Consider the following 71641-nt stretch of genomic DNA (forward strand, 5'->3'; position numbering starts at 1 on the left):
ATTTTGATTTCATTAGGCACCGTTTGGAAAGGAAAAATGATCCTTTACCTCCATCCATGATATGCAGTATGCTGCATATTTTCTCTTGGTTAAAGTCTGTTTTAGAGGCAGGCACGTCTTTTTTTAAATTTTATTTTATTCTTTTTTTTATGTTATGTTAATCATCTTTTTAAAGAGAGAGAAATAGTCTTCTGTGTGTTGTAGGCAAATTTAGATAAAGGCAAAAGTACCTTTTGAAGCAAATAATGTCTGTGTTTTTGCTAACTGATTTTAGGTAACAAAAAGTTTAGCCCCTCTGGTCTAGCTGGGATCTTTCTAACTACAGCTGAGCCTTGACCAAGATGGGTTTGAACTATGCGGGTCCACTTAAGTGAGGATTTTTTTGATAAATACAGTGCGGTACTATAAATGTAGTTTCTCTGCCCTCTCCTTTGCTTACATTTTTTTCTCGAGCTTTCTTTATTGTAGCAATACAGTATATATACTAGATGTAATTTACAGAATATGTTCATCGGCTCTGTTATCAGCAAGGCTTCTAGTCAACAGTAGGTTACTGGTAGTTAAGTTTGGGGAAGTCGTAAGTACGTGGATTTTCAACTGTGCGGGGGTTGGCGCCCCTGACCCCCACGTTGTTCAAGGATCAGCTGTCATCTACGTCACTAAACACCCATAGCCTCGAGAAAGCTGGCAGCACATCTTGGGAACCTTGGTGGCGGCACCTTGCCCTTGGAATGTTCTTGGCAGCAGGAACCCTTCCTATAGGCACAGAAGGCCCAACACAGCCCGGGTGGAGGACTTGAGGCTTCAGCAGCTCCATTTGGCCAGAGGCCCAGGGACACTGGGCCCATCCATGAGCCAGAGAGAACATCCATCGGGCGGGGGGAGTGGGGGGTCGCAGATGGCCGGAGAGAGCTGGGCTCAGAGTCTAAAGACCTGGACTCGAATACTAGTCTGCCGCTTGCCCCCCGCATGGCTTTCGGTAGATCTGCTTCCTCATCCACAAAATGGGGAGAACACCCTTGCCCGGTGTCACAAGGATGGAAGGAGAGACTTCACATGAGCTCCCCCCTCCCAGCCATCAGGGACTGAAGATGCCCGTGTCCAGGCAGCAGTGGCCCGGTGGTGTTTCAGGGGGGTGGGGGGTGGGCGGCTGCCCTGCCCCAGCCCCCCCCCACATCCTGTGATGAGAGGAGCCCACCTAGGGCTCAAGGGCACAGTAAGTTAAAACACGCCAGTCACAACAGCAGTTTAACATTTTACTAAATCAATTCACACAAATTCCAAATTGCAAATATAATTAAGGACAACAGATTCTGTTCTGCCTTTTAAATCTTTCATTTTCAAATCCATCATTAAGACAAAAAGTAAACAAAAATTAAGTCTGCTGCAAATTCATGATTTTTCTTCTTGAGGAAAAAAAAAAACATTATAGTAAAAAGAACGCCACTGGGTGTACAATAAAGCACCACGACACACGGTTACAAAACAGGCTTCCTGGATTCGGCCACACATAGAAGACACTGCTCTCCCCGCTGTTCTGCGTCAAGCAGGATTTCATTAAAATAAAACTATAAAATCTCCTAGGTTACACTAAAGTCAGACACGGTCTGGAACACAGTGCTTAACAACAGTAATGCCAACTATCAGTGCTAACGTAAAAACATTTTAGAAGGTCAAAAACAATTAAACTGGAAACCAAAACCTTATTTTCCCTAGATGAGCAAAATTGGAAATGAAAGGGTCCCGCCTCCCAACAGGAGTGAAGGGGATTTTTCTTTCTTTCTTTCAGATTGGAGGCGGGGGCACGGTGCAGGCTGGCTCTGTAGTTCCTCAGCCTAGTTGGCGTCCAGCTTGGCCATTTCCTGTACGTAGATGCCTATACTCTCGCTGTCAAAAAGCACGAAATACACCGTTTTGATGGAAGAGGACATTGTTGACACGAAGTAACTGGAGATGGCCTTCAGGATCAGCTGAGCTGCCGTCTGTTTTGGAAAACCATTCCTGCAGGAGAGAAAAGTGCTCAGCAACCAGAGAGACCACTGCGGCCACGGCCCTGCCGCCCTCCTTCCCTCCCGGAGGCCCCCAAGGCCGGGTGTTGTGCTTTGCCTCATGTTGCCTCAATGGCCCACCCCGGGGGCTTCCTATGGCTGCTCATACAAAGGCATGAGAAAGGCCAGCGCCTGCCACACCAGGGAACAACAAGTGGGCAGAGAGCTAGGACGTGGAGAATGCTCTAGGTGCCCTCAGAGAAAGGGGACATGCAACCAGCAGACAGGCAGGATCTGCGTTTCAGGCATTAAGTCTCCCAAGGGTGGCTGGAGCTCCTAGGTTTCCCCTCCCAGCATCACTGTGACTGGCACGGGGACGCACAGCTGTGGGTCTCACTCCCCGGGACGGCTGGAGGCAGGGCTTCTCCAGGGGCAGCGGGGGCGGGGGCGGGGCGGTGCTGTTCTTCATGCACACAGGTAGAAAGGTTACACCCCTCACGTGGGCCTGAGACTTCACAGTGCTGGGGCTGCTGGCCTGGCGTGCATCCCAGAACACACCAGCTCGCACCGTCCAAAGGCCAGGGCCCAGGGGAGCTGCGGGTGCAGGGAACAACTCCTGGCCAAGGGGGCTCTGCATCTCGAGGGACAGCATCCGAGTCTCCAGGCCAAATGGCTATGAATTCACACCTATTTCCACTTAAAATGAATGTCAGGTGGTGATGGCAGCAGGGGTAGGTGCGCAGAATTCTCAAGAATCTCAAATGAGGTCAAGAGAGACTGACACCACTTACTCTCAAGTGTGCCTGAGGCTGTTCCTGGTCAACCCTGCAGGTGCAGGACCCAGGTGACCCGGGACAGTGGCAGGAACAGAGCAGCTTGCCTCGTCTGGCAGAAATAATGTGGGCTGTGGAGCCAGTGGCCCTGGATTCAGATCCTTCCCGACCGATACTCGGGTGGGAGTCTGGGGCCCGTTTTCTTGGGGATTTCTTTTTTCACTGGCAGGTCTACAGCCTTCGAACCCCGAGCCTGGGCCCTGTTGGCAGCCCAGGTGCTGGGCCAACCCGCTGGGCCAACCCACTGTTCCCATGACGGGGCAAGGCTGCACCTCTCCTTCAGCTGGGATACCTGCCCCTAGGTGAGAGGTTTTCAAGTGCGTACGGTGCGGGGTCTCCTTTAACCCTCTGAGCCTTCCTCACTCAGTGCCTGGGAGTTTTGAACTACCTTCGCTGGCTCCCCTGGCGAGAGCCACACTTACTCCGCTGTTGTCGGGACCCAGCAGCTCAGAGCCCCAGGTGAAAACCACTCTGGTGACCCACTTTGCATCAAACAGGGCTTCGCCCAGCTGGAACACGGATCCCCAGTAACTTCTGGATGCTTCGCAAGTGAAGCTCGTTCTTAGCAGACAAGGGATGTCACCCAGGGCATGTGCCCGGCTTGTGCAGAGTGGCCTGTGGGCCACAGTGGGGTGTGAAGGATCCGTCACAGAGGCGCCGCTCCCACAGGGCTGCCCGCACACGCAAGCCCGCCCACGCGGAGCCTGACTGAGGCTGAAGGAAGAGCTGGACACGCGTGCCAGCCCGCACGGTGCCGTGAGGCCCAGATTCCTCTGGAGCCCACCCTGGGTGCCGGGTCTACCACCAGAGGAGGGAGAATGACCAGCAGGCGGGAGCGGATGGAGGGTGGTGGAGACCATGAGTGGGGACCAGTGGGACCCACAAGGCAAGGCATTCCCCTCCCCCACCCGTCCCCTCTCAGATCTGCAAGCCCGTTTGGGGAAGCAGCTGTCCTTGCCACACCTGACAGTCTTCGCAGGACAGGCTGTCCGGAACAAGGCACGTGGTGGCGAGTGCTGGAGGACGTAAACTTGATCTTCCATTTTTTTTGTGGGGGGAGGCCTCTGCAGTGAGGATGTTCCTGTGAGTGCTGTGGGGAGTCCAACTCATACCCACTGTGGGCACATAAGGGCGTAGGGGCTGCCCTTCACCCAGTCCCACTCCTGAGAATGGGACCAGGGCCAGATTTTGTGCAGAGACAGGGTCATGGGGTCACTGGAATAAGGGCTCTCACAAAGAGCAAATATTTATTTTCCTGCTGTAAGTTCAGCTGCTGCCCAAAGGGGCTCCACATCACGGCCCCTCGTTTCATCTCTGCTGGGAAAAGCCTGGGGAGGAGGCAGCCGGTGGCCCGGTCTGCAGGACTGCGGAGCTCGTCGAAGCTGCAGCAGGACGGGAAGTAGCCGGGGCTCCAGCCAAGGGCACGCTGGGGGCTTCTGGACCATGCGGAGCTTCGTGTGTGGACGTGGCCTGGCTGGTGCGGGGCTGGGCGGGGCCGCGAGGGGTCGGTCTCAGCCCTGGAAGCCCAGCTCCCCGCAGCGAGGGCGCCCTTCCGTCCGTGTGTGCGTCGCACCCGCAGGGTGAGCTGGCCTCAGGTGAGGACCCGTAGAATTTCCCTGCAGTCTGTCGAGCGGCCGGATGGTCGCGCCCACCTCCTCCTGCACCTGCACTGCGGCTGGCCCCGGGGCCCGGCTCTGTCGGCTGCCCTCACCCGCAGTCCATGCAGACACTCCGGCCCCTCTGCCCTTGCTGACCAAGAGCACGCCTGTCACTGCTGCCAGACTCCAGCACTTTCTGACACAGACCTCCTCCTCTAGCTTTCCATGCCCCTCTGCTTCGCACTCCTGAAAAGGGGTGTGTGATGGCCAGTGAGGGAAGGTTCTTTCCCGTCCCTCTACGTCAACCGTTGTCAGTTTTCTGTCAGGATCACAGAGGGCTTGTCCCCATGCAGGGTGCTGGGCTCCACCTGGCGAGTCCGATTCAGCAGGTCGAGGGAACACCTGAGAATACCACTGTTCCCATGGAGCCGGCATGGGCTTCCTAATCTGAGCTCACAGGGTGGGCCCCACGGTTAAGAACCCGTAAGCGGGGGCACCTGGGTGGCTCAGTCGGTTAAGCGTCTGCCTTCGGCTCAGGTCACGATCCCGGGGTCCTGGGATCGAGCCCCGCATCGGGCTCCCTGCTCATCGGGGAGCTTGCTTCTCCCTCTCCCTCCGCCTGCTGCTCCCCTTGCTTGTGCTCTTTCAAATGAATAAATAAAATCTTAAAAAAAAAAAAAAAAAAAAGAACCTGTAAGCGGGGCAGAGAGGCAGGGGCCCGAGGTGTCAGGCCTGCAGTATCCGAACCTTGCGGGCCCCATGGCTGACGGGGCAAGGGCTGGTGTCCTCTTTGAAGCTCACTGCCGGGCACGAGTGAGTCTCATGTTTCCAGGAACGCCTCCCCTTAACAAGCCCAGCCCTCTGTCCTAGGCAGCCACGGCCTCCAGAACACCAGCCACGGGAGCGCGGCTGCTCCGGACCACACAGGCCGCCGGGAAGGACTGGGGAAGGTACAGCTTTCCTTATGTTGTCAGGGCTGCCAAGTGGATTCGCGGAGCCGCAGTTCCAAGTGTTCGTAGCAAAACGGAGCGGTGTCCTCACGTCAGGGGTGGCTGCGGGGCACGCAGTGGCCTGGGCGGAGCAGCAGGGCCTTTTGGGGCTCGGGCCGTGGAGCCACACAGGGTGTGAGGTCAGGCCCTGCCTCTGCAGCTTGCTGCCCGGCCGGGGAAGTGGGGTGGGGAGCCCACGCACCTACTGTGCCAGGAGGCTGGGAGTGGTGAGCGGGATCCGGCGTCCTCATCGGTCACGGTATCTATCCGGCAGGCAGTCTTGCAGGGTCTTCGAGAAGGCTCACGTGGTGGGAAACCGCCTTCCTCCCAGGCCCCGTGACCGCGCTGGCCTCTGCACCTTCCCTGGGCCGACCGTGCGGGCTCCGGCCCCCGGAAAGCTGCTGGCCGGTGTGCGAGGCCTAGTCGCTCTGGAGGGCTGTCAGCCACTCCTGCCGGCACGCCCAGTGTGGCAGGGAGACGCGGGGGCCCTGGTGCAGCATGGGCCAGCTCCAGGAGCACCAGTGGCCCGTGGGGTCTTGCTCCTCTCCCGGCTTCCTGGCTGCTTGGGTCCCCTGCTGGTTGCTTCGCTGCAGCCGCCCTGAATGGCCCTCCCTGCTTGGCCAGTCTTTGGGCCCTCCTCCCCCAGCTCCGGCCTGTTGCCCCTGTGACCGTCACTTTGTCCATCTTCTGAAGACCAGAGACCCCCCCGCCCCCCAAGACACAGCAGAGCAAGAGGGGGTTGGGGCTTCTGTTCTAGCATCAGGTTGGGGTTTGAATCCCAGCGGCCCTGGGGCAGGGGCGTTAGCCTCTCCATGCATTAGAGGTACTTCAAGGGTACACGGGGCGGTGATGCCAAGGACGCTGCTGCCCCCAACAGGTGGGTGTCCCTCCTATCCCCCCTTGGGCGCTATGGGGCCTGTTAGGGGCTGTGGGTCCAGCCTGTGCCTTAAGTTTCTCTGCAGCCAGTGTCTTCGACTTCGAGCAGACTAAGGAGATGTCGAGCTTCCCCTGAAGTCATTCCAGTTGTCTGGGACAGCCCTTCCCAAGTGCCTTGGGCCTCAGCTCCCTCAGATGGGTGCCAGGGGACCACAGGGGCTTTCTTGATCTGGCGCCCTTTGGGTCAGCCTGGTCAGGATGGTCAGGGGGCTCCATATTGGTTGTCTTTCCATTCCACTGGGATGGCAGGGGTTCTGGGCTCACCAGGGCCACATCAGAGAAGAGGGTTCCTCCAGCACTGCTGAGCCCCCACCTTGGATGGGGCACCACCAAGCACCCCTGTTATTGGGGAGCTCCTGTGTGGGGCTGGCAGGCACACAGGAAGGACTCCAGGCCAGGAGCAGTGTTGAACTGGCTGATGAGGGACCGTGGAGAATCCTGTGGGGAGAGGCTATGTCCTGGGAGATGGAAAAGTGCAGGCAGACTTTCTGGACGAGTCAGTCTGGGAGCTTGCCTTGGAAGGCAGGGTGGGATTAAAGGTGGATTCTAGATGGACTTGGGTTTCCATGCTAGATCGGTCCACCTGTCTGTCTTGGCGGTCTTGGAGAGGGTAGGGCTGGAGGGCATGGAACGTAGGGTGATGCTGGGAACGCGTGCCCCCGGGTGGTCACTTTGCTGCTAGGATTAGGTATCCCTCACACTGTGCTACTGGGCCTTTCCACTTTGCCATGTTCTGTGTGGCTTTGAGTAACTGCCTGTGTCAAGCTGCCCCACCTGAAGGCCACTCTCTCCAGAGGTTAAGAGTGGGCCAGCAGGGGAGAGCAGTGGGCTGTAGTTCTGGACGGCATGCGGACGGGCCAGGGAGCATAACCCACTGTGGCCTGTTACTTCTCTCACTCCAGGGTGGAGGGAGGCTGAGGGCGAGGTCAGGGAATTCCAAGTTGGGGTTTCCAAGGTTCCCTAAAATCCACTCCTACAGAGAGTGCTCAAGCAGTGGGGCGATCATCTGCTGGAGGGCAAAAGGGGTCTGTTGACCAATGGGGACAGAAGGAAGGGGTTCCATGTGCCTCATTTCACCAGCACAGATGCCAAGGACTTCCCCTCAAATTCTGGCTCTACCCAGTCCAAGCTGTGGCACCTCAGGTGAGTGAGTTAACCCTTCTCAGCTTCCATATTTTTTGGTTTGTTTTTGTTTTTTGTTCGTTCGTTTTTACTTTGAGTAGAATTAATGCCAGTGGGCAATAACGCAGACTGGGGGCTTAGCACAGTACCTGGATTCAAGCAATACCCATAAATGGAAGCTTGAAAAAAAAACCTGGCGGTTCTTTTAAGCTCATAAATCTAAGCAGAGTTTAATCAAAGCCCCAAAGTACTTATTCCCTTTATACTACCCCTCCAGAGACGGGTCGCCCCCGAACGTCAAACAGAGCTGACGGAGTGGGGGTATCCATAAATACCGTGACCGCAGTGCCCACAGACAGGAGGTCCAGATGCCAGAGGTGGCTTCCTCGAGGCCGGCCTGGGCAGAGAGAAAGTGTTCCCACTGCTCTTTACCAACATGTTTGCATTTATACTGTTTTAATTCCAATGGGACTTTTATGCCAGAGACACTGGATGCCACAAACAAGCTGTTTTATTTCCCCTCCTAAAACCCACCGTGATTTACGGGCCGGCTCTGGTGTAATCCCAATCTCTGCTCATGAAAGACAGGGCGGCTGTCTACACCGCTCCGTGGGGCCAGGTCTGCCCGACAGATGTGGGGCTGGGGGCTGAGCACGCGTGCTTGCCTTTGGCATTCTGGCCTCTTAAAAGCGTTCAATTGATTGTTTTTAAAAACTTTTTACTCTGTGAAAAATGTAGAGAATTACTTTTATGCTTCAATTAAAAGTTTCCCACTACCCATATGAAAGAATATGAAATTATTGCCTCCAATAAAGGCTCCTGTTGCTTCTTTCTTCAGAAGCACCTTTCATCAGAGGAGATCAAAGTGCATCCGAAGCACTAATTGAGCCTCGGAGCCATCTGTGAGGAAGGGCCGTCCCCAGAGCCTTGCTCCCTGATAAGGCAGGCCAGGGTCAGAGAGGCTAACTCATTTAGCCAAGGTCACACAGCAGGGCGGTGCCGAAGAACAGACCTTTTATGGGAGGTGGGAGAAGCAGGAAGCTGGCTACTTACACTCTGGTTCACAAGCGCTTTGTCAAAAATGGTTTTGAATGGTCTCTGGCACCTATTACTCATCTCCCTGGTTCTGGGGAACGTTCAAGCTGCGGGGTGCTTGTGGACTCCTTAGGACACTCGCTTCTGCCTCTGCCACGTGCTCTGACCGCCCACCGAGGGGCTTCCAATGCTCTATCTCTGTTAGCTTTTAAGAGGCATTTAAAAGTGGTTTACAGTCACGTTCAACATAGGCTTTTGGCAAAAGAAAGCGAAGGAAAAAGCATAGTGGTGCAAGTGTGGGCAACTCTCCGACGAGTGGGGCATCACATAGCTCTGGACGCCCCTGACTTCGGCGGTAGAGTGGCACTCCGCGTCCACAGGGCAGGGGGCTGGCGGGAGCTTGCACTTCTCCCTTGCGGGTTCCTCTGCCCCCACACATACTGTGGGGACACGGCGGCTTGGGTGCTCCGGCTGCGTTTTGCTAGGAAGCCCGAGGACGCAGCGCACTGCACAGAGGACGGAGGGCCCTTCTCTCCAGGGAGGACCTGGTACCGGATGCCAGGGCTGCTCGGAACTACAGGACCAGGGCAGGGGAGGGGAGGCCCGTGCAGCCTGGGAGGGCCTGCGGCTGCTGGAGGTGGGCAGACATGGAGGCTCTAGCCACAGCTCTCCTCCCATATCCGTCCTTGGGGAAGTCCTGCCAGCCCTACGGCAGCTGTGCGCCCCAGGCTGAGGGGACAGGACACCTGCCCAGGGCTAGCGAGGTGTGAAACCTCGGTGATGGCAGCGTGCGGGATGACGGCACCATTACAAAGCTTGCCCGAGATGGAAATAGCAAACTCCACTCTGTCCTCCTCATGGGCGGGAAGAGGAGTGCTTTGAAAGGAGGAGCTTTCTAGAAAGGTGAGGAAGGGGTTTGAGGATCCATACTCAGGCTCCCCGGCACAGCCTGCGGGCCCAGGGAAGTCGGTGTGGTCTCGTCCCACAGCCCTGCCGTTCTGAGGCACTGGGAGGGGCCGATGGCGGAGACCCAGGGAGGCGCACAGTCCGGATGGGATGCCCCAGGTGCAGCCACGGCTAAGACAGAGCCCGGGGTTGTGGCCTCTGTCAGGCCCAAGATGTCCACACAGCAGCCTCTGCAGGCCCGTTTCCCTTGGCTTCGGTGCCCAATCCAGACAGCGAGTCTTCTGGGACGACCCCGTGATGGGATGGGCGGTGGGGCACGGCCTCTTCAGCATGCCATGGAGCTCCCAAAGCCCTCTCCCTTCTCAGAGCTCCTTTAATTTCTCCTAGCGCACACCCAGAGCCTACCGTGGATAGTTCAGGGCTGGGAGGTAGGCTGGGCCCAGCCCTGTTTCACGGTTACTTAAGTGCCCACTCAGGCCCACCCCTCCTGAGCTCGATAGCAGGACAGGGAGACAGAGGTGGAGCACGCACATTTGGGGGAGGGCAAGGACGCTTGGGAGAACAAAGGCGAGAGGCAGAGAATGGTGTGGCTGTGGGAGGGTGCTCTCGTCACGAGCATCCCAGCCTTCACACCTGCCCTGTCCTCCCCACTCACCCCACATCTGAGTCTTAGTGTCCTGCAAGGCTCACTCTCTCAGCCACCATCTCTGATGGTCCCAGCACACCCTGAGGCCCCTTCCCGTGCTGACATTTGCTGTCACGCCAGAAATTTCTATTGGCCTCAGGCTTCCTGTCTCACTGTGTCCCTTCAATTGCTGTTCACCATTGCTTCATGTTTGTATTATTCCCTATCTTCTCGACGCATCAGGTGGCCTGAGGACAGCCTCAGCGGACCTCGTACCAGCCAGAGCTCCACGATTATGGGCCACATATGCAGATCAGTACATCCGGTAATGACATCACAAGCCGTGTGTCCTTACCTGCCACTGCCAATGGATGGGAACGCGATGGACTTGAGCTTCTTATCGTCGGCCAGGGCCAAGCAGTTCTTCACCGTCTTTTCCAGAAGTTCCTCACACTTGTCTGCACCCCAGACCGGACTGTTACAGTGGATCACAAACTTGGCAGGCAGGCCGTGGCCCGCGCTGACAGCAGCTGGAGGGGATGAGACAAACAGTGAGTTCCGTCCCTCTGCAGCGCACACGGCACCAGATGCCCAACACAGACGCCTCCGGGGGACTGCTCCCCAGCTAGTCGTCTTCGGGGAGACACTGGGCCAAGGCCCACCCTTGGGAAGTTGGCATCAGGATGCATCACCACCAGGAATGTTAGCCAAGAGGACAGCGAGCTCTCTCTGTACCCTCCCAGAGGCAGAGCCTGAACCACCTCACTTGACTGAGTATGTCACAACGTTGGCAGCCTCAGGTTTGCCTTTTGGGGCCTCCAAGCCCCATTCCTCCAGTGGACTCAAGTACAGGTAATGAGGACGTATCTATAAATCCCCCCACCCCGGGCACAGTTCAGAATAAACCTATCAGGAAAGCAGCTCCGTTTCCTGAACCACTAAGCAACATGACTGACAGAGTTCCGGTGCCCTTCTCCCCCGATCCCCCTTGGTGTGGACAGAATTAAACTGTTCTTTCACGACACTACTGGTCTCTGGTCCTGGAAGAGCTGCTTTGTCTAACTTTCCATGTCCACCCCACAGCCAGCTTTCGCCCTCAGGCTCTGCCCCTCATTAGCTCCAAAGAGCCTGGCCTCCAATGTGCTGCCCCCGGCAAGGGTGACACGTCAGTGCGGGGTCTCCCAGAGCAGGTTCCGTGACCCCTGTCCCCCAAGATGCACTGCGGAGCGGGTGGTTGTGGGTCCACAGGTGTGGTGAGCGCTGCCTGCTCTGTTTCTGCACAAGAGCCCGAGGTCTCTACACCACCGCTGTTGTTTGTGTGCTGAGCCTGTCTGCTGAGGGACAACCGTCCTCAGGGGTAGGCCTGTCAAGGTTGTGACGCCAGTGGGGATGGGGAGAGCGTGATTCGTGGGCGGTTTCTCACGGGGCGGTAGCAACAGCTCTGAGCCAAGACAAGGGTCTGAGTTGGAGTCCCGGCTCTGCTCCCCGACTGGAGAACTCTGGGATGAAGTGCTGACCTCTGGCAACGGGAGACCGGGGGGTTTGTGCACTGGTCTGTCCGTGGGCAAAGTCACGGCCGAACGACACATGGGAAAAGACTGGAAGGAAACATCCTGACAGGGATCATCTTCGGGACAGTGGAGCAGGGCTGTGTTTTATACAACCTTTCTATGTTTAGAAGTATTTTAAAACATCTTGTAAAACAGATGCTGATATCAAGAACAAAATGAGTTAATAAAACAGGCAAGTGTGTCTTCAGCCATGCTAAATGTGATGGGTTTGCCTCAGCTGAGGCTCAGGTGTCACCAGCTGATTTGGGTGCGTGGCAGCACCAGGACTCTCGTCACAGCTCCATCCGAGGGTCACCGAGGGTCTGGGCTGGCACAGAGAGGGGCCAGGAAGGGGTTGAGAAGAGGCCAGGAGCCCCTGGGTGGTTAATTAATAATGCAGGGTCCTCCCTTGTTCCATATGGGACTTCGGTGGCAATACCCAGAAGGGCTTGGAAACGCCCTCTACCCTGAGACCATACCCCTCTGACCACCTCACATTTCAAAATCCAGGCCAGCAGCGGAAGAAGGACCTGCCTCTAGCTCTTAGCCATCTTTCTCCCTACATCAGATTCCAAGTCATTTTCTTATCCCCTGGTATCAGGAAAGGTGAATGCCTACTTCGATTTTTCCCATTAAAAACACAGATGGCTGAATGAAAAGGATTCATTTGCATGTTTCCCCAGCACTTCCGCAGATGGCTCAGTATCACTATCGACAAGTCTCGACTCTTAGCTTTGCCAAACTCCTGGCTGCTGTAATTCCTTAAAATGAGAGGTCTAGACATCAAACATTCAAGAGCTCTTTTGAGCAATAAAGAAAGTGGAAGGGCAGTTTGCACAACCCTTAAGCTCCCCCTGACAATCTGCATGTGGTAAGTCCACGTCGTAAAGCGGATGGGCTTCCCTGTGGCTCTAGCTCGGACACAGGTGTGCGTGGCCATGCACCTCTCAACTCCCAAGATGCCTCACGACCCGGTTCTCCTGATGCCGCACGAGGCACGCCCTCCCCCAGCTTACCTCCAGCGACTTCCAAGGGCCCGTTCTTTTTTCGGAGCTCCAGAACAGCTTCCACAAACTCCTTGCCACCTTTCTTCTCCAGCGTGTTTCCTAGACAAGGACAGGGTGAGGTCAGACGGCCACTCTTGCGTCTCGGGGCACAGACAGACACTTAGCATGTCAGGTGATTACAGACTTCCAATGATCTGACCAGCTAAATTTCCATACGGCTGCAAAACACGAACTAAGCCTTGGTTAAGTCATCTAAGTGACATTTAGAAAGGATCCAACTGGCCAATTGCCACTGAGCAGTCTTTGCTGTCTCACATTTGGGGGTGACTCGGAGTAACCCGAGATAGGCCAGAGATGTGAGGGACATGGGACACACCTGTTGCTTGCAAGCATGCCTGGCCTGCATGCTTCTCATTGCTGTGAGAAACCAGTGGTGTTGGCTTCAGAGGCTTAGGCCTCCCCTAGACTTCCTTCTCTGTCTCCGGAGAGAACCCCTGAGTACGGAGGCTGTAGGGGAAGCAGAGCGTGCTCCCATTAGGAAGCCAGGTCTGCTCTTGGCAGCAGGCCCAGAAGAAGCATACAAATTTGGCCACCTCTGGACCAGCATTATTACCATGCTTCGTTCCTATTTTGCAGCTTTGGCGTCATATTGAATACAAAAAAAAAAAGGCCTCAGACAGTATTTCCTTCATCACACTAATGACTCAGAATCACTTTAGGTAAAGGAAGGCAACATCAGAAGCAGAGCTTAAAGGCGAGCTTGTACAGCACGAAAGGAAGGTGACCGCCTGTTCGGGGCCCGATTTTCAAGATTAAATCCAGTGGAGGTAGGCAGCCCCTTTTCTCGAGGTAGGGGTCCTGCTGAGTGGTCAGTTCCTGCTGTGAAAGCCGACTGCCCACACGAGATGACCAACCTCCATGTCACGTGCTGCTTACAGGCCCCGCGTGGCGCAGCCAACCGCATTCCAAACCAGTGACGTCCTCACCCTCTCAGGTTTGGCCAAAATGGGGTCTCAGTCTTCCTTAAGCTCTGATTCATCAGTTTTGCACATTTTAAAGTACTTTTCCTCACAAGAGGATAAAATACTCCCCTTAAGATTCACCGTTTATCTTGGAAAATTCTAAGCTGCACTTGGCACATTGCGGTATGTGTCAGGGCGCATCGGAGTGCACCGGCCCAGATTCTCTTTGGGTTATTCACGCTTTCGTGACTAGGTCCATTTATCGTAGAGGAACCTGGCAGACTGGCTCTGGAGGAGCGAACTAACCCCAGGAAGTATCGGGAGGGAAGCACACACGGCCTGGGCACGGTCACCCATCAGCACCAGGGTGAACGGCAGGCACTGACTGGCAGCAAGTCTGGGGTGTGTGAATGCACATGACCAGCAGGCCGTCACCCATGGGGAGCCCTCAGATGTCTGGGAGGAGGCCCAGCTTTTTGGGGAGAGATTCGCGTGGGATGCTTTGGGAGGGAGCCAGCATCCCTCATTAGCCGAGACTCTCTACCCTCACGCCTTCGCCTGTCTTAGAAAGCAGTCACGGACGCTTTAAATGGCACAGGAATCAGGAGGGAAAAATACGTCCACTCCAGAGACTTCTAAGCACTGTGGCATCTGCTGCACATTCCTGACAAAGACCAGCATCACAAAGGGTGGCTGAATGGGCGTGAGGGAGCAGGGTCGGGCCCCATGGCCACCTCCATGCTGCAGGAAGTGCAGACTTGAAGGATACGACCCAGGCGAGTGAGGCCCAATTGCGGGTTCACTCGGAAGATCATGCAACTGAGAAAAATGAACCTTTAAGTCTGAATCTGCTGGGTCCCAAACACTGCTACCCACCACACCTGGCCTTCCCTGCTGACCGGTTCTCAAGCTCAAGGGAGGGAAACAAGTCTGCTCTATGAGGAGCTATGTTAGGTCTGCATTCTCTACCAGACATGCTCTTTGGGGGCAAACTGAGAAATTTGGAAGGCAAAATAAAATCAGTACTGTATTAATACTGCCAACTCCTTTCTAAAGCATACGGTATTAAGAAAATGGGCTGATGTAGCATTAAAGGTGTTTCATCTTAGGAAGAGTGTTTACTTTAAAATTTTTACTTGTAATTAAATCTTGCTTTAATTAGAAGTGAAACTTGCAAGTTAAAATACACTCAATGCATTTCCCAACTTAAAAATTGAACCCTAGGTTGCAGGCAATCACCGCGATCAGGACGGGACCCCTACACACACATATGTATGCACATGTTCATGTAGACACACGTGTACTTTGTAACAAGAAACAGGCCCATTTCAACTGTATTGTCAACACTCATCATGGAAGACTCTTGCTTTTTAGGCTCCACTTCAGGGTTAATCGTAAAGCAATTGGCTTCTTTGCCCCCAAGCATAAACATGTGTTACTCCCATGAGAACAAGAACATTATTTCATGCTTAGAAAGCAGGCATAAGTATCAGTGTTCAAAACAGCCTAAGCGAAAATTTAGGCTTGGACAAATGTCAGGCTAAGCCTGTGGTCTATTTCACTGTTAGAAAGAACTGTGATGGGTAAGAGTTAATCACGGGGCTAAGCATTCCTGCACTGGCATTCCTTCTTCCAGCAGTCTCGGGTCTCAGGAATTTCACACCCAGTGGGAGAAATGTCCTAGCTTCCTCTTTTCCCCTCTCACACATCCAAGTGGGAGCTAGCACCAATTGAGACCACGGAGGAATCTGGTTTGTCATTGTTTTGGAAAATGTAAAAGATAGGTGGGTTCAGTACTAGTCTGGACTGGTTCACTGAGAAAAAGCACTGAGGTGAGCTTTGGAAGACCTGGGTTCCGGCACAGTCATTTGGGGTCCTCCTCGGCCAGTAAAGCTGTCTGGACCGGCTGAGGTTCCTTTCCAGCTGTGACAGCATCCGCGACTGATGTGACACGTGACCTTGGGCAAGCTCTCGGAGCCAGGTGACGGCCAGGTCACCGAGGCTAATCATGCCTCCCCTGTACATCTCAGTGGGGCGGGGGGGGGAGGGGAGGGCAAGCACATCACAGGGCAAAGGATTAGCACTGTCACAATTCCGAGACCAGTTGTGATTGTGGTTCTGGAAGGACTAGGTCGTTACCCCAAAACTGGCTCCTGCCCCCATCTCAAAGCCTCCAGTTCTACCCCCGGGCACCTCGAATCCTGCTGAACACACACCTTCCCCAGTAAAGAAAGTCCCTTTCCCTTCTGCTTGGGCCTAGGGGAGATACTTTTGCCCTGGGAGCTTGCTCATTTCCATTTCATCCCAAGTCCTGGATGGCAGGGTGAACCCAGGCCTTAGTCACTCCTGGCAGAAAGATAAGCCCTTTGCCGTTCTGTTTATTTTCCTCCAAATAAGTACTTCCCTCCCATCGAGTTTTCATTTGGTTAAGAAAGGGAGTATCTTTCTCTTAAGCTGCCTGACTTAGGAGCTCTTAAACTCCTCCAAGATCTTGTGAAAGTGGAGTTTATTTTAATTGCCTACAGCCTGATTTCATTTTGGCCGGGACGCCTTAGCGAGTCCCAACTTCCCGGCCAGTGTGTCTTTTCCATCCACGTCCGAGATCCAAAATGCCCAGGAGAGCAATCAGCCCAAATCGCGGTGGCTAGGGCGGACTGGGAACGGCAGGCTTTGCCAGTGACACTAAACAGAGCCGGACAGATGGCTACACTGTTTGTGCTTCCAGTGTCTGGGACACTCAGGAAAATCCCGGGAGCCTCAGCCTCCAGGCTGACTTCACTTTTGCCCTGTATTAGAAAGGGCACTGCGTTAGGACGTGGTGTTCAAATCTACAGCCAGAGTGCTGCTCTCGGGACAGGCACACCTACTGGTAAAATCCTAGATGCACGTGAGGGTGAGACCAGGCAGGAAGTACCCATCATGGGGCAGGCACAAAACAAGGTGCTTTGCTTATAAGAACGTCATTCTCATCATGATCACTCTTTCATCGATAGGGAAACCGAGGCACTGAGGAGTTAAGTTACTCGTCCAGCCCTCATAACTGGTAAACGGCAAGGCTGGGATTCAAGCCCCTGCCACCTAGCTCTAACCCTGTGCCTTTTTGCCAAAACATCCGGACCGGCCCCCTGGTCACGGAAGCCCGGCAGCGTATTCTTCAAGCAGGGCGCTCCCTGCCATTCATGCAGCAAGTCTGCCCTGTGTCTCCCCCACCCACGCTCCGCTGGTGAGCGCCACAAGCCAAGTGAACAGGAAGGGGCCTTCTGGGTCTAGGATCGTCTAGGGATCCCACACCAGAATGAGATGACTTCTGTGCAGCTAAGGTCTGAGAAGCCCAGTGTGTTCTCAGCGTGCCCCTGAGGCTTTAAGGCCATCTTCAGGGAAGCGTGCTTGTGACACCGAAGTGGGGGCGGGGGCCGGGGGCGGGGGAGCAGAGACCTGTGCCCGGGCATCCCTGTGTGCCTGGTCCACAGACAGCACCGAGGTGGTCTTGGAAGCCACTCGGCCCACCTGGCTGCATCCCCCTCGCAGCTGAAATCGAGGGTGAACCCAGACTCCAACAAAGCCGTGCCTCGTGAAGCAAATGCCGAAATGACGTTGCCGAACCAGTTTCCAAACCAGAAGTGTGCCCCACCTGGGAGCTGCGTGATGCACCCTGGCTGACAGCTAGCTGTGGTTTCTCGTGTTAACAGCCCAGGGACAGGAGGCCTTGGGAAGGTCAGGACAGCTGGAAGTGTGAAATGAATGCAGCCCTGCATAGCTGTCAAAGGATCAAGCTGTCTGCGGCGGCCGACTGACCATGCACACACACACTCGGCAGCACCCGGCTAGGCATTACCTACTTCACCACCGGTGTAGAAGTCAGTGTTTGTCGGGTGAACGACAGCATCACTGTCGATCGAGGCAATGTCAGCCTGTACAACTTGCAACTATAACAGGTAAACAAATGTGTATCAACCGTGTTGGCCCGAGACCCACGCACAGGCACATTTACTAATGCCCAACGGCAGGGCTGGCCTACCTGGTCGATTCCAACACACGAGCCCAAGGGGCAATCAGTCCACGAAGTGTGCGCACATGTGGATGGGGGTGAGGAGGAGGAGGAGGAGGAGGAGGAATATCAAATGTGACATGTTTAAATTAAACATTTGAATGACATGTCCAAAAAAAGAGAAACACACACATGAGATCATTTCCAAAGATTAAAAGAAATAACAAAACAACGAATGCCCCATTTCACTTCGCAAAAGCCTACAAAACTGGTACCCCGCTGAGAAGACTACTAAAAACATGGCATCTGTTTTAAAAAAAATGTGGACTATCAGGCCAACCACAACGACAAGTTTCTCCATTTTGTCGGCCGCAGCTTTCAGAGCTGCAGTTTTAGTCTTGGGACACGCATCGTTTTGTCTGTCTTCGAGGGACATCTCTTGAAAACCAAGAAAACAGTATGTGTGCATAGAGAACTGCCTTTATCGTCCCCTTCAACGTGTAAAAATATTTTTCCAGGTCTGCCATTTATTCGAGTCGATCTTATTTTCATGTATTTTACATATAAAATGTACTTTGGATACGATCCCTGCTTTTTCTAGCTTGTGGCCTTTTTTTTTTTTTTTTAAAGAAAACATCTGTATAAAGAAAGTATATGGGTGGAAAATGAGTTCGGGCAGGGCATTCTTGAGTCCCTGTTCCCTTGTTTCCAGCCCACAATTATACCAAATTTGTGAGGGTTGGGCCCAGGCTCTAGAATGAGCATCTCTGCCAGTAAGAGATGCTGCCACCTGACAAAGGTAGCCAAAGGTGGGAACGAAAGAAAGGCTTTCAAAACATACCTAGGTCAGCATCAGGCAGGAGGCTGCCCCAGTGGGCATCTGCTCATCTGCTGCTCCTGGCAAGGCTCACAGCTAAGAGGACAGGAGCCTTCACTGAGCCCCTGAGCTGACAGTTCCTCTGTGCAAACATCAAGCCACAGACTGGGACACCTGAGGGGTACCTCTTCGCTTGCCCTGAGCCGTGGAGACACCATGGCTCTGGGGCAGAGTTTTCCTCTGTAGGAACTCACTCAGAAAGAGATGTTGCCCTTCTGTTTAGTATCATCCTCTAATAATCAAATAATTCATAAAGTAGGCATACAGTCATATACTGTTTTTGGTCGTAGAAAATACTGAGTAGGTGGTAAATTTGGGGGAAACCAATTTGCTGGTGGATTCAGGACGATATACTGATGCAGTTTAATTGTCTTTTCAAGTGCGTTCAAGCTTTGTCATTTCTAATTAAGGCTTAAATGGAGAAACTATCATTTTGTAGCAACCTGAGATTTTTCAGTTCTAAAAAAAAAAACAAACACATTTTTAAAAAATCCCTCCCAAGTAACCAGCAGTCAGTATGATCACTATGGAAGAGAATTTAGATGGCAATATATTGACAATCAAGGGGAAAGTAGCCAATTGTACTTAATGAAACATCATCAGACATTTCCATTTGAAATAGCTCGGAGTGGGTAAACATTCAGGGTTTACCCTCAAATGTCCATCTCGGATTTGGGAATTTGGCTTGCCCACCTGAAGTTTGAGAAGATGAGGAGCCTAAATTCTGGGTCCCATAACTTATCATCTGACAGCTGGTGGTGCCAAACCCCATCCCCAATTACCTAGGTCATCTTTAAGGTCAATGTCAGCATTGGTAGGATTGATTATGGCCTCCACCTCAAAGCCGGCTAAATTACTGATTTCACTGTGAATAAGGTTCAGCTGAAAAGAAAAGCATGAGGTGGGAAATAACAGGACAGCCGGGAAGTCACAGAGAAGTGTGCCTTGGGATACAGATGAAGGGCAGTGGACACTCCAGGTGCACTGGGCACACAGGGGAATGGGGAGTCGCTGGCTAAACGAATCCGTCTCAGACAAGACTCGAGTGCTGCTCAGGATGCTGGAAGGAAGCAAGCTAGGCTGAGGGTCCAGGACCTGCTGGGTGAGGCTTGGAGCAAAAGGGAGGCGTAAGCCATGTGGACCGGCGGGTCCACTCCCCTTTGAAGAAACGAAGTACAGCTGCTAGCGGGACCCAGAATCAGAGTACTCACTGCTGGGGTGGGGGCGGTATATGTGACCTCCTCTTCGAGCCCCGGGATGGTACACAAGTCCTAGCTCGTCTGGGAAAGCCCTAGCAGCTCTGCTGTTGTCCTCCAAGGGGCCATGGGTCTTTAAGGCTGTTCCCCTCACCCTGACTCCTGGCCGGCTGGCTCCGCTGCCCTGCGCAGAGGGGGCCGAGAGCGAGGTGGTCTGTTGCTTAGGAACATCTAATTTTGCATGCCTATTAGTCATGTGATGCTGAAGTTCTGGTGAGAGCCAGGGAGAGAAAGAGCAGCTCTCGAGTGCGCCGGTGTCTCAAGTGTTACACTTTGTTGGGGGCCCCACTGGGTCGAGGATTTCCCCCAGTTCCATGAGCACGAAACCAACTGGCTCTTTCTGGAGAGCCACCGAATGTGCTCCCTCCTCACAGTTCTCCCATTGCTATGGCAACCCTCTGGCTGAGAGGAGCCCTGAATTCTAGATTCAGCTGTCAGAGGGGTAAGAAGAATTAGCCGGCCCAGGACTACCGTCCCGGGTCCTACCCTTTCCCTTCCTGTTCTTAGGTACAAATGCCTGCAGCAAAGTGCTCGCGCTCTCGCGCTCGTGCGCTCTCAGTGAAGATGCTTATCCTTCAGTGACATGAATTCCTCACAGCTGCAGCGAAGAGCAATGCCCAAGCAGACCCCAGAGGAGCTGGCGCCCGGGACCAACTGCGACGGAGACTGGAAGAGTGGCCCGCAGCCGCAGGGCCCAGCAGGGCAGGAGCCTTTGTCCAGGCGCGCGCTCAGACGAGAGGGCCGGGTGCAGACACTTGGCAGGGAGGCCCTTGGCAACTTGGCTCCAAGGCACTGAATTTCTGGGGCCAAATGTTTTGTTGAAAACAAAACCAAACAGAAAACCTGACACTCTATGAGCACCAGAAATATAAACCCACATTTCTCATTCCCAGAAGCACTCAGGAGATTCTCAAAAAAATGGACCCGCTTAAACCAAAACTCATCCTCTGAGCAAGCACGTGGGGAAATGAATCTGGTCATACGCTGGGCTGGGGAAAGACTCAGCCAGACCCTGCCACAGGGCAGTGGGCTCCATTTCTAGTTAGAGCTGGAAGGTGGGAGAGGAAGAAGTTTTCTCCACGGGGACTTCCTGGGGTCCGGTTCCCAGCACTGCAGGGTGGTTTAGGGGCCACCAACATCCCCGAAGCTGGAGGAAGCCCACTGGGGGGACCCCACACAGTGGGGCTGCTGGCACTACAGACTCTGGGGCTGGGATAGAGGCAGAGAAGAGACCAGCATCAGGGCGAGGGCGCTAAGTGCTGCATTCAGGGAGAAGGGGTGTGGTTGGGCACAGACTGAAGGGGGAGGGGCGCTCCAGGAAGGCAAAGGAACGGTCAGGATTCAGGACAAGGTAAAGGGTTTGACTATGGTATCATGTAAGTATTGCATCTTTGCATCTAACTTTAAGCAAATGCTGTTTATAAAAACTCAAATTAAGCTAATACTCCCTGCCTCCCCCCACAAAAAACCCACCCCAAAACCCTACACTGTGAAGTAGCAGGAGGTTGTTGAGGGAGGAAGGGAAAGGAAAAAAAAAGGGAAAGCAACACTTGACTTGGTGTGGTATGGATTAGTATATTTTTAAGGGATCTACGAGTTTCCTTTCTTGTTTGTTTAAAAATATACATGTTCAAATCCCTAAAATTCACACTATTTTTTCCCCCAACAGTATAGATGCTTCTGAACTTATATTTGCAAGTGCCTCATTGGAAAACCAGCTATTTCCATGGGCTTTGATTCAGCTAGCAGAGAAGACCCCAGAAGACAGTCTCTGACTCTGCCTGGGGAATGGGATCTCTGGAGAAACTGGGGGGGGGTGGGGGGAGCTTCATGGCTTTGCTGAAGTGAGGGAGTGGTTGCAAACAGAACAAGTTCCTTGGAGAATTCCCAGTTCCCTCTGGACTCCTCACCTTCCTGACAAGAGGTGCCCCACTCTTGGAAGCCCAGAACACTGCACCTTGGGGGGCCACTACCACCAGCCAGGAGAACTCCCGGCTAACCAAGTACTGTCTCACTCTCCACCACATCTTACTCTTGCTTTTCCACCTATGTTCGCTGTGCACCAGGCTCAGCACAAGTCCTCAGGCTGAGGGCCTGAGCCGCAGAACAGTTTTGCTGCGGTTAAATACATCGAAATATTTTTTAAAAACCACCTCTGGACTATAAAGCATGTGTTTGGGGTGGGGGGATTATTATGTGTGTATGTCCGGGAGAGGAATGGGTGGGGAGGGCAGAGGACAAACTGCTGCAGGCACTTTGGAGAGACACATGGGTAACCAGCTTGGCTTGGGCAGGCAGGCCAGTGGACAGAAGCCAACAGTGAAATGGTCAAGAACAAAGGCCATAGCTCCCCCTGGATAGGAGAAGAAACCCCGTGAGCATGACATACAAATAGGCCATGTGCGCAGAGGTCTGACAAGGATCCTGCGGTCCCGTGGCTACACACAAACCTGCCTGGTAGGACCAGGAAAGACAGCCAGTCCTAGGAAGTCCCAGCCACTCCACCCCAGGGACCACGTGGCTGTCTGCAGCGAAGGATAGAGCAGGGGGCCCGGGGAGCAAGATTTCCGGGCTCTGTGCATATTCTCATATTGAATCTGATTCTCTGGGAGGCGGGAGGCGGGGGGCGGGGGCGGGCGCGGTGTCACTGATGATTTCAGAATTTGAATAAGGTCACTACTCCTTTGTCTTATCATTGGAAATGACAGAAAACTAAGTTTTAAATCCCAGTATGGGGAATTTAAAATATCTGAAGATTGCTGGCCACTGTTGAGAGTGACCAAGGGGGACTGCCAATTACAGAGCAGAAGGGGGTCCTACATGGCTATGGAACTGGAAGCAGGGGACTTAGCCAAGTGTCCTGCAAGACCCTTCCACTTCTGGGCCCTGATTAATCTCAGCTACAGCCAGTGTCTCCATCTATTATGCCCCACATCTTCCCTCTAGTGGTTACATCCATGTTAGCCCTTGTTCTCTACTCATGAGTGAACTCATTACTAGAAGCTCCTGGAAGGCGGAGCGTGGGCTGTCTCTTAGCCCTGAGCGCCACACGATGCCTGAGGTGGTGCTCAGGTTGCTATAGGCACACAAACAGAGCTGGACTTGAATGTCAAACATCCCAACAACTCTGAGGTGAAATGAACATCTCCCTTCTCTTAAAGTAGGGCTAACGGAAATGCCAGAGCTCAGGACCTGGGCCCTTGGCCTGGCTTAGACCTGAGGTGGCTCAGGGAAAACCCGGCCTCCTGGAAGGCGGGCCCCCACCACTCCCGGCAGGTCGGGAGGCAGCTTGCCAGTGAGAGGGAAGGAGCTGTGGTTTGGAACTACTAGATGGACTGTGTATGGGCTGTGCCTTGACATGACCCACTTGGCTACAGGAATCCTATTTTTTTATATATATTGTTAAAAACTCAATTTTAGGAAATAAAAGTATTTGATAAACAGTAGCTGAGTGACATGTTGGATCTAGCCTGTAATTGTCCAATTTTGGTGTCTCTCATGTCCTCATGATGGACAAGGAAGGGAGAAGACTGACCAGCTGTATTTCCTTGTGCTAGCCCTATAAAATGTCACTCTCTTCCTGTCCCCAAAGTCCACTTCAACCAAGGTAGACAGAAAGGGTGAGATGTTCCATAAAACTGTTTGTAGCCCCTGATGGCGAACCAGGTTTTCTCTGCAGCCCATGCCTGCCCAGCCCCCGGGATGAAGGGGCTCCTTTATCTGTGCCCTGCTGCCCACCCTGCACACATCCCCAGCTTCAATTCTCCCAAAGGCCTCAGGTCTGATGGTGGCATCTGGTGGGAAAGACAAGGACACAGGTGGGCACTGTTGGAGGCCCAGGAGCTGAGCCAGCACTGTTCATGCGTCTCAGACACCAATCGTCAGCCGTAGGGTAGAAAGAGGGCATCGACCCTTCCCTCCTCACTGCTGCTTTAATCGCTCCCTCTCTCCTTACAGTGCTGCAGCCCCTGGGAGTCAGGTGTGTGTGTCTGTGAGGGAGAAAACCCACGGTACCCCACCCCTGCCTTCCGCGGCCTACAAGCTGCAGCTCAGATCCTGACAGTCTGGGGATGTGGGGACTCACTCACAGCCTTCTCATGCTGCCTTCCCTACTCCTTCAAATAATACTGACCCTACCCAGAAAGCCTGAAATCATTTACTGCCACTGACCCAGATTTATAGAAGTACACATTGGAAGAATCAGGTTTTTAAATCTCTGAAAGGAAGCTGTGAATCTCTGTTGAACCACAAAGCAAAAACATTTGGTGGATTCAGATTCACAGCACTGTCTGCTTTTTGAAAACAATTCAACAACAATGTGTGTGAACACTGAGTAAAAGCAGAGTCATGAGGACGATTATTACTCCTGAGACTTGATCATCAACAATAATGAAATCCCAGACTCCTCAGCCCTGGGCCGGCTTCTCCTGCGAGTAGCTTAGCAACCAGGCCTGGCAGGGCCGTGCAAGGCACCGTATCACCTTTCTCCACCGTCGCTTGCTTGCAAGATTCAAGCATCGGTTTCACGGCCACAGATGGGAAAACCAGATTCAGAGAATACCAGGTACTATCCAGTCTTCCTTCTCAGGTACGTTTTTTAGGACATTTCCAAAAATCTAAGTCAAAACTATCGTCTGTAAGAATGACATTTTAAAATGTGCTTTGCGGGAAAAGTCACGTCAGTGTTAGGACTCTTGCCCTTTTTGCATTATATGCCATGACTTTCACCCCACGGTAATAGCCCATCAAGGGCCAGAAAGTACTGCGTGCAAGTAATGCTCCCGAAGAACAACACTTGCTGCATGTCACCCCTCAGGGGCCCAGGGATCCTGGAAGGGCTGCTGACACACTGCTTTCTGACGCTGGGGCCCCGGCTGACCTGAAGGGAGATATGGTTTCCCTTGCTCAAGGGCATGTGCAGTCCCGGATTTGGGGCTACGTCGTCCTGGATGTGCGAACCTCGGGTCATTAATCCGGAAGCACACATAATGCAGAGCGCAACCGCGTGGAAGCTCAGTGCCTGTTCTCCCGGATGACATCTAACTGGGTGACATGGGAAAGCAGGTGGCTGGTCTGGGTCTGCACTCAGCTCCCTGACAGCTGGCCATTTTACCCCGGGTTCAGCTCAACATGTCCTCCCAGAAGCTCCCTTCCAAAGCCAGGACATCGGTAATGGGCACATGAGTTTCTCTGTCAAGTCTACTACTTCCGTGTTCCTGTTTCTTGAAGAATGCTAAATGATGCTCCTGTAGGTTATGATAGATATCAATACTTCTCTAGAGCTTTCTGGTCTCCCCACCCCTGAATGGAGTCCCATCAGAACTGGCTGGTTTGTACTTTCTGGGGCTGTTGTCCCTGTGGCAGCCGGACCTGAGACCAGGTGCACCCCACGTGGCGGGGAAGAGGGTGCTGCTCGGTTGCAGAGGAACTGGCCCGCTATGTGCGGCCTGTGCCACCTCCCCTCCAGGGCTCCCATGCAGCAGAGCCCGGACAAAACCCCAGGCTCAAGATCAACGAGGGCATCCGTCTGCACGTGGACATCGGTGTGGCTGAGTGCGGCTACTCTGAAAATACCTGACTTCGGCCAGTAAGGGGGTGTGAGGCGTTCGGAAAGGAGGCTGGCTTTGGGGTGGTCGGCAGGGGGTAGCAAGAACCACACAGGGAAGGGAGAGGCCAGGGTCAGGGCAGGGAAGTGCTGAGGGACGGTGGGGACAGCGGGAGGGACTGAACTGCTCTACCTGCTCGGCAGGCTTGCGAGCCGGGCGGGTGGTCTGCACCGGGGATCTAAAGCACACCGGAGCCGCTCCTGAGCAGCACGGGGGTTCACACTTGAGTCCACACCACAGCAACTGGGACGACGGTTCACCTTAATGTCCGATATATGACCCAAAGGACATGTTAAAGGGTGTGAAAGTAGACCCAGGTGGTTGCCTTCACTGCTGAGTTGACATCTTTTTAAATAAATCAAAAATACCTTCAACGAAAACTTTCAAAACCCCAGACCTTAAGATGACAAGCGCTGATTTTTTTTTTCCTTTGAAAAATGCATACAAAATACAGATAATGGTTATAAAATGTCAGCTGCGATGGTGATTTGCTGGAACACAGGGTCCACCAGAGGAATTGCATCATGAGAGCCTGAGTGCAATCAGGACAGGAAGGAGGGGGAAGGGGAGAAGGAGCGTTTGCAAGGCAGGAGCAGGAGGGCTGTGTCACTTGAGATGCGAAAGAAAATTGACAGTGAGGTTGTAAAAATGATGCAGCTTCAGAACCAAGTTGTTTAGGAACAAAGCAATTTACACAGAAGGTCAAATTCATGCCTTTCATTTTCTTTCATGGAGGATTAAAAAATTAAGAGAAGTGGAATTCCCTCTCTCTCCAAACCCCCCCCCCCCTTTTTTTGGTGTCAATAGAGAAATATTAATTAACTCTCACTCTCAGGTCTTAAAAGCCTTTGCATCATTTTTATTTTGAACAAAAGTGAATCATCTTTTACAAAACCATGGCGTCCTGGCAAAGCTGCATCACTGGGATGGCTGAAAATACAGTGCCCACGGTTAAAACAAACAAAAGATTGGCTTGAGGAGTCGAGAGGTGGCTCAGTGTACCCATTACCTAAGGACGTCTAGAAACAATCCCGCCCCCGATCAGAGGCTCTGCCTGCAGGGCCCACCGCAGCGAGCGGGCTGCCTGCTAGACCTTTCTTTTTCCGAGACCCAGCTTTGACTTCGGGCTGTTTTTCTGGCTGGGGCTACCTGATGACCCGTTGGTCCCACATTAGCAGCTCCTTCCGCAGACCAACCCCAGGCTGTCCAGGCCCCCCCCCCCCCCCCCCCCCCCCGGTCTAGGAGCGGCCTTCCCTCTGCTTAGCACTATCTCCTCATCCCCCCCGCTGAGACAGCCTCCCCCAGCGCTCCTGCTGCAGCCCTCCCTGAGGCCCTCCCTGAGGCCACCCCGCCAGCCCCAGCTGCCCACTCCTCCACCCGCACCCACCAGGCCAGGAGCGGCCTCCGGGAATCCCGGGGCCTTCCCGCAGCAGAGGTAGCCTCCACCCATCTGTCCCAGGGCCGTGAGCCAACCGAGGCCGCGCGTCTGCCTACCTTCTGGCCGAGGAAGAGGCTCTTGGTGGAGAGGACCGTGAAGCCGTCAGCCGGCGTCCCCTCGGTGGTGCTGTCGGCGCTGGCGGCCTTGCTGACTTCCCCCCTGCTTCTTCTTGCACAAATACAAGAGTCACTAGGAGGCCCGCACAGGCAGACACCCAAGGAATCTGGGCTGTTCTAACAGGGAGGTGGCTCCCGGGCCCTGCCCACCATCCTGCAGAAAACAGGCAACTACAACACCCCTGGTCTTCGGCCGTTCTCAAAGTAGGAGCTGCAGGCTCTGGGAAGTCCCAGAGCTCTACCAAGAGTGTTAGTTGTCATTTCATCACTTTGCAATCTCAAAACAGAGCTACTCAAAGGCAAAACTTCACTGTGGAGTGATCATCTACAACAACTGTTTTCATAAACTTAGACCAATTAAATGTCTCTTAATTAAGGGTCTTTGCTTTCTAGATGTGTGCACATTATTCAAGTTTGAGGGGAAAAAGCAAACTGTTCCTGATCACGAGTTCTCAAAGAGCCAAACATAAGACCAAGGACTGTAACCCTCCAACCTTCCCCAGCCCAGGAGGTAAGACACTTCCCGACTGTCCTTCAAGAAAACCAGCCTGGGAGAAGGATCCCCGCGGTGGCTGTTGGTGAGCCCCAGTGAGTGGGCATGGCTATCAGTGTGCTCCTGGACCTCTTCCTTGTCCCAACCAGACTCAAGTATGTATACCCTGGGGTTCCCAAGAGCCCTGCAAGGCATATTGTCCAGAGAGGTTTCATTCATTTCCAGATCCTCAACTTTCTAACGGATTTTCCTGAAACTGATCTGCCCTGAGTGATGTGCACCTGTGACGGAGGTCTCATGCCCCATCTCCTTGCACCACCATCCTTGTCCCGCTTCCCATTACTGGCCTGGCAGCACCCCCCCGCCACCCCAGGAGTAGGGATACAGGGCTTTACAAGTCTTTCATGCATTTCTGTTAAGTAGGAGGACCATATGAGAAATGGGTATTTTGGCTCATTTGGGGATGTCTACATTCAGATGTCATAGACTGAGGAGAGTGGGAACAATGAATGGTAGTTTGTGTTCAGACACTCTACCTTTCCCTCCCCCCCCATTATTAAAGTACATCATTCTTGCGGGGTTGCTCGAGTGTGAGCAAACCAAGAAAGCAGGGGGTGACAGGTATTCCAAATGGCCATGCCTCCCTAAGGCAGGCTCTGGACCGCAAACTCAGGGCAAGGTCTGTGCCTGTCCACATGCCTGTTGAGGGATTCACATTCATTCACATATTGACATTTTTGCTTACATTGAAAAGATATTCTATTTTTACAGTCTGCTTTAACAAGAAGGGCTGCTTTAGCGTTTAAGTTCTATGGCCAAGCTGGAACATTTTCTGAACATTAAATGAGCTAAATCTGAAGCTCCAAGGTTTGAATATAAATGCTAATACAAAAAGCATTTTATCAAGAGACACAGCATTAGCAAAGATATGCTAAAATGATCACCATTATGGTTTTCCTAATTCTTTCAGTATACCAGATTTGACAAGTGAAAGAGAATCCAACAGTGAAAGGTATAACCTACAGTTACATGGTAAGTCTTAGTAAGCCTTTTTTGATATACTTTCCAGGAAACACGAAAGGGAAAGGCAGGGTGACAAATCCTTTCACTACTCAGATGTTTCTAATTCTTTGCTTTCAATAAAATGGGAGAAGTACCAAATTGACTTAACAGCTGAGAGATCATTGAAGAACAGACTGACGGACTTCATAGTAATGTACCAACGCCAGTTTTTTAGTTGTGACCAATGTACCGGGATGATGGAAGACGTTACAATGGGGAACCTGGTGAGGGGTATTGAGGAACTCTCTGTACTGTCTCTGTAGCTTTTCTGTCAATCTAAAACAACTGTAAAATAAAACATGCATTTAAACGAATTGATGACAAATTACTAGGTGACTGTTGGCACTTAACTCAAGAGTTCAGAGGACTGAGCGATGTTGCTTTAACAAAATCCTTTCCACTCCACTTATTTTTGTGAACAAGACATTCCCAGTACTTGTACCTGTAAATATACAAGTACAGGATGCTGAACCCTGTTTCATTTTAGCAATAAGACACTATCTTATGAACTTGAGTTAATTGTAAAAGCTGTATCTCCATCTATCCCATAAGATACAGTTCCAAGAATATTTTTTTCCTTAATAGTTATTAAATTTATAAAATATTTATTGATCAATTGTGTGTTAATAAGTGTGATAACTATCCAATCCTGTAGAATCCATAACATTTAGTGCCTTTATGATCACAAATTTTTTCCAAGAAAATTTAAATTTATATACATTATTTTTGTTGTGAAGATCAATACAATACTACTACCAACATTAAATGTGTGGCATTAGGATAAAATTTTGTGGGACAAGTGAAAGGGACATATGGGCTCAAGGAGAAAAGTAATGTGAATTTTCCACTTGTTAAAAAAGAGCCTGTCTATATACTTTTAAAATGATGATGGTATAGACCAGAAGGGAACACAGACAATATACAGTAACAGTCCCCTTATAGGCAATACAATGGCGCTAAATTCATATCTTTCAATAGGTACCCTGAATGTAAATGGGCTAAATGCCCCCAATCAAAAGACACAGGCTATAAGATTGGATAAAAAAAACAAGACCCATCGATATGCTGCCTGCAAGAAACTCATTTTTAGACCCAAAGACACCCCCAGATTGAAAGTGAGGGGGTGGAAAACCATTTACCATGCTAATGGACACCAAAAGAAAGCTGGGGTGGCAATCCTTATATCAGGCAAATTAGATTTTAAACCAAAGACTGTAATAAGAGATGAGGAAGGACACTATATCCTACTTAAAGGGTCTATCCAACAAGAAGATCTAACAGTTGTAAATATTTATGCCCCTAACATGGGAGCAGCCAATTATATAAGGCAATTAATAACAAAAGCAAAGAAACACATAGACAACAATACAATAATAGTGGGGGACTTTAACACCCCCCCTCACTGAAATGGACAGATCATCTAAGCAAAAGATCAACAAGGAAATAAAGACTTTAAATGACACACTGGACCAAATGGACTTCAGAGATATATTCAGAACATTCCATCCCAAAGCAACAGAATACACATTCTTCTCTAGTGCCCATGGAACATTCTCCAGAATAGATCACATCCTAGGTCACAAATCAGGTCTCAACTGGTGCCAAAAGAGTGGGATCATTCCCTGCATATTTTCTGACCACAATGCTTTGAAACTAGAACTCAGATACATGGAGGCTAAAGAGCATCCTACTAAAGAATGAATGGGTCAATCAGGAAATTAAAGAAGAATTTTAAAAATTCATGAAAACCAATGAAAATGAAAACACAACTGTTCAAAATCTTTGGGATGCAGCAAAGGCAGTCCTAAGAGGAAAGTATATAGCAATACAAGCCTTTCTCAAGAAACAAGAAAGTTCTCAAATACACAACCTAACCCTACACCTAAAGGAGCTGGAGAAAGAACAGCAAATAAAGCCTAAACCCAGCAGGAGAAGAGAAATAATAAAGATCAGAGCAGAAATCAATGAAATAGAAACCAAAAGAACAGTAGAACATATCAGATCAATGAAACTAGATGGTTCTTTGAAAGAATTAACAAGATTGATAAACCCCTGGCCAGGCTTATCAAAAAGAAAAGAGAAATGACCCAAATAAATAAAATCATGAATGAAAGGGGAGAGATCACAACCAACACCAAAGAAATACAAACAATTATAGAAACATATTATGAGCAACTCTATGCCAGCAAATTAGATAATCTGGAAGAAATGGATGCATTCCTAGAGATGTATCAACTACCAAAACTGAACTAAGAAGAAATAGAAAACCTGAACAGAACTATAACCACTAAGGAAATTGAAGCAGTCATCAAAAATCTCCCAACAAACAAAAGCCCAGGGCCAGATGTCTTCCCAGGGGAATTGTACCAAACATTTAAAGAAGAATTAATACCTATTCTTCTGAAACTCTTCCAAAAAATAGAAATGGAAGGAAAGTTTCCAAACTTGTTTTATGAGGCCACCATTACCTTGATCTCAAAACCAGACAAAGACCCTATCAAAAAGGAGAATTACAGACCAATATCCTTGATGAACATGGATGCAAAAATTCTCACCAAAATACTAGCCAATAGGATCCAACAGTACATTAAAAGGATTCTTCACCACGACCAAGGGGGATTTATCCCTGGGCCGCAAGGTTGGTTCAACATCCGCAAATCAATCAATGTGATACAATACATTAATAAAAGAAAGAACAAGATCCATATGATCCTCTCAATAGATGCAGAAAAAGCATTTGACAAAATACAGCATCCTTTCTTGATCAAAACTCTTCAGAGTATAGAGATAGAGGGTACATACCTCAATATCATAAAAGCCATCTATGAAAAACCCACAGCAAATATCATTCTCAATGGGGAAAAACTGAGAGCTTTCCCCCTAAGGTCAGGAATGCGGCAGGGATGTCCACTATCACCACTGCTATTCAACATAGTACTAGAAGTCCTAGCCACAGCAATCAGACAACAAAAAGAAATAAAAGGCATCCAAATCAGCAAAGAAGAAGTCAAACTCTCACTCTTTGCAGATGATATGATACTTTATGTGGAAAACCCAAAAGACTCCACCCCAAAACTGCTAGAACTCATACAGGAATTCAGTAAAGTGGCAGGATATAAAATCAGTGCACAGAAATCAGTGGCATTCCTATACATCAACAACAAGACAGAAGAAAGAGAAATTAAGGAGTTGGTCCCATTTACAATTGCACCCAAAACCATAAGATACCTAGGAATAAATCTAACCAAAGAGGCAAAGGATCTGTACTCAGAAAACTATAAAATACTCATGAAATAAACTGAGGAAGACACAAAGAAATGGAAAAACGTTCCATGCTCATGGATTGGGAGAACAAATATTGTGAAGATGTCAATGCTACCCAGAGCAATCTACACATTCTATGCAATCCCTATCAAAATACCATCCACTTTTTTCAAAGAAATGGAACAAATAATCCTAAAATTTGTATGGAACCAGCAAAGACCCCGAATAGCCAGAGGAATGTTGAAAAAGAAAAGCAAAGCCAGTGGCATCACAATTCCAGACTTCAAGCTCTATTACAAAGCTGTCATCATCAAGACAGTATGGTACTGGCACAAAAACAGACACATACCTCAATGGAACAGAATAGAGAGCCCAGAAATGGACCCTCCACTATGGTCAACTAATCTTCGACAAAGCAGGAAAGAATGTCCAATGGAAAAAAGACAGTCTCTTCAACAAATGGTGTTGGGAAAATTGGACAGCCACATGCAGAAGAATGAAACTGGACCATTTCCTTACACCACACACAAAAATAGACTCCAAATGGTTGAAAGACCTAAATATGAGACAGGAGTCCATCAAAATCCTAAAGGAGAACACAGGCAGCAACCTCTTCAACCTCAGCCACAGCAACTTCTTCCTAGAAACATTGCCAAAGGCAAGGGAAGCAAGGGCAAAAATGAACTATTGGGACCTCATCAAGATAAAAAGCTTTTGCACAGCAAAAGAAACAGTCAACAAAACCAGAAGACAGAATGGGAAAAGATATTTGCAAATGACATATCAGATAAAGGGCTAGTATCCAAAATCTATAAAGAACTTATCAAACAACACCCAAAGAACAAATGATCCAATTAAGAAACGGGCAGAAGACATGAACAGACACTTCTCCAAAGAAGACATCCAAATGGCCAACAGACACATGAAAAAGTGCTCAACATCGCTCGGCATCAGGGAAATCCAAATCAAAACCTCAATGAGATATCACCTCACACCAGTCGGAATGGCTAAAATTAGTAAGTCAGGAAACGACAGATGTTGGCGGGGATGCGGAGAAAGGGGAACCCTCCTACACTGTTGGTGGGAATGCAAGCTCGTGCAGCCACTCTGGAAAACAGTATGGAGGTTCTTCAAAAAGTTGAAAATAGAGCTACCATACGATTCAGCAATTGCACTACTGGGTATTTACCCCAAAGATACAAATGTAGGGTTCCAAAGGGGTACGTGCACCCCGATGTTTATAGCAACAATGTCCACAATAGCCAAACTGTGGAAAGAGCCAAGATGTCCATCGACAGATGAATGGATAAAGAAGATGTGGTATATATATACAATGGAATATTATGCAGCCATCAAAAGGAACGAGATCTTGCCGTTTGCAACGACGTGGATGGAACTGGAGGGTATTATGCTGAGCGAAATAAGTCAATCAGAGAAAGACATGTATCATATGACCTCACTGATATGAGGAATTCTTAATCTCAGGAAACAAACTGAGGGTTGCTGGAGTGGTGGGGGGTGGGAGGGATGGGGTGGCTGGGTGATAGACATTGGGGAGGGTATGTGCTTTGTGAGCTCTTTGAAGTGTGCAAGACTGTTGAATCACAAATCTGTACCTCTGAAACAAATAATACATTATATGTTAAAAAAAAAAAAAAGAAGATAGCAGGAGGGAAAGAATGAAGGGGGGGAAATCAGAGGGGGAGATGAACCATGAGAGACTATGGACTCTGGGAAACAAACTGAGGGTTCTAGAGGGGAGGTGGGTGGGAGGATGGGTTAGCCTGGTGATGGGTATTAAAGAGGGCACGTTCTGCATGGAGCACTGGGTGTTATATGCAAACAATGAATCATGGAACACTACATCAAAAACTAATGATGTAATGTATGGTGATTAACATAATAATAAAAAAAGGGACCTAAGATATATCAAACAATTGCAATAAATAAATTGAATGTATCCTAAAACAAACAAACAAACAAACAAAACTAATGATGTAATGTATGGTGATTAACATAACATAATAAAAAAAATGATGATGGTATTCCAAATCAACACAGTATTTCGATTTCTTTGGATACACTTAAATGAGTGATGAAATGGTTTTTATATATCAAAAATTATATCCTACACAGATATTTATATTTATTATCAAAAGTTTAGCTGTCAAATTTTTAAATGTGTGAGGTACAAAGGTTTTCAAAATTGTTGTAGAAGGTAGGCAAGCAAAAAAGTTTGAGAATCACTGCTCTACCCAGTGAACACCATGCATATAGGAGGTCCCCAATAAATGCTTGGGAATGGGATGCAGTTGATAAACAGATAAGGATTTAGTGCTTATGCCCAAAAATACTTGGATTTTTTTTTTTTTTTAGAGGTAAGAAAGTCTTAACTGACAGAATTTCAAGCATTCAAGAAACAGAGCTGGTTGTATTGGGAGGAAGGGGCTGTGACAGCTTCCCCGTGTCCCTGGTATGAGTCAGCAGCTGCCTATAAAGCCAAGTTATAAGGCTTAGCCTGTGATGATTAATACTGGTGATTTTCAGCAATGATTCACTTGCTCATGACCTCCTCCATTAAGGCTGTTGCCCACATTGTAAACTGGTAGACCACTATGAAAAACAGCATGAAGCTTCCTCAAACATTTAAAAGTAGAATCCATATGATCCAGCAATTCCATTTCTAGGAATATAACCAAAGGAAACAAAAACACTATGTCAAAGAGGTAACTGCACCTCATGATCATAGCAGCATTATTTATGACAGCCAACACAAAGAAACAATCTAAGTGTCCACAGACGGATGAATGGATAAAGAACTGTGGAAACATTCAGCCATAAAAAATAAGGAAATCCTGACAGGAAACCCAGATGAACCCAAAGAGACCCATAGCAAGACATATTGTAATTAAAATGTCAAAAGTTAAAGACAAGGAGAGAATCTTAAAAGCTGCAAAAGAAAAACAACTTGTTACATACAAGGGAACCTCCGTTAGACTATCAGCAGATTTTTCAGCAGAAATTTGCAGGCCACAAGGGAGTGGCTCAATATATTCAAAGTACTGAAAGTAAAAAACTTCCAACCAAGAATACTCTACCTGGCAAAACCGTCCTTTGAAACTGAGAGAGAAATAATTTTCCAGACACGCAAAACGCCAAAAGAGCTCACCACCGCTAAACTGGCCATACTAGAAATGTTAAAGGGACTTGTTTAAGCTAAAACGAAAGGGTGCTATTCAGTAATAGGAAAACATATGAAAGTATAACTCTCACTAGTAAAGGTAAGTATATACTAAAGGTAGTGACTTAATCTCTTATAAAGCTAATATGAAGGTTAAAAGACAAAGGTGGAATAACAATTAGTACAATAATTAGTTAAGGGACACATGAGATTAAAAGACATAAAATGTGACACCGATAACATGAAGTGTAGGGAGGGTAAAAATGCAGAGCTTTAGAATGTGTTCAAACTTACATTACCAACTTAAAACAGACTGTGAATAGGTTGTTATATATCAGCCTAATGGTAAACACAACGCAAAAGCCTATAGTAGATACACAAAAGATGACACCACTAAAGACAACCATCACATCACAAAGGCAGAGAAAGAGAAGAAGAAAGGAACAGAGGAATTACAAAACAGCCAGAAAACAATGAACAAAATGACAAGTACATATCTGTCAATAATTACTTTAAATGTATATAGACTAAATTCGCCAATCAAAAGACATACAGTGACTGATGGATAAAAACACAAGACTCATCGATATGCTCCCTAGAAGAGACACACTTTATAAGGACAAGACACAATGAAAGTGAAGTGACAGAAAAAGATTTTTCATGCAAATGGAAACCAAGAGAAAGCAGGGGTTGCTATACTTATATCAGACAATATATTCTTTAAAACAAAGACTACAATAACAGATAATGAAGAGTATTACATAATGATAAATGTGTCAGACACTAAGAGAATATCTATATGTATTTTATAAATATTGTAAACATTTATGCACCCAATCTAGGAGCACATGAATATATAAAGCAAACACCAACAGACCTAAAGGGAGAAACAGACAGCAATACAATAATAATAGGGGACATTATACCCCCACTTTCATCAAGAGATAGATCAACCAGACAGAAAATCAATAAACACTGGCCTTAAATGACCTATGAGACCAGGTGGACTTAACAGATATATTCAGAACATTTTCCACCCAAAAGTAGCAGAGTACACATTTCTTTCATAACCACATGGAACACTCTGCAGGACAGGTCATATTTTAGGCCACAAAACAGGTCTTAATAAATTTAAGAAGACTGAAATCATATCAGTCATCTTTTCTGATCACAGTGCCAAGAAACTAGAGAAAAATTATGAGAAAAAAACTGGAAAATTCAAATATGTGGAGATTAAACTACACACTATTCAACAACCAATAGGTCAAAGAAGAAATCAAAAGAGGAATCAAGAAATACCCTGAGACAGATGGAAATACAACATACCAAAACTTATGAGATGCAGCAAAAGCAGTTCTAAGAGGAAAGTTTATAGCAATACAGGCCTATTTCAAAAAACAGGAGAAATCTCACACCAGATGAAACCAGAAAAAAAAAGAAAAAAAAAAAGAACAAATGAAGCCCCAAGTTGGTAGAAACAAGGAAATAACACAGATCAGAGTGGAAACAAACAGACTAAAGACAGAAAAGATCAATAAATGTAAGAGCTAGCCCTTTGAAAAGATAAACAAAATCAACAAACCTCTGGCTAGACTCACCAAGAAAAAAAACAGGATTCAAATAAATAACATCAGAAGTGAAAGAGATGTTACAAATGACACCACAGAAATATAAAGAATCATTAAGAGACTACTATGAAAAATTATATGCCAAAAAAAATGGACAACCTAGAAGAAATGGACCAAAGCCTAGCAACACACAAGACTGAATCATGAAGAAAAATAAAAATCTCAACAGATGGATTACTAGTAAAGGGACAGAATCAGTAATCAAAAACCTCAGAACAAACAAAAGTCCAGGACCAGAAGGTTTCACTGTTCTACCAAACATTTAACAAAGAATTAATACCAATCCTTCTCAAACTCTTCCAAAATATAAAAGAGGAGGACACTTCCAAACTCACTTTACAAAGCCCGCATTACCCTGATACCAAAACCAGACAAGGATGCCATAATAGAAGTAAATTATAGGCCAATATCCCTGATGAACACAGATGCAAGACCCTCAACAAAATACAAACAAACTGAATTCAACAATACATTAAAAGGATCATATACCATGATCAAGTGGGATTTATTCTGGGGATATAAGGGTGGTTTAATATCCATCAGAGTGATACACCATACTAACAAATGAAGGATAAAAAGCATATGATCACCTCAACAAATGCAGAAAAAGCATTTGACAAAATTCAACATCCATTTATGATAAAAAGCTCTCAAAAACTGGGTATAGAAGGAACATACCTAAACATAATAAAGGCCATAAATGCCAAGCCAAAAGCTAACATCATACTCATTAGTGAAAATGAGCACTCAAAGTGTTTCCTCTAAGATTAGGAACAAGACAATACCCATCCTTGCCACTTTTATTCAATATAGTATTAGAAGTCCTAGCCAAAGCAATTAGGCAAGAAAAAGAAATAAAAGGCATCAAAATCAGAAGGGAAGTAAAACTGTCACTATTTGCAAATAGCATGATATTATATATATACAAAACCCTAAAGACTCCACCAAAACCCTGTTAGAATAAATGAATTCAATAAAGTTACAGGATACCAGATTAATATATGGAATTCTGCTGCATTTGCATATGCTAATAACATTATCAGAAAGAGAAATTAAGAAAACAATCCCATTTACAATTGCATCAAAGAAATAAAATGCTTAGGAATTTAAAAAAAGGCAAAAAACTATATATTGAAAACTATATATTGTACACTGAAAACTGTAATACATTAATGAAAGAAATTGAAGAAGACACAAATAAATGGAGAGAGATTCTGTACTCATGGATTGGAAGGATTAAAATTGTTAAAATGTCCATACCAACCAAAGCAATCTATAGATTCAATACAATCTCTATCAAAATTCCAATGCCATTTTTCAAGGAAACAGAACAATTCTTAGATTTATATGAAATCACAAAAGACTCTGAAAGCCAAAGCAATCTTGGCAAAAAATGAAAGAGAAGGCATCATGCTCCCTGGTTTCAAATTATATTACAAAGATATAATAATCAAAACAGTATGGTATCAACATGAAAACAGACACATAGACCAATGGAACAGAATGGAGAGCCCAGAAATAAACCCACATATATATTATCAATTCATGCCAAAGGAGCTGAGGAAAGAACAGTCTCTTCAGTTAAACAGTGTTGGGAAAATGGGACACCACATGCAAAAGAATGAAGCCGTACCAACATTTAACATCATACATAAAAATTAACTCAAAATGGATTAAACATGTGAATGTAAGTCCTGAACCCAGAAATTCCTAGGAAACCGATCGTAAGCTCCTTGTTATTGGTCTTGGTGATGATTTTTTGGATATGGTATCACAAGCAAAGGCAACGAAGGCAAAATAAACAGTGGGACTACAACAAACTGAAAAGATTCTGCAGAGCAAAGGAACCATCAACAAAATGAAAAGTCAACCTTTAGAGAAATTTGCAAATCATATACAGACAGTCCCTGACGTCCCATGGTTTGACTTTGGATTTTTCAGCTTTACAGTGGTGCAAAAGCAATATATATTCAGTAGAAACCATACTTCAAATTTAAATTTGGATTTTTTCCTAGGATTAGCAATGTGCAGCACTATACTCTCTGGTGATGCTAGACAGCAAGAGCTAGCCACAGTGCCCAGTCAGCCACACAATCATGGGGGTAAATGACTAATACACATCATTCTGTGCCCACAGAACCATTCTGTTTTTCACTTTAAGGACAGTATTCAATAAATTACTTGAAATACTCCACACTTTCTTATAAAATAGGCTTTTTGTGAGATGATTTTGTCCAACTGTAAGCAAATTAGTGTTCTGAGCACATTTACAGTAGGCTAGGCTAAGCTATGATGTTTGGTAGGTTAGGTAATATTAAATGCATTTGCAACTTAATGATATACATATATTTTTAAAGATTTTATTTATTTGAGAGAGAGAATGAAATAAAGAGAGAGAGCATGAGATGGGGGAGGGTCAGAGGGAGAAGCAGGCTCCCCGCTGAGCAGGGAGCCCGATGCGGGACTTGATCCAGGGACTCCAGGATCATGACCTGAGCTGAAGGCAGTGGCTTAACCAACTGAGCCACCCAGGCGCCCCAATGATATTTTCAACTTAAAATGGGTTTATCAGGATACAACCCCATAAGTCAAAGAAGATCTGTATCTGATAAGGGGTTAATATCCAGAATATGTAAACAACTCACACAACTCAATAACAAAAGGAAAAAAATTTTTTTATTAAAAAGTGGTTAGAGACCTAAATGTGAGACCTGAAACCATAAAAATCCTAGAAGAGAACACAGACAGTAACTTCTTTGACATCAGCCACAGCAACTTCTTTCTAGATATGTTTCCTGAGGCAAGGGAGACAAAGGCAAAAATAAACTATTGGGACTACATCAAAATAAAAAGCTTCTGCACAGGGAAGGAAACAATCCACAAAACTAAAAGGCAACCTACGGAATGGGAGATGATATTTGCAAATAACATATCTGATAAAGAGTTAGCTTCCAAAATATATAAGAACTTATCAAACTCAACACCCAAAAAAACAAATAATCTAATTAAAAAATGGGCATAAGACATGAATGGACATTTTTCTAAAGAAGACATACAGATGGCCAACAGACACATGAAAAGATGCTCATCATCACTGATCATCAGGGAAATACAAATCAAAACCACCATGAGTTATCACCTCACACCTGTCAGAATGGCTAAAATCAACAACACAAGGAACAAAACGTTCCTCTGAGGATGCAGAGAAAGGGGAACCCTCTTGCACTGTTGGTGGGCATGCAAACTGGTGCAGCCACTCTGGAAAACAGTATGGAGCTTCCTCAAAGAGTTAAAATTGGAGCTACTGTATGATGCAGCAATCACACTGCTAGGTATTTACCCAAAGAACAGAAAATGCTAATTAAAAGAGATACACGTACCCCCATGTTTATAGCAGCATTATCTACAATAGCCAAATTACGGAAACAGCCCAAGTGTCCACTGACTGATGAATTGATAAAGAAGATGTGTTATATATACACAATGGATGATTACTCAACCATAAAAAAAGAATGAAATCTTGCCATTTGCAACAACTTGGATGGAGCTAGGAATATTATGCTTAGTGGAACAGGTCAGAGAAAGACAAATACCGTGTGATTTCATGCATATGTGAAATTTAAGAAACAAAACAAATGAGCAAACGGAAAAAAAGAGAGGGTGGCAAACCAAGCAACAGTCTCTTAACTCTACAGAACAAATTGATGGTTACCAGAGGGGAGACAGGTGAGGGGAAGGGTCAAGAAGGTGATGGGGGATTAAAGAGGGCACTCGTCATGAGCACTGGGTATTGTAAGGAAGTGCTGAATCACTACAGTGGACACCTGAGACTAATACTATGCTGTATGTGAACTAACTAGAATTTAAATAAAAACTAAAAAAAGTGGTCAGATTCTGAGTAGACATTTTTCCAAAGACGACATACAGATGGCAAACAAATACATGAAAAGGTGCTCCACACCACTAATCATCAGATAAATGCAGATCTAGACCACAATGAGCTATCACCGCATACCTATTAGGCTATTATCAAAAAGACAAGAAATAACAGGTGTCGGTAAGGACATGGAGAAAGGGGAACTCCGTGTGCACTGTTGGTGGAAATATACATTGGTGCAGCCACCATGGGAAACAGTATGGAGGTTCCTCAGAAAATTAAAAATAGAACGACCATATGACCCAGCAATTTTTACTTCTGAAGAAAACAAAAACACTAACTCAAAAAGATAATATGCACCCCCATTTTACTACAGCATTATTTATAATAGCCAAGTAATGAAAAGAACCTAAGTATCCATCAATGGAGACATGGACAAAGAAAATGTAAAAATTTGATAAAGATATTTATATATTACATATACTAATATGTTTTATATTCTAATATGTATGTCCTTACGTATATAATATGTCCTATTATTTTTGTTATAGGTCTTATTATACATATCTCCTAAATTATTTTATGTATACATATACACACATTTATATACATTTATATATAATTATATAAAATACAATGTTATTAAACCATAAAAAAGAAGGATGTGACCTTGAGGGCATTATACTAAGTGAAATACATCACAAAGAAAAACAAATAACTGTCTGTTCACACTTATAGATGGAATCATAAAAAAAAAAAAAAGAAAATAGCCCAATTCCTAGATACATAGAACAGACTGATGGTTGACAGAGGCAGGGGGTGGGGGTGGGAGGCAGGTGAAATGGATGAATCAGGTCAAAAGCTACAAACTTTCAGTTATAAAAGAAAGAAGTCATGAGGAGGTAATATAAAGCATGGTGACTATAGTCAGTAATATTGTATTGCCTATTTGAAAGTTGCTAACAAAGTCGACCTTAAAAGTTCTCTTCCTAAGAAAAGTAACTTGGTAATTATGTATGGTGATAGATGTTAATGGGACATACTGTGGTGATCATTGGCAATATATAAATTACCCGAAAGACACAGATGTAGTGAAAAGAAGGGCCATATGCACCCCAACGTTCATAGCAGCAATGCCCGCAATAGCCAAACTGTGGAAAGAGCCGAGATGTCCTTCAACAGATGAGTGGATAAAGAAGATGTGGTCCAGGGCACCTGGGTGGCTCAGTTGCTTAAGCGACTGCCTTCGGCTCAGGTCATGATCCTGGAGTCCCGGGATCAAGTCCCACATCGGGCTCCCTGCTCGGCGGGGGGTCTGCTTCCCCCTCTGCCCTCTTCCCTCTCATGCTCTCTGTCTCTCGTTCTCTCTCTCTCTCAAATAAATAAATAAAATCTTTAAAAAAAAAAAAAAGATGTGGTCCATATATACAATGAAATGAAATATTACTCAGCCATCAGAAAGGACGAATACCCAACTTTTACATCAACATGGACGGGACTGGAGGAGATTATGCTAAGTGAAGTAAGTCAAGCAGAGAAAGTCAATTTGTGGAACATAAGGAATAGCATGAAGGATATTAGGAGAAGGAAGGGAAAAATGAAGGGGGGGAATCGGAGGGAGAGATGAACCATGAGAAACTATGGACTCTGAGAAATAAACTGAGGGTTTTAGAGGGGAGGGGGGTGGGGGGAATGGGTTAGCCCAGTGATGGGTATTAAAGAGGGCATGTACTGCATGGAGCACCGGGTGTTATAGGAAAACAGTGAATTGTGGATCACTACATCAAAAACTAATGATGTATGGTGACTAACATAATAAAATAAAAAACATATCAAATCGTCAGATTGTATACCTAAAATGACTGTAATTTATTTTTAAAGATTTTATTTATTTATTTGACAGAGAAAGACCAGCGAGAGAGGGAACAAAAGCAGGGGGAGTGGGAAAGGGAAAAGCAGGCTTTTCCCTCTGAGCAGGGAGCCCGATGTGGGGCTCGATCCCAGGACCCCGGGATCATGACCTGAGCCGAAGACAGATGCCCAACGACTGAGCCACCCAGGCGCCCCAAATGACTGTAATGTTAAATGCCAACTCTATCTCAATAAAAAAAGAATTCATATCCATAATATAAAAAGTAGTACTGTGTAACTCATTTAAAATAGTTAATCCTATTTTTTGAAAACTGCACAAAAACACTAGCACAAAAGGAATTATCCAAAGGGCCAAAATTTGTTTGAGCAGATGCTAAGGCTAACTGGTCATCAGGACAGTGCACACCCACCAGAATGGTTAAAATTTAATTCTCAAATTAGCCTGCCTTGCTTGGCAAGAATGTAGAACTGGAATTCCCATTTGCTGCATTGGGACCACATACTTTTACCGCCACTTGGGAAAACTATTTGGCACTCTCTACTAAAGCTGAACATATACATACCCTGTGATACCACAATTCCACTTAAAGGTATTCTCCCAGGACAATACAACATGTGTGCACCAAAAAGCATGTACTTTTATAGCAGGAATCTAGCCTCAAATTGGAAACAACTTAAATATCTCCAGAGCAGAATGGATAACCCCATAGTGGCAAATTCCAACCATGAAATGCACTGACTTAGTGCTATCTGCTACATACAATAACCTAAATGAATCAAACACAATGTTAAGACAAAAAGAAAGAAAAATATATGCACCCCAATGAAGTTAAATGTACTATGAAAACAAAAAAAAAGGTTCCTTAACTTGCTCAGATTCCATCTAAGGCCCTATACCTCATTTTTTTTATTTATAGTTGTGTACTTATGGGGGACTTGGAGGTCAGTGGTCCAAAGGTACAAACTTTCACCTAGAGTTCCAGTCCAAGATGGTGATATGGGAAGACCCTGAACTCACCTCCACCACAGACAGCCCACATCTACACCTATTGATATAGCAATTCCTTCTGAAGAACTGAGGGCTGACTGAACAGCTTCTACACAACAAAACATAAAGAGACCACATAGAGAACAAACAGCAAAAGAGAGGGAGACATGATAATGAAGGGAACCCCCATCCTTGCTGCTATGAACTGTGGTAGGAAGGAACTGAGGCACTGAAGAGCAGATTTCTCTGCCCTGGGGCACTGAAAAAAATAGCCTTGGTTTAAGAGAGCAGCTAGAATATAAAAGATCAGCCCTAGAACTCTACCAAATGGCAGGGGAGCTGCTGGAACTCTTTCCAGGTTAGAGGAACTGGTTAGTGCCATGGTTTACATTTCCCCCAAACTTTGGTAGCATAGGTGGATGGGAGCAGGGTCCCGGTGCCCAAAATCCAATATCCTTGATGAACATAGATAAAAAATCCTCAACAAAATATTAGCAAATTGCATTCAAGAATACATTAAAAAGGGCGCCTGGGTGGCTCAGTTGGTTAAGCGACTGCCTTCGGCTCAGGTCATGATCCTGGAGTCCCGGGATCGAGTCCCGCATCGGGCTCCCTGCTCGGCAGGGAGTCTGCTTCTCCCTCTGACCCTCCCCCCTCTCATGTGCTCTCTGTCTCTCTCATTCTCTCTGTCTCAAATAAATAAATAAAATCTTTAAAAAAAAAAAAGAATACATTAAAAAGATCATTTACCATGATCAAGTGGGATTTATTCTGGGGATGCAAGGATGGTTCAATATTTGCAAATCAAACAACAAGATGTACCACATCAACACAATGAAGGATAACTATTATATGATTGAGAGGATCAAAAGATGAAAAAAAAAAAAAAGCATGTGACAAAATTCAACATCCATTCATGATAAAAACTCTCAATAAAGTGGGTTTCATGAATAGCCATTCTTCCAAGGATGACATACAGTTGGCCAACAGACATGAAAAGATGCTAAACATCACTAATCATCAGGGAAATGCAAATCAAAACCACAATGAGTTATCACCTCACACCTACCAAAACGGCTGAAATCAAAAGGACAAGAAATAACAACTGCTGGTGAGGATGTGGAGAAAAATGAACCTTTGTGCACTGTTGGTGGGAATGTAAATTGGTGCAGCCCCTATGCAAAACAATATGGATGCTCCTCAAAAAATTAAAAATACAGTTACCATATGATCCAGTAATTCTACCACTTGTTATATACCCAAAGAAAAGGAAAACACTAATTTGGAAAGATATATGCACCCCTATTGTTTATTGCAGTATTATTTACAATACCCAAGAAAGAGAAGCAACCAGGTGTCCATCAGTCATGAGTGCATAAAGAAGTGGCATATACATGTATTATACACATGCAGAGACAATGGAATATTACTCAGTCGTATAAAAGGATGACATCTTGCCATATGCAACAACACGGATGGGCCTAGAGGATAGTATGCTAAGTGAAATAAGTCAGAGAAGACCAATATCGTATGGTATCACTTGCATGTGCAATCTAAAAATCCAAAGAGATGAATAAAACAAAAAGCAGAAACAGCATCATAAATACAGAGAACATTAGGCTGCCAGAGGAGAGGTGGGTGGCGTGGTGGGCAAAATGGGTGAAGGGGCGTAGGAGGTACAGGCTTCTAGTTACAGACTAAGTCAAAAGGATAAAAGGTACAGCAGAGGGAATAAAATCAATGGTATTATAATAAGGTTGCACAATGCCAGATGGTAGCTACACTTGGGGTGAACACAGTAAACTATACAGAGAAGACAAATCGCTATGCTGTACGCCCTGAAACTAACATTGTAGGTCAACTATACTCTTTTTAAAAAACACTACAGGGCGCCTGGGTGGCTCAGTTGGTTAAGCGACTGCCTTCGGCTCAGGTCATGATCCTGGAGTCCCGGGATCTAGGCCCGCATCAGGCTCCCTGCTCGGCAGGGAGTCTTGCTTCTCCCTCTGACCCTCCTCCCTCTCATGCTCTCTGTATCTCATTCTCTCTGTCTCAAATAAATAAATAAAATCTTTAAAAAAAAAAAAAAAAAAAACCACTACAAAAAAAGATACAAACTTCCAGTTATGAGATAAAGAAGTACAGGGGATGTAATGCACAGCACCCCAACTATAGTTAACAATGCTGCATGGTGTATCTGAAAGTTATGAAGAGAGTAAATCCTAAGCGTTCTCATCACAAAGAAAAACAAACGCTTTTTTTGTATCTACGTGACACAATGAATATCATCTAAACTTACTGTGGTAACCATTTCATAACTGATGTAAGTCAAGTCCTTATGCTGTATACCTTAAATGTATGTAATGCTGTATGTCAAGCCTATCTCGATAAAACTGGAAAACAGTGCTAGAGCGGATAGGAGATGGAAATTTTAAGCAGAGTATGTATCATGAATGCACAAATATATTCAAAGGAAGTCCAGAATGTGTTATTAAAAAAAAAATGTTTTTAAGCTGTTGCCCCACTCGCTCTACAGCAGTCGGCAGTCAGCCCTCCATCTACAGAACAGAGAGAGGGGCCTCTGCCAAGGCAAGTAAGTGGTCCACGGTCACAGGACACACAAGGGACGTGATGTTTGGGCTCTGAAATTCTGCATTTGATTTCTGGTTCTACTAGTGACGTAACCCAGAGCACACTGCTTAACTTCCCTCTGCCTTCGATTCCTTGGGGGGAAAATGAATCTAAGGTGGGAGATCTGCTAAACCAGTGGCCTTGAGAGAAAGCTGCCAAACCCTGTCTGTGTAGGACAAGCCATTCCTCCCGGTTCTCTCCAGTCTGGCCGAGTCTCTTCCGTGCAAGGTTCCCAGCCACGACAGGGTAGTTGAGGTGCGCTCAGATGCCTCGTGAGAGGTCACTACGTTCAAATCATAGTAACCGTTCCCCTAGGTTTTACATCAAGCCTATAGTCAGGGATTACTTCCCTTCCCACTCTTACAGATTCAAATGCCATTTTCTTTTATGAAATGGTGACGGTAGCTGGTAGATTTTTTTCAGATCCTGGCAGGAGGGGAAAAAGCTAGCAAGCAATACTCTTTGTCCATCTCCAAAATGATTGACTTTGGGGAATTAAATATTGTTCTACAAATCCAAAAGCTCCCATGTATCGTACCTGCACCCAGCTTCTATTCAGTCAGAGTCAGAGGGAGACCTAGTTAAGAACAGGCAGGGCTGAGTGTCCAAAAAGCCTTATGTGAAATCATCAACCCACGATGACCTATGTCCAGTCTCTCTCACCCAGATGTCGGACCTGCTAGGAAGCTCAATAAAAGGCCAGCAAGATTTTGCAAGGATGGCAGCTTCTCACAAGAACCAATGTCTTTCTCGGGCATCCCTTACCCAAACATTCATCACTCAATTTTCAGTTTAAATATTTATCTCTCAAAAAAGAAACAGGTACTCTACCAAATTCATCGTGGGCTTCCTGCCAGGCAGTAGGAAGTAAGCATATCTTCATGCTTCAGGGGGTGATTTCCACATGGGGTGGAGTTCAGTTGGAGGGTTATGTGGGTTTATGTTTGAAAAGTCCTGGGTGAGACGGAATCACTATATTGTACACCTAAGACTAACAGAACGCTGTATGTTAACTAACTGGAATTAAAATGAAAAAACAAAGAAATCAGAAAAATCCTAGGTGAGAGAATTTTTTAATCCAGATTTTTGGCAAAAACGGTCTTCTTGGAGATCCCCCTAAAGATTATCCTATGGCTCTCAGTAAATATTCTGACAAGGGGTCTTAATCTGGATGATTTAAGCATAAATGGCTTCCTTCGAATCTTCAGTATTTTATGCATTTGAAAAGCTAATCTTAAGAAGGGTTCCGAGACTTCTCCGACTGCCAGAGGTGTGCGAGTTATAGAAATGTCGGGAACCTCACATCCAAGTCCTGTCGGGTTCTCTCTGGGAGGCGAAAGGCAGGCTGGTTGGTCCTCTGTCACGAGCGCTTTCCCACCAGTCACTTGAATGCCCGACACCTTACTCTCCAAGGCCTCTCCTCCAGTGTCACCTTACCAGAAAAGCCTCACCTGACCGCCTCTGTAAAGTAAGGCTGCCTCCGGCATCCCTGCTGTGTTTTTGTCACGGCACCCGCTTCCCCCACACCCCTTCTGTAATGACTCTGCCCCTCACTAGCCCAAAGCTCAGCGAGCACCCACGGAGGGCAAGGGCCTGCCTTCACTGCCGTACCCTCACTAGCAAGAGGAATGAGGAGCGCATGCAGATGCGATGGCTACTGACTGAATGCAGGCATCTTCTTTCAACAGCTTTGGTGTTAACTGTTAAAAGGAGGCGGCAGTTTGAAATCTCTGAACGGGATAAGATGCTCTGTACGTGAGCAACAGCCCTCAGAAATCTGTCTGCCACAGCAAGCTGCCGTTGGGGACTTTGTCCTACAGATCCATGAGCACGGACACCCACATACAGTTAGGGTTCCTGTGGCACCGCTGGTCGGAATGCTCAGAACAACCGCAAGTTCATTCGCAGAGAACTGGGTAAAACGGTTTTGCATACTCTCTAGGGCACCAGAACCACACCACGGAATTCTCAAGAGCCAGCTCTATGCTGAGAGGGGCAGAACAAGGGAGTCAGAACAGCAGTGAAGGTGTGTGCCAGGCTCTGTCGTCAGGACTCAAGCGCCTTCTCTCCTAAGCCTCCCAAGCACCCTGTGTTCTGTCTCCATTTCACAGATGAGGAGCCTGAGCTACCAGAGAAATGAAATCACTTGCTAAGGTCACGCGGCCAGGAAATGGCAGAATTAGGTCACAAAGCCAAGTGAGCTGGAACCCTTCACCACTGTACCACACTGCCAAAACAGTGGGTAGCATCGTTTATATGTGCTTATATCTAAAGGCAGGGATGACGAGGAGGGCTTTACGGATCTCTCTGCTTTTCCACGCATAGACTTTCTGCAAGGTGCACAGACATTCATCAGAGAGACTGCTCTGGGGAGGCAGGGGGTGCTGTGCCGAGAATTCTCACAGCATCCTCTTTTGTACCATCCCCACTCTTACACACATTACTGAGGCACGAACATGGTGCAAAGATTCAGTCATTGAAATGTGAGCCTGGAATGGACCCCATCATTTTATGGGAGGGGGTAAACTGAGGCACAGACTTGCCTGAGGCCACCCAAGTAGGCAGGAGGAGCCCCAAGGCACCAGCAGGGCCCCGGACTCCCAGCCCCAGTGGGTTCTGCTGCCTCCTCTCTCTGGGTCCACGATAGCTGACTCAGCTGTCACAACTGGAGACTTTCAAAACCTCCCAATTACATCGAATTGGGGGGAAAATTACGATTTGGAATTCAAGTGTTGACACTTGAAAAATACCAACTCCCTTTCACTCTGAGTGCTTTAGCATGTTAGTAAGGCTTTCTCCTCATGTCTCTGGAAAGGTTATTTTCAGAACATTCCACTTAAACCTGGAGATGCAGGTTCTCTGCTGTTTCTGGGAGCTGACACAACAATTTACATTAAACAAATGTTTTGAAAATTAGCTGTTCACGGTTCCAATTTCAGCTTCCCCCAGGGTTTAATGTTAGCCAAATACTGGTACAGTAAGCAGACAATGTGTTTTATTGTGTGGAAGAAAAACAGACCACCATAACAGACTTCCTGCTTTTGTAATCAAGGGGAAAGCTGAGTGTTTGAGTCATTATTGGCATATGGTTATTAGAAACAGTGAGTTCCAAATATAGCTACACACACACACACACACACACACACACACACCCCCTTCATTTCCAGTCCAAAAAGAAAGAAACAGCATTCCTAGTGTTTGGTAAAGTGGGAAGGCCAAAAAGCCGTCAGACAATTACTACTAGGGGAAGATCAGGGGTGACAGGAGCAGGGTTCAGCCCAGGCTTGCCCGAGGCACACAGAGGGGCTGCTCCAATGTCAATAAGCAGCGGGTCTGCATGAACAAGGGCCACGCTCGGGCCACAGCTGGAGGAACACTAAGCCAAGCACCAAGGGCCCTGCTCTGTGGGCAGCCAGCTTCCTGGGGCCCGTGATCCAGAGATGATGGACCTGGCATCTTCATCTTCTCTTTTAACATTCAGAAAGGCCCGCACAGGCACTTTCCCCCTGCTTTCCCTGTTGTCCTGCTCCTCCCCGCAAATGTAAATGTTGAAAGGAGAGAGAGAAACAGTTCAATCTGCTAATTTTATACTTGGCAGGAATGAGTAAGGGAGCATTCCGCGATATCCCCGCCTGGCTGTGAGCCTCCCCCTAGGACTCGTGAGCTAGGTGGGGTGTAAGTAGCTGGAAGGAACTTCCAGGACACTCTTCAGTTACAGGGTTCTCTCTCAGAGAGCTGGGAGTGATTCTCAGCTAGGGGGTTGGGGCAGGGCGGTGGCCTGTGGGCAAGACGATTTCAGATTTTGTTGTATTCAGGGAAGCATTTGTTCACACCCAGCAGTGTGTACAAAAACTACAGCTTCTTCCACCTCAACTACCAAAGGCCGGCCAACAGTGTAGATAGGAAGTTGGGGGGCCGGAGGCCTGCTTGTGGACCGACTCCGGGTGGGGGGACATGCTGGGAGGGTGGACAGGAGTCGGGTGCAAGGGCAGTGCTCCTGCAGCCTGGCCTGGCAAGGTGTCCTCAACTGGGCAAAGGCTTTGGGTTCTGGTGGGAAGAATGTGCTGACACTGCATCTGACCCACAAGGCATCTCTAAGGAGCTACTTCTGAGGGTCTCACAAAATAGGCAGGTCACCTTCTGCCAGAGGTAATTTCCACCTAGTCTGGCTGAAGACCAGAAGGATCACACCTAAGGGGGTGCCCCAGGCCAGGGGGGAGCAGGACAGCTTAAGATTCCATTTTGTTAATGAGGAGCTCTCACTGCCCGGTCCCTGGCTGGTTGGCCCTGGAAGCTGTGACAAGAGCTCAGAGGCTGGGTCCAGTGAGGCAGGAACACATAACACCTGTTCCAGTTGCTCTGGGGCCTCCCACCAATGCTCAGACAAGGGAGCGCGACCACCCGCAGGCCCAGACCTCCTGAGGATCGGGGCTGGGGATTAGCCGGCCTGCCCCACCCACGAAGACATTAGGTCACATTACTAAGAGCGATTCACTTGCCACAAAAAGATCGGCACCTGGGACCTCATCTCAGTCCAACCTGGGTCTGGCAGGAGCATCTGCATAATTCCTCTGTTTTCTTCCTTAACAAGGCAACCATTCTGAAGAGCTAACTGCCTGAACCATCCTTCCTCAAAGATGCTCAGAGAAGGACATGCAGGCATGGCAACATAGTGAGAGTTCTGAGAGTGTCGGGGGCAAGTAGGCAGCCAGCACCCTCAGGTAGGACTCGATGGCAGCCGCCCCAGCACAGGAAAGCTCCTGCACCACCCAGGTCCCTTCCCAGAGGTGTGAGCCTCTGCCTGGCAGGCCAGGAATGGGGTCCTTCCAGCCTGAGGCTATCTGCCCCAGCCTCCTCCCCACATTCCCCTTGCCTGCAGGAATCCAGTTTTTCGCTCAGATTCTGGCCACTGGAGCTGGGCTAGCCTCTCTGCAAGCAGCTCCCACACGTTCCTCCTTAGTCCTTGGATAAGCCCTCAGCAGGAGGGAGCCACTCATGACCTCACCGACCTGCACCTGCCCTGCCCCAACCCACATACCCCTGCCCAATCACGTACCTTGGATTTCCGGGCCCCTTTCTTGCCTCCTGCTTTCTTAGACACGGGCTTCTTCTGGGATGGAGACTTGGCCTTTTTGGCTGGGGGTGGCGTGATGATGGCTTCCAACTTCCCTTTGGATCCTCGTTTCTTTGCTAGCAACTCCGGGTGGATGTTTGGTAACACTCCCCCGCTGGCTATGGTGACTCCTTTTAGCAGCTTGCAGGAAAATCAAGGTAGCAGATGGTTAGCCTATCTACCCTGTCTCTGACCTTCAAGAAGTCTGCCCTGACCATTCACATTCTTGCTTTGCTTGGTCGAGCTCCTTCCTCCACGGCATCTCCAAGGATGCGGACAGGACTCAGGCTCAGTATACAGGGAGCAGGTCCTCAGAGTCCCTCACTCCAGTGAAACTTCACTATCTTTCCTCCAGGGAGGGCCAAATACCTTGTTTCATTCCCTCCTGTCCCCAAATAAAGCCTTGAGGAAAAACTGGCATGGGGGTCAGAGAAGCTGCTAATAATCCAAAACGCAGCGCACACCTCTGACAGACAGCCAAATGCCAACCCCCCTGTGTCTCTTGGGCAGCAGGACTGCCCGCCCAAGCGTCTGGCAGGGGAGGGAGAAGAGTGCCCCATACCTGATTCAGCTCCTCGTCGTTGGCCACAGCCAGCAGGATGTGCCGGGGCGTGACCCGTCCCTTCTTGTTGTCTCTTGCTGCATTGCCCGCCAGTTCCAGAATCTCAGCTGCGGGGAGCAGAGTGGGAGAGCATCTGGTCAGGTGAGAGCGTCAGAGGATCTCAAGAACCCCCCCAGGCCCCACATTCACGGCCCTGGGCACAGGCAGCAGCCTCAGGAAGCAGCTACCCCGAGGCATGAAGCTGCAGATGCTCTGCCCCGCCACACTTTGAGCTGAGTCGCACAGGTGTTGAATGGGACCAGGAGGCCCCTCCGCTCCATCCCCTTTGTTTTGGAGATGAAAACATGGAGGTCCCCCAGTAAGAAGTGGAGCGCACACATGACCCTGTTTCCCACAACGGGCTGCCTGCAGTCAGTCCTCCACATGCCACCAGGACCAACCCTGCGGAGCCAGCAGTGAGCCATGCATCCTGAGCAGCGGGTCATGCCTGCATTTCTGGGACGGCAGGGGCTTGGCCAGTCTCTGTTGACAAAAGCAACAACGGACACCTAGACATTCAGACTCAAAACTAAAAGCCTATGACGGGATTCCACCAAGTCAACATCCTAAATCATAAAGAGAAAGAGGTAGGATGCAGTAGAACAGGCTGAAGAGGCCTAACCACCAAACACAACGTATCAAACCTATCAATGCTTGATGAGATACTGATTACAAAAAAAAAAAAGAAAAGCGAGCTATAAAAGTCATTCTGGACAAAACTGAGATCTGAACATAGACTGGCTATTAGATACTAAAGGATTATTAATTTTCTTGGGTGTGACCATAATGTCACTACTCTGTAGAGAACCCTGTTTACAGGAGATACATGCCTAAATACTAGGTGGTGGAGGATCTTGACATCTGCAGTTTACTCTCAAATAATTGCAACAAACTCCACAGAGTAAAGCCAATGCCGTGATATGTTAAGTGCTATTAAATCTAGGGCTGCGATGTGAGTGTCCCTCATTCAGCATTCTGTATGCTTGACACTGTAGAACTTTCTAAGATTTTATGTGAGAGAAAGAGCACACACAAGCAGGGGAGGGGCAGAGGGAGAAGGAGAAGCAGACTCCCCGCTGAGCAGGGAGCCTGATGCAGGACTCGATCCCAGGACCCTGGGAACATGACCTGAGCCGAAGGCAGACGCTTAACCAACAGAGCCACCCAGGTGCCCCAACATTGTAAAACATTTTAAAAACTAGAACCATGACAGACTATGGACTCTGAGAAACAAACTGAGGGTTTTGGTGGGGGGCTGTTTAGCCCGGTGATGGGTATTAAGGAGGGCACATACTGCATGGAGCACTGGGTGTTATACGCAAACAATGGATCGTGGAACACTACATCAAAAACTAATGATGGGGCGCCTGGGTGGCTCAGTTGGTTAAGCGACTGCCTTCAGCTCAGGTCATGATCCCAGGGTCCTGGGATCGAGTCCCGCATCGGGCTCCCTGCTCTGTGGGGAGCCTGCTTCTCCCTCTCCCACTCCCCCTGCTTGTGTTCCCTCTCTTGCTGTGTCTCTCTCTGTCAAATAAATAAATAAAATCTTTAAAAAAAAAAAAAACTAATGATGTATTGTATGATAACATAACATAATAAAATTAAAAAAAAAAACTAGACAGCTAGGAGCCCAGGCCCTAGTTGGTGCTCGGGTTCATTTGCCCGGCCTTCAGGGCAGGCCCTCATGGGACAGGACAACGGCTCTTCCACAGCACCAAAGATGGGCCGAAATAGCAAGTGCCCTTTGGCAAGAGAGTTTTTCCTCCTCTGCAGCATAGTTCTCTTGGGAAATGTCGACATCAACTTTCCTCATTTTTCTTAACCCAGATTGTCCTAGAACGTATCTTACACTCCCCTCCCCACGTCTGCAATTCTGCCCGCACCACCGCCCTGCCTAGGACCACTCCCCTGGGGGCCGGGCTCAGGCCTGACCTCCTCCTGGTACTGAAGAATTCCTTGTATTCCGGTTTATGTTGTCAGTACTAAAGATCTCCAGCAAAGTCAGAACTCAGAATCATTATAAAGTAAGTAGGGAACAGATCCCGTATTTAAAGCTGACAGGATGCACGATACACATGAAGGAGCGCTAGCGGCTGGATCCGATGCAGTAACGACGGCGTAGAGCGCTGTAAAACTGCTTAGCTCCTCACGCAAACCCTCCCAGTGGCAGTGGTGGGAAACCAGCCACACCTGCCACAGGTTTCCACTAGGAACCCCAGGCAGGAATTCGGTGACTCAGTAATCACGTCACTGATGATACACCGCCCCCGGAGGCACCACGAGGCCTGTGCCTACGTGGCGCTCCCAGGCCAGAGTCCCTCACCTTGTTTCCCATTTGAGAATCACTAGAGGGAGGCCCTGTGAGGACAGGATGAGAACCAGTACATTTCCCACCCTTAACCGTAATCTCAGCAGGACTGTTCCCCCTGCAGCCTGAGTGCAGATGGAGGGGGGAGATGGCCCACCTGCCAGTTCCACTGAAGCCTCCCTGTAAGTGACGGTGGCAGTGTGCTCCACTGTCCAGCGGAGACGGACCTGTCTTGGCCAAGCAGGAAAGGGTGCCTGGGATATGCCCAAGTGACCCTGAGCACCAGGTGCCATGATGCAGAAATGGGCCCAGCCTGGGCTTCTTCCTCCTGCCCTCCCGGAGGATGCACCACACCTGCAACACTGTGGTCCTGCCCATGGCTGGGGAGGGAGCCACAGTAGGAGCCTCACCTGATGCGAGCACAGCCTCGAGGGGTAAAGGCAGAGAAGGGAGCTAGCCATAGCAGTTCTCCAGGGAGGAGCAGCTGGTACCAGAGTTGTAGCCATCTGCCATTCCTCCTGGCCTCCACTATCCCCTCACCTCCTCACCATCCCCTGCCTTCTGGGGCCACAGGGAAACATGGGCCAAACAGTATCTGCAGAGCCAGAATGTACAGAAGGAGTCTGGTGGATTACCACCTTTTCCCAGTAACGTGCTAAGAATGCTCTACCTGGCCTTCATTAGACAGAGACCCACAAGGGTGCCCTAAGCCCACCCCTCTGGCACGCCCATGTGAAATTATGGCTTCTCAGGCAAGTGGACATGGCTTGTTTCCTCTTCCTGCCCGGAGTGGTAGTGAAAGGCTCTCTCCCAGAGAAGGTACATGGCCACTGTGGGGAGAGGCTGTGGTCTTATTTTAGGCACTGCTCCTTTAACTTGTTCTGTGCGCAGGTGAGCATAGTGATGGACGCAAAGACCCGGAGGGAGGGGAGGGTTCGCCACAACTCAGTGGCCTTGGGCCGCTCATTTGGGTGGGACACAGATGGCATGTGACACAAGGATATAAAGCACAGGAGTGACCTGTGAGTAGCACCCATGGCTCAGAAATCTGGAGATCAATTCTCCAACAATCCGCCTCACTTCCCCGACCACCTGCCCAGCCCCCAGGCTCTTCCTCTGTGGCTGAAACCTCAACGGCCAGAGTGTCTCCACTTGGGAACTCTCAAGGAGTGTGCTCACCTACTGCTAACTGGGCCTGGATCCACCTGGGAGTGACCCTGAGGGGTCGGTGTGTCAGGTGGGATGAGGAGCGTTGCAGCTCCTCGGAAAGAGCTGGGCGGGGGGGTCTCATTCCTCTGCCTTCTTCACCGAGGAGCAGGAAAATCCACGACTCCTCTCTTGCTGCAAACCCCAGCTCGCCTTCCATCTGCACATGCCCAGAGGACCCGCCCTCTACGCCCTCTACCGCCCAAGGGTGGGCCCTCAGTTCCGCCTGTGGGGGCGGAGGGGATGTCAGTGGGGCTAACAAAGAGGGGCACACACCCACACTGCAGCGAGTTGAGCAAGAGCCTGATCTTCTGTTTACTCCTGTGTGTTTTCCACAGGGTAATTACCATAGCAACTCCTTTGTCCAGGGACACACGCGGGACAGAGCACCTCGGAGGCGCACCTTTTACGAGAAGCACGTTCCACGCCTGGCCGTCCAGGACACATCTGGTGGCGGGGAGCTGGGGCGCTAGAAGCAGCCCAGAAAGATGGAGGCTGCATCTGACAGTGAACAAAGGCAGGAACCCAGAGCACGAGCTCAGCCCTCGCCAAGTCTCCATGAGTGCCCACCCTCTCGTCCTCAGGCCTGTTTCGGCATCAGCCATCACAAGGGGCTTTCCTGGCCGGGAGAGGGCTGCCTGCTGCCGGGGGAGAGGGGAGGTGGGCGACACCAGCCGCTCGGCAGGACAGAACAGTTCCCCTCGGCTCTGCACGGGGAGAGGGTGCTGGCTGTGAGGAACGGGGGCAGGACACAGCCCCCCCCCAGGAATTTCCTCGTTCACTTCCCTTCCCAGTAACTGATCCTCACCTCTGCGAACGACGGCAGGGTCATGGAAGCCCCAGGCTCAGGGCTGTACACGGTTCCTGCCACCGCCCTGCCCCACACACCCGGTGGGAAGGGCCCACAGGGCCACAAGCAAGGGGGCAGCTCCCTGGGGACGCCAGAGCCAGCTTCAGCTCTGCCTCCACTTGCATAGAACCCATGCCTTCCCGCAAGGGAGGGCTTCCTACACCTGATTCATCTTGAATTTTGGAAGGTTTTATGCATCTCTTAACACCTGCCTGGATTAAGGGAAAAGGATTCTGGGAAAGAGAATCGGGAAAGCACCACATCTACAGGCGCAAGTCCTTTTCACGGTTTCCAGAGCTCAGTGCTTGGTTGGATCCTCCCTTGGAGGGAGCTTTCAGGAGCCACAGCCCTAGGGGCTACAACCAAAACAAATGGAATCTGCAAGAAATCACAGGAGGAAACTGGGCAAGAGCGGTTAGGAAGAGAAGAAACAGACCCCTCACCAGGTTCTCTACCGGCTCAAGCCAAGTCTTCCTGGCCAGCGACAGGAATAGTTTTGTTACCAATGACCAGCAGTGGACAGGTTTGGGGCCCAGAGCACCTGGGGTCAGCTCTGGAGAGGACTGTAAGTGTGGGAAGGTTCCCAATGATAAACGTTGCACAGGGACAAACTGAATGATGAGCAACACCGGCCAGCTTATGAGCTATTTAAGATCTTTTTTAAGATCTAACTTGCAAAACACCCAAATGTCTCTGGTTCCCACTCCTGGCCAGGGCCGGTCCGGCAAGCAGTGAGCCACTGGATCCATTATCTGTAGTGACCGGGGCCAGCGAGGCGACCTTATTCTCTTCTCTGAGCAGCAAGCACTACCAAGACACCCCCGGGCCCACCATTCCCCAGCCCCACGGAGCAGGATTGCTTGAAGGCCGCTTGACAAAATTCCCACAGCCGTGAATAATGGCATTATTTGGAAGCCTTTTCAGCTACAGACCAGCTGTCTGAAAGTGAATACCTTTGACAGGTCTCCTTTCCAAGTTCACCCAGAGACCAGAGGCTTAGAGTCTCCCTCCCCCAACCCCAAACATCTTGAACTGAACCGTATCTGTTGTATGGAAGCATTCCGTCTATCTTCCTTGAGGGAGATGAAGTCATGGCTTACAGAATTAGACGCCTAACAGCTAACAGGTGACGTGCGGAGGCTGCGCCAGGCTCTAAACTCAAACCTTGCAAAGGCAAGAGTCGGGGGGCTTCTCTGGAGCTGTTTGAAGCATCTCGGCTAACAAAAGAAAGACTGAAAATAACAACCAGAAATCAAAGGAAAGCAAATGTTCACATAATCCCAAGGAGAAAACAGATACTTGCCACAAAGCCAACAACGTGACGAGCAAACTGTTTATTGTATTTCTTTCAATGCATCGGGCTTCCATCAGCAGTTCACGGAGTTCAGAACTATTTTACACGGTTCTGGAAAGCCTTAACCCAATCAACCCCAATCGGAGAGTGACTGCTCAGAGTTTCCTGCATCCTAACTGTGCCGCACTTTCCTCCAGTTCCCCTGGGGGGCCCAGAATCCACTGGCCCACATCTCACCTTTTCAGGAGATGAGCAGCAGAGTCTGAAACCTGCCGAACTGTCACCCCGAGGCTCCGGGGCCTCACTCATGGGCCACAGCAAAGCTCTCCAGTCGGCCTGTCCTGGGCCTCAGAGGAACCAGAGATTCCAAAGAGAATCAGAAGGTAGCATTTGTGTGTGTGTGTGTGTGTGTGCAGGATACAAGGTATTTTGTAACAAGAAGCCATTCTGTTGCTTTTCTGCAGATGTTCCGAGTCTGACACACACTTGTCCCTTGCTGTTAAGCCCACGTTACAGATCCCTAAGAACCCACGAGCATCTGGTCCAGTCTCCCACCTTCCCCATGTCTCGCAGTAAGACAGAAACGCGGCTTAATTTGGGGGTTTCTAAAGTAGGCTGTTTATCTGATTTCCAAGTAAAAAGTAATTCTGCATTATACACATTAACAAAAAAGAGGATTCTTGACCAACACTACGTTCCTCTTACCCACCAACCCAGCCCAGGGCGCGAGTCCCTTCCCTTTCTGCAAAGCCTTCCCGTGTCTTCCCCTCAGTCTCCAGCGCTTCTGCATCAGCTTACCTCCTCGGTCTGTCTGCAGCTGGGGGGTGGGGGGTGGGGGGTGGGGGGCAGTCACCAAGGGCGCCGTGGCAGACCCGGGGTCTGCCGTCAGATAGCCCGGGCATGAATCCCAGCCTGCACTCCGCTGCAGACGTGCCAATCCACACCTGAGGCGTGCCTTCCCTTTCTATGGAAGGGGGAGGATCATGAGTTTGCAAGTTACGTGCTTACCACGGTTGGGAGGTGTCTGCTACTGTTTCGGAGGCTACAGCCACACGCTTCATCTCTTACAAAGTACAGCAGGCTCGATTTCTAGGGGAAGAAAACTATCCTTTCTTTTCCTCCGGTTCCTCTATCAAGATAATGGGCTGGCTAAGCGGATAGACGCTCTCACGTGTGTGAGAGCCAGGGGGCGGAGAAAAGCAGTACAGAAAACCTGGTGTTTCCTCCCGACAGTTTACTTTTTGCTGTTACACTTAACAGTTTACATATGTCTGAAAAATGCACTTGAACCCGATTAACCTTGGGGCTGCCAGACTTACCTTGATAGAATGCAGCACCCGGGGCGGCCCCACAGGCGGTCTCTGCCTCGGGATGGGGTCTGGGGCTTTTGTCTGACCCCCACAGGGCGTGTGCCAGGGCAGGGGCAGAACTGAAGCCAGCTGCTGAGCCAGCGCGAGCCAAGGCCCAGGAAGGAAGGGGGACGGACGCCGTGCCTGGGGCAGGCCCAGAGAAACCTGCTCTCACCCAGGGCCTGGCTGACAGCTGAGCAGGGCCCTCTGCCCTGCCACGCACTCCCTTTCGAGGACTGAGTTAATTCACAAGGAAATGGATAATATGTGTGTTTGTTTGGATATGGAAAATCACAGCCATTTGCTCTTAATTCATTGCGGGAAGGGATGAACATTCAGAGAGGTCTGCTGAAATGAAATGATTTGAAGAGTGTAATGTAAAGAGGAAACTCATTTAAAGAGCCCTGACACGATGCCATTTCCCAGATGGACTTTTAAAGAGGAAAACAAGGAGAAAGGTGCATATGGCAGGCTGCCCTGTGTCCTGGGGCAGAGGCGACGCCTGTCCTCCACACTCACGTGAGATGGGGCGCCCTGGGGCCTCCTCTGAGTGGAATCGGGGACTCCATCGGAGGGGAACACTTTACCCTCTTTGGTGCTGTTTACCTTGTGCACAATTTAGCTTTTCAAAATGTAAGAAATGAAAACGCAGTGTAAACGAGAAGAGGCAACTAGGGTATACGCCCTCATCTTCGAGACCCCGTATCACCCTCCTGCCCTGACATCTGTCCCCACCTGCCTAATCCTGCTTCTCACAAGAGTTCTGAGCATGTGGACTTTTTAGGTTCTTTCCATGACTGTTTTTAGAGCAGTATGAGTGTGCCATAGCAGAGGAGGCTCTGGCCCTGTGTGCTCAAATGGATTCCCGAGGCTGAGGGCCACGGGTCGGATGCAAGCTGTGTCACCCAGGATTCTAGCCCCTTTCCTAGGCGGGGGGGTGGGGGGGGAGATGAAGGGACATCGGGCAAAAGCTCCTGACCCTCCAGTCCACCCTCAGTGCCACTGAGCCATAAAATCTCCTCATGGCGGACAGGGCACTACCCTCCCCCCTCCAAGGACTCTGTGGCCCCTCTTTCCCCCAGAACCTCCCTTGTCCTGCTGATAGCCAGCAACCCCGACATTGACCAGACTGCCCTTCTCTCTAGCCCAGCACATGTCACGCCAACGGCCACCAGCCCTCTTGTGCTCAAACCCATCTCCTTCCTGTCAGTGACTCCTTGTCCCTCCAGGCCCATCCCTGCAGGACCCCTGTCCCCTCTGCTCAGGCCAGACCCCAAGACCGTCTCCAGCCCTTGCACATCACCTGCAACCCTCTCAGGAGGCTTTGCCTCCTCGGCCAAGCTGGGCTCCACTGAGGACCCGAGCCAGCCTTCTAGGACTGGGCACATACCATCCTCCTGCAATGTCCACTGGAGACACAGGAGATGCAAAGTGGACCTAGGATCCCTGAGCACCGCCCCCACCCTCCAGCTCTCCTGGTAACTGCTAAGGTCTGCGCTCCTGAGGAGAGCCTGCAGGGGGCGCTCTTCTCAAGATGGGTTACTATGCAAGTGGCCTTGCAGAGGTTACTTTGACTCTAAGCCCCAGTTTCCTTCTGGGGCTTAAAATAGGCAGTTTGAGGATTCCATGAGTTACCAAATGTAAAGCACATAGTAAGTGCTCACTAATAAGGCAGATGTTTCATTACTTATTACCGGTCTGCCTCTGCCTAGTACTCAAAGGACTGGCCCCCATGCCCCCAAAACTTACATAACCAGAGGCCACAATCTCCACCTGGAATAGGGACCGCCAGGGCCTGGGGTGGAGGTGGAAGGGCAGGGAAACCGATGCTGCTCAAGGTAAATGTCCTCATTTTCTGATGCTGACTTTCAGCAGTCAATCCCCAGATTTACAGAAGTAGCACATAAATGTTTACCAAAGACTACCTCAGTTACCAATTACCACAAGGAGCATCCATCAGGATAGCCATGGCAAGGGAAGCCTGCGATTAGTCTTTTCCAGAGGCCCTGGATTCCCACACAGTTCCCACCATCCTGCAGACAAGGCATGTAAGCTCTGGCAGAACAAGAGCCTCCTTATAATGCGGACGACATTTCTAAATGTCTTCTGTAAAGGCCACTCTACACATGTTTCCCTGTGTACACGGGAATGACAGCCATCCCGCCGGAGGACCCGTCAGCATCGGGCACCACCACAGGCCTCTGAAGTACCAGGTAGCACATGCCTCTTGGCCACCAGACGGAAGGCACTTGCCTAAAATGGAAGGTGGATGTGAAGTGAAGGAGGAAAGACATCAAGGAAGGGGAGGTGGGAGCCAGGGTCAGAGCTGCAGGCAGGCTGAGCAGCCTGGCAAGTCCAAGGCGAGGCCGTGTTATCTTCTCAGCAACCAGCACGGGAGGGGGCGGTGGGGAGAGACGGGGAGATAGGGGGAGGCTGACTGTGGCTAATACCCTTTGCGTCTGACTTCTTGCTACGACATATTTATAGCTCTGAGGTGTGGCTTTTTGCTTTCACCATGTTTTATTCTGGGTTGACTAGACATAGATGCCTTCAGGCAGGCAAAGAAAGCAAGAGGACTAGAAATATGTTTTATTAGTTGATATCTTTCTGTTAAAATATCAGCAAGAGAGAAGACATTTGTAGAATTCTCATCTATTCCTTCTCTCAGTAGGTAAGTAGTTCTGTTAAAACCATTCTTGCTGGTCATCCACAGACAGACCCTGGGGCACAGCTCACACCCCTCCTGGGATGCTGCGATTTAAACCAGGTGGGCAGCTCCTGGCTTCCTCTGCTTTTCAAGGTATAGCTGACACATCCTCAGTGGCCTTGGTGACAGAGGTGAGAGAGCAGCCCTTGGTAAAGTTCCCACGCCTTCCTGTTTGCCGCCCACACGCGCCCTGCCGCTTTCCTTTCCTCGGACGGGTCTGGCCATGCCCGGTGTCATTAACATAAGCCTAATTCTGCTTCATTGAAAAATCCAGGGGTCTAGGTCAGCTCCCATCTCATCAATGTCCTGGCCGCATCTGACATTACCAACATTCCGTCCTCCTGAAATTCATCACCCTCTAACTAGTCTTCTGATCCTTCAGTGAAAAACTGTTTATGAAGCAGCTGCACAGCGTTAGCCCTCGTGCTGGTAGCTGAGTTCACGGTGATGAGGGAGAAGTGGGGAAGGCACATTCCCAGCCCTGGGGTCGTGAATATGGCCTCCGATAGGTCTGACCCATCACAGGCACTCACTACAAATCTGTTGAAATGAACACTGATTCTTTCGACCCTCAGCGTGGCACCTTGCACCTGGCCAGAGCCTGGTAATTCTTTCACAAATAGGTCATTACAGATGGATCACTAAATGAGTAAACCAAGCCCTGAAGCATTCAGAGCGTGATTGAGGATGGAAGTGCAGGCACGTTCTCCAAGGCACTGGCCTGGTTTCACGTATTAGCCAACGCTCAGGCTCCATGGCAGGCAATGTGAACTATAAAGCAGTCATCCCAGGGGAAGGCAGCCCCCTGAGGGCCCAGAGTCCAGGCAGGCCTCCCCTCACAGTCTCAAGTCAGGTCTTAGGGTTGGCAGAGAGGGCTGGGGGGTTCTGGGGAGATGTTCAGGCCAGATCAACAACCCTCAGATTCTCTCAACTAAGATTCGGGCTCAAATATAAATGTCAGTCTCTGCATATCACATGTATCACATCTATCCTGATTCATTATTTCTTGGCATTTCATTTTTAAAATTTATTTTGAAATGAAAAGGGAGAACAAAAATATCTTTAGAAAGATATAGAACATACATAAGAAACTAATAACACTGTCTCCTGGGAGGAGAACTGGGTAGGAAAAGGAGCAGGAAGGGAAATGCAGGTCTTACTGTATGTCCTGTGGGGAGATGTGGGTTTTGCCATTGGTATATATCACTTACTAAAGAAAATAAAGACAATGAAAGACCCACAAGATATGAGAAATATAAAGTATGTAACTAGGCAGACCAATGAAACAGAAAGTCCAAAAATAGTCCTAAGTATATCTAGAAATTTCATGTATGGTAAAGGTAGCATCTCAGATCACCAGGAAAAAGATGGGATATTCAATTGATTGTGTTGAGATAACTGGGTAACCATCTGGAACAAAAGTAAGTGAATCCCTATCTCACACTATATATCAGGATTGATTTCAAATGGATCAAAGTAAAAATGTAAAAAATTTAAATTAAACCATAAAAAAACTAAGCAAAAGCATGAGGGAATTCCTTTGTAATCTCCGAGAGAAGTAGACTTTCTGAACGATGATTCAAAATCTGGCAGAAATAGATGATAAAAGACTGCCATTTTAGGATTATTCAGATAAACTTGCTAATTATTCCATAATGTATTGGATATCAAATCATCAGGTTGTACATTTTTAATATATACAATTATATGTGTCATTTATTCCTTAATAAAACTGAAAAAAAAATTATTCAAATAAATATGTTATTATGTATAATATAGTTAAAGAAAATTTTGAAAATGAAGAGAAAACAAGAAGTTATAAAGAACAACCAAGCAGATTTTTAAAAAACCCAACAGGACTTCTAGGGAAATAAAAGTTTCAAAGCGGAAATAAAAAACTCATTGACTGGGGGCACCTGCGTGGCTCAGTCAGTTGAGTGTTCGACTCTTGATTTTGGCTCAGGTCATGATCTCAAGGTCGGGAGATCGAGCACCAAGTTGGGCTCCATGCTGGGTGTGGAGCCTGCTTAAGATTCTCTCTCTCTCCCTCTGCCCCTCCCTGCTGCAACTCAGGTGCATGTACAGCATTCTCTCTCCAAAAAAAAAAAAAAAATCAGTGACTGAATTAAATAGCATATAAGATATAGCTGAAGAGAGAATTAGTAAATGGGGAGATAGTTCTAGAAGACAGAACAGAAATTATTATCCACAAATAAGTTCTGCAAGACAGAAATGAAAACTATAAATGAGATGAACAGATATGGAAAAAAGAACGAGACACTAACACATGTTTAACTTGTGTTTTATAAGGAGAAAGAGCTTAGAATAGAGACACTGAAGAATTAACAGCTAAAAACTTTATAGATGTGATAGAAGCATGTTCAGGGGCGCCTGGGTGGCTCAGTCAGTTGAGCGTCTGCCTTTGGCTCAGGTCATGACTTCAGGGTCCTGGGATCGAGCCCTGCGTTGGGCTCCCTGCTCAGCGGGGAGCCTGCTTCTCCCTCTCCTTTTGCCTCTCCCCTGCTCTGCTCTCTCTCTCAAATAAATAAATAAAATCTTAAAAAAATAAAAATAAAAGAAGCATGTTCAAAACCACAGCCTGAGAAAATTTATCACCAAAAGACCTCACGAAATGAAATTCTAAACGATGTACTTCAGTCACAAGTAAAATAATCCCAGATGGAAGCCCTGAGATGAAAGAGGCACACTTAGTTTGGGGCATACCTTTTTCCTTGCCTGAATCCAGAAACAAGTTTGGTCTTGCTGTGGGCTTTTCCACTGGCCCCAGCGAAAACAGAACCCTTGCTAGGGAATTTGCCTCTGCATCTGCAGACCCCAGTGGCAGAAATGAAAGTGGTATGTGACCCTTCACGGGGAAATCATGAAGCAACAGTGAGCCTCCCTGACCACTGGGCGTTCCCAGGCAATGCAGCACATCTTCAAGGAAACAGAGAGGACGGAAAACTGGACATCCACATGCAAAGAAGTGAATCTAGACAGAGACCTCACATCCTTTGCAAAAATTAACTCAAAATGGATCACAGACCTAAATGTAAAACACTAAACTATAAAACTCCTAGAAGATAACACAGGAGAAAATCTGCATGACCTCGTGTTTGGTGACGAGGCTTTAGATACAATACCAAAGGAGCAAAACATGATACGCTAGACTTCATTACAATTGCAAACCTCAGCTCTGTGAAAGACACTGTTAAGAGAATAAGAAGACCAGTCACAGACTGGGAGAAAATGACTGCAAAAGAAAGCCATGAGGCCTTTCCCTTCTCTGAGCCCAGTGACATAGTCCACACCCCAGCCCCGAGAAAGCAGGGCAAGCGGGGCCACCGTTCCACAAAGTGGGCCCAGGTCACGCCGACACTCTCGCGGACCCCCTCATGGGCTCTTGGGAAGGACTGGGTGGTGGACAGATAAGAACTCAGTGTTTGCGCCCCACGGCAGATGCGCGCGCCCCCGCTGTGCAGCCGCCTCCACATCTGGGGTGGGGTCAGCGAAGCTCTGGGAATGCCACCCGTCCCCTTAGCGGTTTCCGGGCCCTCTCCTCCAGCCCTGAGGCCTGCGCCACCTGGGACTGCTCACTGGCTGGCCATCCAACACCATGCGATGAGGGAAAGGTCAAAGCAGTGTTGTGAGAAACTGGTGCCGCAAGCACTCCTCGGACGTCTCCCCGCCCCAGAATCATCTACTCCCCTGGGAGGCAAAGGGAGGACTGCCTGTGAAGCATGGGGGGGAGCCCCTCCCCAATTACCCCGCAATTTGCTTGGCAAGATGATGTGCCGTGAGGACTTTCTGTGGCTGGCTATCAGTGAAGACCATCAATAGCCCATTTAATAAAAACAAACAATCGGGCTAAACTCTAACTCCCTTTCATGCACGTACACACAAAAGGCACCCAGTGCCAGCAGCTACTTCTGGGCGGTGGGATTATTAGTTTCTTACATTTTTAAACACAAATTGCTCATATAACCTGAAACAGGAATACCCATTTAAATACTGTCTGCATGCACTGGGTATCTAGCACATTAGTTTCAACTTTAGTGTTTCCAACTTTTTTCTAGTTGCAGCCCTCTGGCTCATTAAAATCCCTAGTCCTCCCTTGTGTGTGTGTGTGTGTGTGTGTGTGTGCGCGCGCATGCGTCAGTTCCCTTTTCCCTTAAATGTTATCATTTAGATGTCATGGTTTGTTTAGGAATATGAAGCTGGTAAAGGGCTCTGCAGGCCAGTGAGCACTGTGGGGTGCTGAGAGCTCCAGGGCAGCATGAATGCCCAAGAAGGTGCTTGCAAGAGCTAGCTGGGTCCTGGCCTGAAGTGTTAGCCTAAGGTAGGGGTGGTGAGGCAAATAAGCCAGAGACTCAGGAGGAACTCATGGGGCCTCGGAGCATCAAGGAGCCAACCTGACTGTCCTCCTCTTCCTGCCCTATTTTTAGCTGTATGAGCACAGGACACACTCAGGTGTCCTGGATAGGAAAATGGTAAAGAGGCCAGGGAAGTGACAGAGCCAGGTGCAGGTTCTGCCTACCCCAATCTGCCAAGCTTGTTGGGTCCTTTCCCAGGCCAGAAACACCGAATGCGATGGGTGTTTGCTGAAATGAGTATGTAACAGGGTGTGCTGCTGACGGGGAGGGCTCCCCTCCCCACACTTAGAGGAGCCGGGGAGGAGCCGGAGGGCAGCCCAACCCCTAACACCAAAGGGATGTGCAACATCTGACCCAGTTATGGATCAGAAATCAAGCAAGCTGAAACTTGGGGAGAGGATGATCATTTCGTCAGCCAAACCAGACAGCAAGGTATATTCTTAAGAGTCATCCCTTTTCCTTGAGCTTTTATTGTAGGACACAGTCAGGCACAAGGGCCGGGCCCCATTTAGTCTGCAAAGTGGCCATAAGGTCACCCAGGGGACCCTGTTTTTTCCCCAGGTCAGGAGCTGGCCCTGTGAACTTTACCACAGCAGCTTCCCATTAGAGCATCTGGCGGGAGAAGGTGCCAGGTGCTGATTTGAAGAGGGGGAGGCTCTGATCCCTGACAAGACCAGGAGAGGGATGACCAGGTGTGAAACATGGGCACTGGGAGGGGCAGGGCTTGGGAAAATGGAAGGAGTCGGGGATTAAGAATACAAAAATCCGGGGTGCCTGGGTGGCTCACTCAGTTAGGAGACTGACTCTTGGTTTCAGCTCAGGTCATGATCTCAGGGTCATGAGATCGAGCACTGAGTCAGGCTCTGTGCTTATCGCAGAGTCCACTTGGGACTCTCTCTCCCTCTCCCTCTGGTCCTCCTCCACCCTCCTGTTCTCTCTCCCTTTCTCTCCCTCCCCCGCTCTCTGAAAAGAAAAGAATACAAAAATCCAGAGGTCTTCATCATTTTGTAGATTAGATCCAAAGAAGACAGGAAAAAAAAAAAATTCTAGCCACAGCCTTATCTTGTGAGAGGTGGAAATGCAATCCTACAACACTGGGTTTTGAAATGGATCACAATTTAGGTACCCAAATCAGTGGCTATCTTGGGAGGATCTATAACTTATCACAAGGTATCAACATTCACTCTTGAGAGCTTTCCATCCTCCCTAATGTTCAGAAACCCTCTGAGAGTGGATTGGATTTTTGCAAACAAGCGTAAGTACTAGGAGGTTAAGTTGGTAGAATAAGGTTTGTGATCAGGCTATGGGATAGGGTTTCTGCACCAAAAAAAAGATGTCACTGCACATCTTTTTGGATTTGATGAACAGGGGCCAGGCCTGCTCTCTCCAGAGTTGGGTAAAATGGCTCAAAGGTGCTTCTTTTCCAGGAAGTAAGTTCTCTGGGCAGGGATTTTTGTCTGGCACCTGAGTGTCTGGCACAGGGCCTGGGGTCTGGTAGGCCGTCCCCGAGTTAATACCTGAGCAACTCAGCTTAGTAAAATACGTGCTAGGGGCTTCCCGAGACACCACAGCACCTAGAGCATGTTGAGGCACCTTCTGTGCAATGACCCCTCAGAGCCAAGCTTTGCATCTCAATGACACAAAAACCAAAGCCTGCTCTTGGCGGGAGCTTCTGGTTTTGCTTCTTCACGTAGCCTGCCTCATAGTGCTGTTTGTCATGGGTGTAAGCCGTACCAGGGTCCCCTACACTGCACTGTGCAAGGTGTTTTAAGGTGTTCCTTAAAGGACTTTTGTGATAAAAGTTTGGGAACCACTATTGATCACAGTTTCTTCCCGTGGGGATTCACAGTGACACCAACATGTTCAAGAGTCCTACAGTAAACACAGCTACTTCTTGGTGGTTCCCAAACTAAAACAAATTCCTTCCCTGAGAAACTCATCTGAGGTTATTTACGTATCCATCTCAAAAGAGAGGCTATGAATCTAGCCGTCTCCCTATCTCAGCCACCGACCCGTGTTTTTTGGTGGAATACCTCTTAAATTTCATGACACACTTAGGTTCTGCTAAACACAGAACAATGCTGACCCACAGTGCCTTGACCCATGACTTAAGACCAACAAATCAGGGATGCCTGGGTGGCTCGGTTGCTTAAACATCCGACTTTTGATTTCGGCTCAGGTCACGATCTCGGCTCAGGTCATGATCTCAGCCCCATGTGAGGCTCCGTGCTCAGTATGGAGTCCACTTGCGATTCTTTCTTCCACCCTCTCCCTCCCCTTCTGCTCCTCACCCCCACCTTGTGCTCTCTCTCTCTAAATAAATGAAATCTAAAAAAAAAGAGAGACCAACAAATCACAAGGGTGCTTGCTCTCTGCTCTTCTGCACACTTTTCAGTTACCACCCCTCCTCCCAACTGTAGGACTCAAGCACCTTTAACTTCCCCCTTCGTCTGCCCTATTCCCTTATTGGTCTCTGGGCTGGTGTGTCCCCAACATGAATGGACATTTCACTGGGGCAAAAGCCATACCACATGTTGCTCATCTCATGTCTCACATCTATGCCTTCCAGCAATGCTATGCTGGGCGCAGGGGAGAGATTCCAACCTGACTCAAGCCAAGTTCCCTTTTCCCTTAAATGTTATCATTTAGATGTCATGGAAGGGACAAGTACCACAGTACCATGGGGGCGAAGATGATGGCTGGGCAGGGGCTGCCCTGACTGCCTCAGTTTCCATGCAGCAACACTTCCACCTACCATGTGTCGCGGGGTTGGTATGAATGCTAGCTAAATGCTTTAGGTGCAATCAATCCTCCTGGTGCAGAATGGAGCAAGGCCCAGCTGGTCCTGGACACTGAGAGGACGCGTGGACAGCGTCACATTCCCTGGGAAGAGCTCCAGAGAGAGGCCAGCTGGGAGGCAGAGCCAGGTGCAGGCAGATTCGGGGAAGGAGCTGTCTGGTGGCCAGCCCCAAGCTTGTTCCAGATGTTGTCTTTTCCTCTTAAGTATGGCAGGTGATTGGGCTCTGGACCCAAGAGGAGAAACAGAGGCCAAATTCACATTTCAGAGCAAGATGCAAGGCTACAACCTCCTCCCCACATCTACTCTAGCCTGGAGCAGGCCGTAAGGAGGAGAACCCTGTGGTCCCTCACCCCTGAAAACATGCTCTGCGTGGTGGGGGTGGGGAGGAGGGGTGTCACTGGGCTCTGATGGCCTCTGGCCTGAAGGGCCCCTGTTGACTCAGACACTCTTAATGCTGCTGCGGCCTCAGCTCTGGCATGCTCAGCTCCTGGCTAACTGAAACATCCTTCAAGAAGCTGTCCTTGCATGTGCCAGATGCTCAGGATAGAAGGGGCCGCCAACAACAGACAGAAGAGTTTGGTAACAGGACATCTTGGTGCTGAGGCTGGTACAGGCTTTAGGAGGAGGAATTAAGTGCCGCTTGAAACAAACGAGGGAGAGGAGGAGCTGAAGCCGCCGAGGCATTCTCCAGGTGCCGGTGAGGCTCGGTGGGCTCTGGGCCGCTGAAGGACGACACGCACGAGTGGGCAGTGACCGCCCCCGTCACCACTCCCAAGGAAAGTAACCTCAGCCGCCAGAAGAGGGGTACTAGGGACTTCCTCCTCTCTCTGCCTTAACGCCACTGCTAAGAGTTAGATTGAGGCACTTACACTGTGTGGGGGATGAGCCCTTGCCCTGCATCCCCTCACTGCAGCGTCTATAACCCTGCGGGACAGTCACTACTAGCCCCTTTGTACAGGTAATCAAACCACAGCCCAGAAATGTGAGTGACTGGCCCAAGGCCACAATTATGAAATTGTGGACACCTAGGTCCACATCTTCACCGCCCAGCTCTACTGCGTCTCCGTGACAGCCCCTGAATATCACGGCATCCCATCTGGTCCCTAGGGCTGGCCACCAAGGAAATGTCAGCTCCCTGCTCTGCAGCCACCTAGCCCCAGCAGAACCCTGGTAGCTCAGCTGTCCCATTAGCAACCTCCTCCAGGCCCCTCATCTCTCCGCTGGGGCCTGCTGAAAGCGGAGGCCTGGCCCAGCCACGTCGAAGGGCATCAGGCGGCACACCTCTATCACCGGGCCTGCAGCTCTGTGCACCACCTGTAAGAGTCTGAACACAGTCCCTCTACTGGGCCGTTCGGGTGACAGCAAGACAAGCGGGGGCCTTTGATTAACAAGCCTCCTCCGCCTAACACAAACCTACAGCACCGCCTGCTTCTTGCCTGTACCTGTCCCTGGACAGAAAGCTCCCTGGGGGGAGGAAAGGTCTTGCTCGGGCTTCTAGCCCAGGACCAGATACATGTTCAGTGAGGACCTGCTGAATGGCTGGGACTTGGCTCACACGCCTCATGCTTCAGCACCATGTCTGCGCCACATCCTTGTCGAGGTCCTGAGCTGCTCGAGGGCTGGCGCCTGGGCTTCTCTCTTGTTGCCCATCTTCCCCAAGCTCTGGGGTAAGGCTGGCACCCAGCCGGCTCCTGGAGCGCAGGTGCGTGGCTGGCACAGCCCCACTGACAGCTCTCATGGGGCTGACGGGCCGCACCTCCTTCGCCAGGCCACGGCCGAGAGCTCCTCCTCACAGAAGCCTTCCTGAGCCAGGTCCTTTCCAGGAGCCCCGGCGTCAGGGCCGCTGCTTTGGCCGGCTCATGCTCTCCATGGCGTTCGTCACGGGCAGTAACCATCTGGGTTGGTTGGCTCTTTCTCCCAGCCTAGCCCACGAGCGGCACAGAACAGAGACCATTTCTGCTGCAATCTCGCCCATGTTCTCGTACAGAGCCTAGCATGGTGCCTGGTACACAGCAGGTGCTCAACAGTTTGTGGAATGAATGAGAAAGTGTCTTCAGGGAAGCAAAATCAAAGAGCAGAGCAGAAAGAGGGGCTGTCCACCTTTCCTTCTCACTCGTGGAACAAAACCAAAGTTCTGAGTGGGCAAACACTCAGAACTTCCAAATAGTCACATGCCGTCACATCCCAGCCCAAGGTGCTTAGGGCTGGTCGGTCGGTATGGCTCACAGCGCTGTTCTGAGGGGTGGGACGGAGCAGTGTTTTCACTGGATATGGCCCCCGAGCCCAGCTACTACCCCATCTGCCAACAGGGCACAGGTGACCACAACAGTGACTGAGCACAGCACTCATGTCTCAGGATGTCTCCCGAAGTGTCCGTCAGGTGGGCCGGGCACCACGGTGGGGGCAGGCACAGGGCAGTGGTCAAGCCAATGACAGCACTGCATGCCCGCAGACAAAACGGCTTGGATTCGGCGAACTACAGCTCTGCTGGAAGAACTTGGTAAAACGTAAAAATATATATTATTCTTAATATACAGGGGTTAACATGGCTGACAGCTGAGCAAAAATTTGCCTTGAGCTACCAGCCGGCACTGGTGACGAGTGCCCCGACCATCCCCATGCCCCTCCGTGACCACTCCCATACACCCAGGAGAGCTGGGGAGAGGCACAATGGGCATGGGTGCAAACAGAGTCCAAGTCCATGAGCATGGGCCCGCTGACCTCAAACTCATGAGCACTGTGCTCAGCTCCAGAGCCAGCCAGGCACAGACGAGGAAAACGTCCAGCTTTTCTGTGTGCCACACAGAGTAACTGCCTCAGATATGTTGGAGCGATGGTATCCCCTCACCCCCACCCCACACCCTGCAAACTAAAAAACAGAAACTTGATGGAAGAAATGAAACTAATGTGGTACTTGATCTAATGGTAGTGGACATCCCAGTGACAAGGACATCAGGGCATTCGGGAACCAGGAATCACGGCCTGACTGGGTATGCCCAGCACATCCACTTATCATGCTCAAAGAAAGCCCTTTGGGTGTCACAGCAGCCTGGAGTTGGTGGAGCATGGGCGTTGTCAACATTTGAGTTATAAGGAAATTGGGGCCCAGAGAGGTTAAGCGAATCACTCTAGGTCACACAGCACGTAAACTGGCAAGCCAGAATGAAGCAATGTCCTCCGCTTCCTATCTAGTAACTTCTCCCCTGACTGCC

The 71641-nt window shown here is 48.9% G+C and overlaps 2 protein-coding genes across 3 annotated transcripts in view; both read right to left on the bottom strand.

Moving 5' to 3' along the window:
• Positions 1-1242: 1242 nt before the first annotated feature.
• Positions 1243-27624, bottom strand: LOC123854208 (core histone macro-H2A.1). Its single transcript, XM_064595651.1, has 6 exons — positions 27607-27624; positions 26773-26949; positions 19199-19298; positions 12599-12688; positions 10388-10562; positions 1243-2001 (listed from the first exon to the last, which is right to left on the bottom strand). Exons 1-6 carry the CDS (start codon positions 27622-27624, stop codon positions 1836-1838), a joined length of 726 nt encoding a protein of 241 aa, XP_064451721.1. The 3' UTR covers positions 1243-1835.
• Positions 27625-46927: 19303 nt separating this feature from the next.
• Positions 46928-71641, bottom strand: part of LOC135365348 (core histone macro-H2A.1-like) — a 37090-nt gene continuing 12376 nt past the window's right edge. For both annotated transcript variants that reach the window (XM_064595926.1, XM_064595927.1), the window contains exons 3-4: positions 51504-51610; positions 46928-51082 (exon numbers count right to left, since the gene is read on the bottom strand). In XM_064595926.1, the coding sequence (XP_064451996.1) occupies positions 50822-51082; positions 51504-51610 (368 nt within the window). In that variant the 3' untranslated portion in view covers positions 46928-50821. The remainder of the gene's footprint in view (positions 51083-51503; positions 51611-71641) is intronic.

The sequence above is a fragment of the Mirounga angustirostris genome, unplaced genomic scaffold, assembly GCF_029215605.1.
Source record: "Mirounga angustirostris isolate CCGP_5_RB_7025 unplaced genomic scaffold, mMirAng1.0.hap1 SCAF_7, whole genome shotgun sequence".
NCBI classification, from domain to species: Eukaryota; Metazoa; Chordata; class Mammalia; order Carnivora; family Phocidae; genus Mirounga; species Mirounga angustirostris.

Excerpts from the sequence above, each read along its gene's own strand:
- LOC123854208 (XM_064595651.1), bottom strand. Across the intron at positions 12,689-19,198 it reads TGACCTTAAAGATGACCTAG|GAAACACGCTGGAGAAGAAA; the intron begins GTAATTGGGGAT and ends GTCCTTGTCTAG. Across the intron at positions 2,002-10,387 it reads CCATCCATTGGCAGTGGCAG|GAATGGTTTTCCAAAACAGA; the intron begins GTAAGGACACAC and ends TCTCTCCTGCAG.